At 38.2% G+C, this 71,210-nt stretch overlaps 5 protein-coding genes and 1 long non-coding RNA gene across 21 annotated transcripts; 2 read left to right on the top strand and 4 right to left on the bottom strand.

Annotated features, from left to right (window-relative positions):
• The first annotated feature begins 4,848 nt into the window (after positions 1-4,848).
• Positions 4,849-6,530, top strand: LOC133734646 (uncharacterized). Of its 2 annotated transcripts, none has more exons than XM_062162259.1 (3): positions 4,849-5,054; positions 5,145-5,246; positions 5,704-6,530. In XM_062162259.1, the coding sequence occupies exons 1-3, from the start codon at positions 4,928-4,930 to the stop codon at positions 6,021-6,023; spliced, it is 549 nt and encodes a 182-aa protein (XP_062018243.1). In that variant the 5' UTR covers positions 4,849-4,927; the 3' UTR covers positions 6,024-6,530. The 2 variants fall into 2 exon arrangements, with proteins under 2 accessions (XP_062018243.1, XP_062018242.1); XM_062162258.1 differs by having other exon boundaries at positions 5,695-6,530.
• A 1,412-nt stretch (positions 6,531-7,942) lies between these two features.
• Positions 7,943-13,690, bottom strand: LOC133731461 (uncharacterized). Its single transcript, XM_062158825.1, has 8 exons — positions 13,603-13,690; positions 13,333-13,501; positions 12,959-13,220; positions 10,869-10,994; positions 10,303-10,524; positions 8,976-9,165; positions 8,690-8,854; positions 7,943-8,234 (listed from the first exon to the last, which is right to left on the bottom strand). The coding sequence occupies exons 1-8, from the start codon at positions 13,688-13,690 to the stop codon at positions 8,038-8,040; spliced, it is 1,419 nt and encodes a 472-aa protein (XP_062014809.1). The 3' UTR covers positions 7,943-8,037.
• Positions 13,691-15,187: 1,497 nt separating this feature from the next.
• Positions 15,188-15,959, bottom strand: LOC133731460 (proteasome subunit beta type-5-A-like). The gene is made up of 4 exons (XM_062158824.1): positions 15,812-15,959; positions 15,618-15,730; positions 15,412-15,534; positions 15,188-15,304 (listed from the first exon to the last, which is right to left on the bottom strand). The coding sequence occupies exons 1-4, from the start codon at positions 15,957-15,959 to the stop codon at positions 15,188-15,190; spliced, it is 501 nt and encodes a 166-aa protein (XP_062014808.1).
• Positions 15,960-29,980: 14,021 nt separating this feature from the next.
• LOC133729893 (uncharacterized) lies at positions 29,981-35,791 on the bottom strand. 4 transcript variants are annotated; one of them, XM_062157518.1, is made up of 5 exons: positions 32,143-35,791; positions 31,632-31,699; positions 30,858-30,999; positions 30,533-30,760; positions 29,981-30,449 (listed from the first exon to the last, which is right to left on the bottom strand). In XM_062157518.1, exon 1 carries the CDS (start codon positions 34,468-34,470, stop codon positions 32,620-32,622), a length of 1,851 nt encoding a protein of 616 aa, XP_062013502.1. In that variant the 5' UTR covers positions 34,471-35,791; the 3' UTR covers positions 29,981-30,449; positions 30,533-30,760; positions 30,858-30,999; positions 31,632-31,699; positions 32,143-32,619. The 4 variants fall into 4 exon arrangements, with proteins under 4 accessions (XP_062013502.1, XP_062013503.1, XP_062013504.1 ...); XM_062157519.1 differs by having other exon boundaries at positions 29,981-30,446; XM_062157520.1 differs by having other exon boundaries at positions 30,865-30,999.
• Positions 35,792-38,584: 2,793 nt separating this feature from the next.
• Positions 38,585-39,211, bottom strand: LOC133731458 (uncharacterized). The gene has a single exon (XM_062158823.1). The coding sequence runs from the start codon at positions 39,209-39,211 to the stop codon at positions 38,585-38,587; it is 627 nt and encodes a 208-aa protein (XP_062014807.1).
• Positions 39,212-68,000: 28,789 nt separating this feature from the next.
• LOC133733558 (uncharacterized) lies at positions 68,001-70,844 on the top strand. Of its 12 annotated transcripts, none has more exons than XR_009857778.1 (9): positions 68,001-68,157; positions 68,362-68,492; positions 68,641-68,681; positions 68,919-69,058; positions 69,183-69,228; positions 69,437-69,504; positions 69,690-69,914; positions 70,009-70,096; positions 70,581-70,844. It is a non-coding gene; the product is annotated as an uncharacterized LOC133733558 (long non-coding RNA). The 12 variants fall into 12 exon arrangements; XR_009857773.1 differs by having other exon boundaries at positions 69,670-69,914; XR_009857775.1 differs by having other exon boundaries at positions 69,662-69,914.
• Positions 70,845-71,210: the final 366 nt, after the last annotated feature.

The raw sequence follows: 71,210 nt of genomic DNA, 5'->3' as shown, positions 1-71,210 counted from the left end.
AAACAGAAGATAGGTAATTACCTTTCAGTTCTCCACCACTATGCTTATCATAGTAGGTTGCATTAAATAAAGTTTTAAACGCCAAATCAGCAGCATCATCAGTGGACATATTGTAGTCGATACTATAGTATAAACAGTTCAGGTTAGTACAAAGATACTCAATAGTACGCAAGTGTTATTAATTGGTATTTACAGAGAAAATAACAAAACTTGAGCAAACACGATTGAAGAAGCACATATATATACCTTTGAAGCATACGAAGAGCATGACCTTGACCACTTCCTAGCGCTAAAGGCATAGAACCTCTTTGTTTCACAACCTTTTTGTTTTTTTATAAAAACGCGATGAAATTCAGGACCCTATAACCAAGAAAATAGTTAGAAGCTAAATCACCATAAACCAATAAAGGAAAAGTCTTAAGTGAAAGGATTTTCATTACCGAATTAGCATCCCATCCAACGATGATGGCTCCACATACTATATCCTTGTCATCCAGACTATTCAGATACTCATACATCGTTTCTACTACACATGAAACTCTAGGTGTATTGCCACGATATTCATCCTGTCAAACAACTGGTTAGTCTATTTCTTTATCCAAATTCAAGTAAAACTGAGAGCGTGGTACGTAATAGGTGCCCTTACCATGTCCGGAAACTTACTACTTATATGCAAGTTCATTTGTGTACAATGAGCCTCTACCCCTTGATATACGTAAATTATGTTGGAAGATATTTCGGCCATTTTAGTTCTGTTGTCTATAACTGAAAGAGATGGAAAGATATTCAAAGTGAGTATAAAAATAAAATTAAAATAACAAATGAAACGATCAAACTCAATTTTACTTCTAAGCGGATGTAGAAGCTTTTCATATTCATTAGAAGCCCTAGATTCAGCTCCAACCATGATACCGTCACGGTAAACAAAACCAATAATTGTCGTCCCCTTGAGTTTCTGGTCCGAAGAGTATTTTGAAGCTCCACAACCCATGCTTCGATCTGTCAGAAGTATAAATTTCTTTAACATTAGTGAAGTACTCGAGCTAGATGCATGCAAGCTCCATGCAAAAGCAACGATTGCATAAATTTTAAAACTAAATAGAATTTGCGATGTTTTTTTTTTTTTTTTGAAAGGAATTTGCGACGTATTTTAAATGCAGAAAATCAGGAACAAGGAGAAAACGGAGGGTGAGAGATTGACCTTCTACAAACACCAGAGTATTAGAGAGAATTGTACGGTTTTAGGTGGTGCTACTACTTAGTTTTTTTTTGAAAGGTGGTGCTCACTGCTTAGTTATATAGAGCACTTAATATAGAGAATTGGGAAGGAAAATAAATACATTCCTTGTAGTCTAAGAAAGGAAAGCAAAATAAAGAAAAATATAATCCTAAACCCCTCAAAACTGATACGAGGGGAAAAACCAAAAGAGGAAATTAAACACAAAAGATTTGTCAATAATTGACAACTGCCTGATCGATTATACTTCTATATTATTATTATTATTATTATTATTACTATTATCATCATCATCATCATCATCTATAATAAAATTATTATTATTATACTTCTATACTATTTTGTTAGCCAAAACAGATGTGAAGAGCTAATAAAATCCTTAGACCTTATATTAATTTTAAATAAATTTTAAAAATTGAGTGGCAGTATGATAAATAACAAATTAAAAAAAAATTAAAAAGAAAATAAATAATTTTTCAAACACTTAACTACCTATGTCTGCAATAACCACTCATAACTCAGTTAAGCTCCCACTTTCTTTTTTCTCAAATAACTTTTTTTTTTCTCAATATAATAAATAATAAAAGTTTTACACATGCACAGAAGAGCATGTGAGCAGAAGATTATATATATATATATATATTTTAGAAACAAGACTAGTTGTATTTAAAAGAAGAGTTTTTGTTAACCAAAACAGATGTGAAAAGGCAATAAAATTCTTAGACCTTATATTAATTTTAAATAACTTTTAATAATTGAGTGACAGTATGGTAAATAACAAAATAAAAAATTATTTAAAAAAGAAAATAAATAATTTTTCAAACACTTTTTTTTTTTGAAATGAAGACGACAATATAATAAATAATAAAAATTTTACACATGCAGAGCGTGTGAGCAGAAGACTAGTTATTATTATTATTATTATTAAAGGAAAAACTAATCTTTAAAGGAAAGTAAAATATAACGAGAAATCTTAAATAATTTACCCTCAACATACGAGGAGAAGAAATTAAACACGAAAGATTGATACTATGATAATTTCCTGATTCCCTGATTCCTAGTCTTATTAAATTGATAGTACTGTCTAAAAGGGGAAAATAATAAACAAGAAATTTAGTTTCCATCTCCTAATTGGATAGTCTTTTTCTAGCAAATATATCTAAGAACCTACCCAGGCTCTCCAATACAGCGTAAATTCAGACTCTTTCTTTCACACAAACACCAAGAGCCATGAGTAGTTTCTGCGAGATTATCCGCAACCTCCGGAACCCCAAGGCTCCCAGTAAACTTTCGACTTTTATTTCAGGGTTCGTGAGGAAGATTATCTCCAAATTCCATGGGGCTCTCCTTGTGTTCAGACGAAGAAAAGGTTTTATTTCTTTATTTATTTATTTTTAATTTACGCTCTCCTTCTCAACAATAAACCCAAGTTCTAACCTAAAACCCCATGATTCTCTTTTTCCACACAGCCACGGTTCCCATGAGTACCAATCCAGTTGACGAGGACCTGAACCTTGGACTCCTCCATGAAGCTGACCACAAGGAAGAACAGTATGAAGCATCTACATCTCCTATTCGTATGTTTTCATCCAAAACCTCTTTTTTTGCTTGTTTCTTGAAGCATAGATCTTATGTCTCGTGTTATATTTTTTCTTTTTGCGTTTTTAACCAATAAGAAGTGAATTTCTGTTCATCCAAGTTTTGGAAAAATATATTTTCCTTTTAGTCTATTTAATGGACTGGATACTTGAGTAAAGGAAAAATATGTTTTATTGTTTGAATGTAGGGAAAAAAAAGTCAAAAAACTGAAATTTGTAATTGCCATCCATGTGTATGGTCGTAATATGAGCCTAATTATGTGAGCTATTTCTTGCCCTGAGATGTCATTCGTCCCACATAAACATTAGTGAAATTCATAGAACTATCCAGAAAGTCTGTGTGCTTCATTGTAAGTGAAATCCTGGGTGAGATTTGGAGTTGAAGATGATTTTCATGTGTCTATTTGGATCGTGGAGATTTAATGAAGACATGCTAAAAAAAAATTAGTGATATATAAAAGGTTTTTATCCTTTCAAAACAAAAAAAAGGTTTTTATTTGATAATTTACAATTGGAAGTTTTTTATTTGGATTGGAATATAAATATATATATATTTTTTATTAATTAAATGGGCAGATATTGACATGAAGGGTGATTTTCGTTTTCTTTTGTATTCAGCAATGGAGCAGCAAAAAGGTACCAAGGCAGAAGTAACTCCAATCTGCCCTATTACACCTGCACTTGTGGTAGAACAAGTCAAAAAAGACGACTATGTTTTTTGTCAACATTGTTCTAAGATCGGTGACCATAAAACTGCAATGTGCCCCAAAAAACCGAAGAGAGGTTTAATGTTTTGTACCGTTTGCCGCCACATCTATCCCAAATTCTGTAAAAAAACCGGAAGAGCACGGCAACAAAGCAGAGGACTATATTTTCTGCCGACATTGTTATACAATTGGTGACCATGAAACTGCAATGTGCCCCAATAAACCGAAGAAACGTGTAATGGTTTGCAGCGTTTGCAGCGACCTCTATCCGTGTAAAAATCAGGAAGAGCATGGCAACAAAGGAGTTGAAGTAAACAATTTTTGTTCTCAATGTAGTAAGAAGGGCCACTTGCCTCAAGAGTGCACAGAGGAGTATGATCCAACTTTAACCTTGAACGACTGAATAATGCAGTTGTAACTTTGATGCACATGAACTCCTTGGCTCATAGGCCATCAGAGTCAACACTACACCTCGATTGTTTTGAATTTCATAGTTAGTTCGTATGGAACTTCCCAGTGTAGTTTTCTTTAATTTCAAGTCTGCAATTTATTTTTGGTTTTCTAGTTTGTTAAGTTGTTCGTCTACTTTTTTCTATAATGAAAATTGAGTTGTTTGTGTTGAATAGACATGCATAAATATACTAAATGGAGATTTAATCATTAAATCACTACATCGATGGAGTTTCTGGACTGTTACTTTGCTAGCTAGCTGCTTAAAGATGACACTATAGACAAATATAAATTCCACAATGATTTGTAGTAATAGATCCACTCATGCATTTCAAACTTTCCAATAGAGAGATTCCGGTAGATAGTTCCACGATGATTATTTCAAAATTTACAGAAACAGGTCTTTGGGAAGTAAATTGAGAGGTTCAAGATACTGGAACAGAACTTGCTAGATAGCGCAGACTTGGTATGCAAAGCCATTCACACATTCCTTTAGAAAATAAAAAGCCATTCCACATTGAAATTAAAATTCCGGGACAACGTACCGTGCAGCTGCAATTCGATATCTGAATTCTGTTTTTGATCATAATTCCGGAGCACGTTGATCGATCCCGGTCTAGGCAATCTCGACACCGGTGAGGCAGTGGGTGATAGCACAACAGTTACATGACATGAAAGCATAGGTCTTGCCCAGTAGCAATTAATATCCACGCCCATTGCACAAGAAAAAGTTTGGTAAAGGACAAGGCCGGCCCACCACGTGGCATTGCACTATTACAACCGACCATGGTAACCCCGTCTTTTATGGATCTCACTATATCTACGTTCTCTCAACGCCGAAACGAAAAACCTAAACCCAACTTGTCCAGTCTCGATCTGTAACTGAAGAAGTTCTCAGAGAAAGAGACTGCTTTTACATACAAATCGAATCAGCTATGAGTATCTGGATGATCTGCAAAGAGGTGTACCATAAGGCTCCTGGTATGCTTTTTGTTTCAGGGTTCCTGAAGAAAATTATTCACCACTTTCTTGGACTGCTCCGAGTGTTTCGAGGAGAACAAGGTTTGTTTTCTGTTTTCTTATTTATTTAAGTTCTCGTCTGAATGCCAAGTACTAAGTTTTAACCTAAATCCAACTCTCTCTCTTTCACAGATACAGCCGCCAGCGCAAGTGGTCAGCACCAGAAGCAGGCTCAGCCGGCGAAGCTTCATGATCCTCGACCGGGAGAACTCGAGGAGATTCTCATCGCTACTGGTATGCTTTGATTTATTTTCCTTTTTTTTTTTTCTTCAGGATTTTGTTTTTCAATTGAATGAGAATGGTTGGAATTTTATTGGCTTCCCAAAAAATAAAAATTTGCTTTGCTTCTTTTTGTGAATATAATTTATTTTTATCAATGTTGTGTCTGTAGGTTTTCACTTTTCAATATTTGAAAATACTAAAAGACTGCGAGATTACTATCTTATATTAGTGTATTTCGACCACCAGATGTTTTCCTATAAAAATTAGTTTTCGAGAGTTTAATGTTGGTAGAGCATACAGCTTGTTCTCAGCTGTCCTTTCTTGGAGTAAATATTATACCAAATTTTTTTGGATCAATTTCTTCTTAGTCCCCATCTTGGTTTGTGCATCATGCATGTAGGATGTTATGCTGTCACAGTAGTACTGAGTTTTTGGTTTTATCCTGATCAAACAATGGAAGTGCAAACAGGTAGCAAGGTAGAAGAACGAGACCCTTCTGATGACAGGCATTGTAGGATTTGCGATACAAGTGGTGATCATAGTACTGAAACGTGCCCCGAAAGATCCAAGGCATATGTAGTGCTTTGTGGGATTTGTGATGATGGCCCATGCCAAAATGAGGCTGACCACAAGGAAGAACATTACGAAGAACTCCTTTTTTGTTATATTTGTAACAAGGTTGGTGAGCACTGGACTGAAAATTGCCCTGACAACGATTGCGACTTTGATCCTCCCAATGGCTGGGACCTTACAGAGAATAAACGGATAGATTTGTTCCCTCCGTTATAGGCCAAAAGTGCCAATATCATCCTCAAATATTTTTAAATTTACCATATTAGATAGATTGACCTAATTTCGAAAGGCTTTTACAGACCATCTATACACTGCATTGGATCATCAAGGAATCACAACTTTCAGGGATGATCCTGAACTTCACAAAGGGGAAGCTATTTCTCCAGCACTTTTTGCTGCAATTGAAGAATCAAGATTTGCTCTCATTGTTCTCTCACAAAATTATGCATCGTCAACATGGTGCTTGGATGAATTTGTAAGAATTCTTGAATGCATGAAAGCAAGAGAAACGGTGCTGCCAATTTTCTATGATGTTGATCCTTCTGATGTACGAAAGCAAACAGGGAGTTTTGGAGAAGCCTTTGCTAATCATGAAGAAAGGTTTAGGGATGACAAAGAGAAAGTGCGAAGGTGGAGATATGCTTTAACTGAAGTGGCAACTTTCTCTGGGTGGAATTCAAAGGAATGGTATACATTTACTCTTTTCTTTTTTGTCTCTTTCAATTGCATTAATTTACAAATAATTAATTTTTGCGTGAAAAAAATTGTTAGTTAGTATTATTTTGTTCTACTTCATGTGACTCGTGTTTGATTCTATGTCATAGTAGTTGATGAAGGGAGAAAATAGAGGAGGAAAAAAAAAAGTAAAAAGAAATTAGAAGGCATGGGGTTGATGGTGTGCTGATGGTCTCAACAATATTTTTTTTAAAAAAGGCTGGTTGGTACTTAGAGTCAACTTCTCTTTCTGAAACCTAGTTTATTATTAGTGTGCGCGGCCTCCCTTTTGATGAGTCTTTTTTTTTTTTCATGTTGTTTAATAAGGAGCACCAACTTATCCAAATTATAAAGAAACCTAGGGGATAACTCAAGGATTCCTTTTTGATTGAAGGGTAAGAAAAAAAGTGGAATTTTGAGCTTACGATCTCTTTATCGGTAGTACTGAATTTATGTATGCCATGATCATTAGGGTTTGCTAGATCTGACTATTCTGGTTTTGCAATGTAGTTAATTGTGAAGATCTTTCTTTCCATTGTGTTCAATTATTGGTTTGCTTTTTTTTTTTTTCAGATTTATTCTTTGGCCCTACGGGCCGGGCGGGATTAGGGCGGGCTTAGGGCCGAAGGGCTAAATGATGACGCCTAAGTTGGTCTATCCTATGTACCACTGTGGCTCCTCCACGAATTCTTGTCTGGCCATTGTTATGTGTCAGCGGATAGGTATGTAATGGGCCTTCTTAGCATGAGATATTATTATCAATAGAATTCCATTATTTCAAATATATATATATATATATATATATATATATATAGATTCCACAATGATTATTTCAAACTATGCAGAAACACGTCTTTGAAAAGTTAGAGAGGTTCCAGTATATATACAGAACTAGCTAGATAGCGAATGGATGAGGTGTGCAGATGTAGTGAGGTATGGAGGTCTTGATAGAGAATTACTCGGTTATAAAAGTTTGTCACAATCAGCACAAGGTATAACGTACTCAAAAACGATATATTTATATCGATACTATACTATAAAAGCCAATCGCTAATAAAAAGCTTTTACACTTCAAAAATTAAGAGCCAATTTGGTGTCACAAGCGTCACCGAGATATAAATTATCTAAAAATACGCCTTTAGTCTAGAAGAAGCACGTAATTATGAATTAGAAGGAAAAAAAATCAAAAAATTTGTTGACTACTGAAGGGCCTTCACTAATCATACGAGATCACACTCGTATGAGGCTAGTGTCTATGAAGAGATGCGCAATTATATATAAGCACAGACATGTAACTCCTAACCACAACGCTTTAATCAAAGCACCAGTAAATGACCTTAATTACTAATTAAGAAAACATCATTTCATGCATACAGAAACCATGTCCAATTTCTATTCCCATGTTATCAGATCATATCTTGACATAGCTAGTCAACAGGACTGTATTTAAAGAATCCTCGTTAATACTACTAAACTAACAGCTGGATAACAAAATATTTGAAGAGTTCTTAGTCCATCAAGGTTGAAGCAATATCTTTCCGATATGATTGCCACTTTTCTTGAGTTTGTGTGCCTCAGCTGCTTCTTCGAATGTAAAAACCTTGTGAATCACAAGTTTCACGTCGCCATTCTCAATTGCAGGCATCACTTTCCCCTGAACCTCCTCAACAATGGAGGTCTTCATCTCTGGAGTTCTGTATACCAAGGCAGCCACTGCATGCACAAACACCACATCAACAACTCTTTGTAAACTGACAGTACTGGTAGGATACAAAAGACACAAGTTGATAATTTTAACAGAAGACATATATATATATATATATATATATATATATATATATATATATATATATGCAGCAATACAATTCTATAGTCTATATTTACTTCTGATGATCTGAAAAACAGATAAATGGAAAGACAACATCTGAAAATGCATGGTAGGAACAGTCGAAGCGTACTGGTGAAATTCCTTAAATTATGGATCACTTTCAGATTGGGTTTGTGCATATCCAATTGCATGATAAAGTAACCAATATAATCCACAACTTGTATAAGAGAAAAAGAGAAGAAGAAAAAGAAATAATACGATGGGAAATCTTGAATGAGAAACCAAGTTCACCAAATCATAAACATGTGATACTATAGAATATTTCCAGTTTACTACTTACCATCAATGCATTTGAAATTTGAAAAGAGCTTTTGTACTTTTCCATAAGAATCGTATTGTGTCATCCAACAGCCACCAATTTGAACAAGTCTCCCACCTTCCTTCAGGCATTCAAGATTTCTCTGAAAATACTTAAACCCAACGCAATCCAAGATAACATCAACGCCTGCCATGGCACAATATATAATTATATATATTTCATCTACAACAATGACTAAAATTAATGGTACAAGGTAAAATGATCATTCTTAAGTTATATTGGTAGGTGATGCTACAAGAGAACAAACCTTGGCCTTTAGTGCTGTCCCTTATCACTTCAACAAAGTCATTTTTGTTATAGTTGATGCATAGGTCAGCTCCAAGACGTTTACATTCAGCTATCTTTGCGTCGGTACCTGCTGTTGCAAATACAATGGCTCCCTGGTGCTTAGCCATCTGAATCGCAAATATGCCAATTCCACTGCAGCCTCCATGAATCTGAATTTAAACAATCAGGAGATGTATGAAAGCTATGCATCAGTGCAAAAGAAAAACAAAAGAAGTAATTGACTTTAAGCAATTTATTTAATACCTAGAGACTGTTCTATCAGCAAAAGTTTAATAAAACAATTCCTAATTAAAAGTATGTAGTATTAGTCAAAATGAAGTCCAACCCGAATCCACTGCCACTGCACCCAACATCAAAGAGAAAGGGAAAGGCCAATGCTTCAAGCACTTCCAATAGCTTCTGATAGCTTTTCAGATTATCCTCATCGTACAAACTAGCCTTGACTGTAAACTCAGGCTCAATACATTGGAGCTGTTAAACTCCTTGGGGTACTCAAGTACTAGCTTTGCCCAAGTATTTCCAAAAGACCCATTTGTGCTTGGGAGTAGTGATGCACGAAATTGTGGTTGTTTTTTTTAGAATTCATGGTTTCAGTGAAGAGGATATAGTTTTACTAATCTCGACTATGATCGAAGCTTCCTACATTGGTGATAAACCATGCATAGAAGATATTCAAGCAAAAATGGACTGTTTTCAAATCAGTAGGATTTTCAGAACTTCAAATTGCAAGGGTTTTACCCAGTGAGCCTTGGGGTCTAAGAAGAACCCATGAAAACTAAAACATTTGGAGTGTTACAATAATATAATTATCGAATATGTATTCAACCAGCATTTTAAATTGCAACCAATGTTTATGATTAATTACTTCGGTGAAGAAGCTCCAGAAAATGATGAATTTCCTAGGGACTGAAAATGATGAATTTCCTAGGGACTAAATTAATTTGAAGCGCTCTACTATTTCAGAATCCAAATCTTGGAGTAGAGAATTATTCCTAGGTGTCAGTATGTTCTCCTACTTCTGTTATCACAGGGCTGATAAAAGTAGATATATATTAAACTAGTTTATGTGCTGAAAATGACTAAGAAGACAGAACAAGTATTATTTCCAATGTCAAGTCATACAACGGTGTCCAAGTTCTAAAGGCCTTAAGATCAATTCAGTTTAGGACTAGATATTTAAACAAAAGTTGTTTAATTTGGATGAACAGCTAGTGACTTTCAGCTCTTAGTATCATCAATATATATATTTCGTACCAGAGAAACATTATACTAGAATAGTACGTTACCAAAACTGTCTCGCCTGAAGAAAGCCGACTCCCTTCTTCCTCCTCTAATGCAAGCCCCTCATCTAGCCTTTTCTTCATGAACAATTCGGACCAGACGGTGCAAGCAGCTTGTGGAATAGCAGCAGCTTGCTTGACGGTAATCTTTGTTGTGAATTTCAGAAGGTGACCTACTGGAACAGCAACGTACTCCGCATAGGCACCGCCAAAAACAATGGCACACACCTATATATTTAGACAAATGAACCAAGATAATCTAATTAGTTTAAGTTTTCAATTAGTTAACTACGCTAGGCAGGGAAATGAGACTACTTGATCAAACAAATTCTAAAATTGTCCAAGACTTATCAGTTAAACAAGGTTAGCATAAGCTTGACCACTTCCGAGTGCTGCTGCACCCACAGAAAGGTCTTTCTTTCACAATTTTTCCGTTTTTTATGAAAATAAAATGAATTTGAGGACCCTGTGACCACCAAAAGTTAGAAGCTATAAATCAATAAACGAATATTTTTTTTTCAAAGGGATAAACAAAATTTTTTAAAAATTATAAGTGAAAGGATTTTCATTACCGAAGCATCGAATCCAGCGACGATGGCTCCACATACTTTTTCCTTGTCATGGAGACCATTCAGATACTCGTACACCGTTTCTACAACACTTGAAATTGTAGGTACTGCATTGCCAGCATACTCACCCTGTCAAACAAAGTTGTTAGTCTGTTTCTTTTTCCAAATTCAAGTTGAACTTGGAGCATGGTTATAGAAGCCCTTACCATTACCGGAAACTTCTTTCTTATATGCCTGTTCATCTCCATACAATCAGCATGCACCCCTTGAATTACGTAAATTATTTTGGAAGATACTGAAACCATTTTTTTTATGTCGTCTCGAACTGAAAATACGATAGACATGGAAATCAACAAAAAAAGAGGAAAAAAAAATGAAAGGAAGGAAGATCAAATTGAAGTTTACTTGCAAGTGGATAGTCGGGAACTGCAACTATAATTTCGTCACCTGCTTGCCAAAGAGAGTCAGAAATTTCACATGTACGTCGTGTGCCAAAGCCGAAACCCAAAGCGGACGAGATGCTCGTAAAAGTGTCCCACGCCGGGGTGAATCGACCGGACATCCACCAGAGGGAGACGAAGTTACCACCCTGGGATGGAAGCAGCGACGGAGGAAGCAAAAGAAGAAGCGACTATCTCGGACTTGAATGTTCTGGAACCATCAGTGAGTATGGTGTGGGCATGTCCGGTAAAGACAAGAAAGCCTGGAAAATAGGCGACAAATACACACACACACACACACACACACACACACATATATATATATACATATCCTATCCAGAGCGAGGTTAGGGTTTAGGGTCACTTTTCGGTAGCATATCCACATCTCAACCGTTCAGGTTTTAGGTACTAATGTATAGATCATCTCTACAAAATTTCAGCCAAATTGATGGTCGTTAAGGCATTGATAACTGCCTTAAAGCTAGTACGGTTCAGGTTTGACAGATTCAGTTCGTCCATAGGTTTAAGCGAGTTAGAGACCTTAAAGACCATCAATTTGGCTAAAATTTTTCAGAGATGATCTATACATTAATACCTAAAAGCTGAACGGTTGAGATGTAGATATACGATCGAAAAGTGGCCCTAAACCCTAACCTCGCTCTGGATAGAATATGTATATATATATATATATATATATAACGTACTAGTTTTTGTGCTGAAAATGAATGAGTAGACTTTCATGGTGAGAACAAGTATAATTTCCAATGTCAAGTCATACCACGGTTGAAAGCTTAGCTATTGAACCAGAGCCGAAGGAAGAAGAAGATGAGAGAAAGGGTGAGAGAAAGCGTATAAAACTGAATGAGCTGCATTGTATATTCTCTGTTAAATTGTGAACAGTATATCAACAGCCTATTTATAGGCATAACAAAATTATACTAGCACCCTTTCATATTCCTAACAACGGTGTTCAAGGTCTTAAGGCCTTAAGATCAATTCAGTTTAGGACTAGAACATATAGTACAATTCTAGTTAGGAGTATGGCATTGTATCCTTGTTAGTTGTTAGTGACTTCCAGTTCTCTTAGTAAGTTGGCATCATCAATATATATCAAATTTCATACTGGAGAAATATTATACTAAATAGTGAGTTACCAAAGCTGATCGGCTGGTGTATTAATGGTGTTAATCAGATAGTTAGTTTAGCTTATTCGCCATTATCATTCAATGCTCAAACTAGCTACTTAGCTCTGATGAGTGTATTTTCTTTTCGAAAATTATAAACATTAAATTTTATATAAACGTCCCTAGTTAGTTTAGTTTGTAACTTGATTTCAGTTAACCACGTGCATAAGCACATGGTTAACTGAAATCAAGTTACAATTAAACTAAACTAACTAGCTAGGGACGTTAACAAGAGAAATTCCGCAAGCAAACACAAACACACTCATCAAACAAAAGAAAAAGGGATAGTGCAACAACTTAGTTTTCATTTTTCAAGCGACATTTTTCATGCAAACATAAATATAATTTCTTCAATAAATTGTCACCCAAGTGCAGTTTTTAAACCTCAAAGGCTTCTGTTCCTACATATGTGGTCATGATCAAAATCATCCAGCAAATTGGCTATCTAGTGAAGCTACATATACGTTACTTGACATTTATCGTGTATGAATTCCAGCAAACCCTTTGAGCTCCATTCCACATAAACTGTAACACTGGGCTTATTGTCCAAGACCGCTTGATTTGGAAACCATTCTAGATACGAGGGACTAGTTCGACCATGAGCACTTGTCTTGTCATATGCCCTTACTGCCTCCCGTTTAGACTCGAACACCAGGCGGTGGAAGTAGAACCGATCATCTCCCAATACACAACGGGCTACAAGGTGGGCTGCTAATAAGGTTGGTCGTGACCTGTCAATACTAAAGATAAAACCGATATTTAATTATCGTCTATATTATGTTTATTTCTTATAAAACATAAAAATGTATACTATGAGAGAACAAGGTTGAGTTATATATATACCAGAAGTGTTGTACAAGGTCTCTTGCAGAAATAGGTTCCATCGTAGCATCCATAACCAAGAACAGTGTTTTCTGTTCATGTTTGTTAAAGTCGTAATATTTTATGCAAGCTTCCAAAGCATTCATGCGAGGTCTCTCCTCCCATCCATCTTCCTCAGTAATGTGATAAACTATATAGAACACAAAGAAAATAAAATAAAAATTAAAAAAATAGAACTAAACGTGAACGACAAAGACTTATCAGTTAAAACAGAAGATATGGAGGTATTACCTCTCAATTCTCCACCACAATGCTTATCATAGTAGGTTGCAAGAAATACAGCTCTTCGGGCCAAATCAATGGCATCAGCAGTGGACATATCGTATTTATACCTAGCATTAGGCCTGGCAACGTGCGGGTTTCGGGCGGGTACGGTGCGGGTTATTAACGGGCCGACCCGGTAAAAACCCGTTAAGTTAACGGGTTTCGCGGGCTAAACCCGACGGGTTTGCGGGTTATCCGTTGGAACCCGTTAAAAACCCGTTAACAGATTTTTTTTTTTTTGTTTTTTGTTTTAAAAGCAACTAGAACCGGTTAAGACTCATATTAATTGCGGCAAATCATCTCTTTATACATTTCTTGTTGCATCCTCTCCCCTTTCCTCCGTAGATATAAATTGAGACTCATCATTTATACTCATCTACAAAAAAAAAAAAAAAAACATACAGAGGTTAATCAAATTCTCAAGACAAAGAAAACAGAGGTTTACCAATACATAAAGACAGAAAACAGAGCATTATTCACTACCAGCAGAAGCAAAACTTGTAAACTTATGCAGAAAAATATGCATAAGTTTACAAACTTATGCAGATAACAAGTATATAAAATTTATTGTAAAGGGCTGAGTCAAAAAGATGATTTCAAAGCTAAAAAACTCAAATAATAAATACATTTGAAAAACCACATGATCAAACACGCAGCCTTTCTCATTAATCCAGATTTTTTTTTTATACGGTTTGAACCTACAATGCCATTAGCCCATCATTGCAACTCTATCTCCTTCTCATCACACTCTGCGGTTACCAGTGTTCCTCTTTATCAAAATCAAACCCAAAAACAATAAATTAAACCCAAGCAAAACAACAACAATCCACATCCCATCAAACCCAGTTCACCAATAACATTAACCTCCAACAAAAACAAAAAGCCTGCTGGTCTAATCCCAACTTCCTGAACCAAAGCCAAAACGAATGAGAACCCAGAATTTCTCAAGGAAGAAGACGAAGATTCAGCAAATTAAATCCAACAAAACAGTAAAGTGGGTTCTCAGATTCAGCAAACCCAGATAAAGACAAACTGAGAACTGAAGAGAGAGATCAGAGATGGTACCTTCACTACCTTTAGAACCCAATCCCAGGCTTCAATGCTCAGATCTCTCTCACTCTGAAATTGTGGGTGAAGAAGAGAGAGATGGAGTTATTGAGTCTACGAGAGAGGCAGAGAGGGTGAAAACGGAGCAGACAAGGGTTTGGATTGCTGAAAGAAAACGGAGCAGAGAAGAGTTTTAATTTTCATAAATAAATTAACGGGTTCCAACGGGCCTAACGGGTCTAGCACGGCCCGGCCCGTTAATTTACGGGTTTTTTTCGTGCGGGTTTTTTTCAGTCCGGATTAATAATTGGACGGGTTCGTGCGGGTTTATACCGTGCGGGTTTCGGGCGGGTTTGCGGGTTACGGGCTCAAATGCCAGGCCTACCTAGCATAAACAGCTCAGGTTAGCAGAATGATACACAATAATACGCTTATTAACAGTTTTGAGCAAACAGGAAGGAAAAAAATGCTGGCAGCGTTTGATCGGAGAAGAACATACTCTTCTTTAAAAACAAGGCCGGTTAGCATAAGCTTGACCGCTTCCGAGTGCTGCTGCACCCACAGAAGGTCTTTCTTTCACAATTTTTCCGTTTTTTATGAAAATAAAATGAATTTGAGGACCCTGTGACCACCAAAAGTTAGAAGCTATAAATCAATAAACGAATATTTTTTTTTTCAAAGGGATAAACAAAAATTTTTAAAAATTATAAGTGAAAGGATTTTCATTACCGAAGCATCGAATCCAGCGACGATGGCTCCACATACTTTTTCCTTGTCATGGAGACCATTCAGATACTCGTACACCTTTTCTACAACACTTGAAATTGTAGGTGCATTGCCAGCATACTCACCCTGTCAAACAAAGTTGTTAGTCTGTTTCTTTTTCCAAATTCAAGTTGAACTTGGAGCATGGTTATAGAAGCCCTTACCATTACCGGAAACTTCTTTCTTATATGCCTGTTCATCTCCATACAATCAGCATGCACCCCCTGAATTACGTAAATTATTTTGGAAGATACTGAAACCATTTTTTTTATGTCGTCTCGAACTGAAAATACGATAGACATGGAAATCAACAAAAAAAGAGGAAAAAAAAAATGAAAGGAAGGAAGATCAAATTGAAGTTTACTTGCAAGTGGATAGTTAGGCTTATCTTCACTGGAACCTCTAGATTCAGTACCAACTATGATGCCTCCATTGTAATGAAAGGCAACAAGAACCGTCCCCTTGAGTTTCGTGTACAAAACTGAAGAGTATTTTGAACTCGCGCAGCCCATGATGTATTTTAAGTGCACAAGGTCAAGAGCAAGAAGGAAGAAGAAGAAGAATAATAATATGTGCGAGTTCTAGGCAGTGTCCGGTGAAATTTTGTCAAAGACCAGAGAGAATTCTTGAACTGAGTAATTGAAAGATTTAAGGTGGTGCTTATATAGAGCACTAGCATCTGTCAAATATGGAAAGAAAAAAAATTACGAATCCTTGTAGTCTGAGACAAGAAAGAAAAATATATCGAGAATTTTTTTTTTTTTGAGAAGACGATATATTGAGAAATCTTAAACTAACGAGGCCGGAGTTGGAAAATCAAAGTACAAAAAGGGAAATTACACACGAAAGATTTGCCAAAAATTGATTAGATCATAATTCCCTGATTCCTCCTCGTTTTAGTTGATGTGATCTCTCATTGTCCAAAAAAAAATATATATATCTTAATGATAATATTAATTTTTATTATCCCTAATTTGATTCAGTTTCGTATTTCTAGTCTGATTAGTTTTTAAAACACCTATATAAAAACCTACCTAGCTCCCTCACAATTTACCCTCTCACCCCAACGCCCAATCCCTAACCTAAAACCAAACTCTGCAATCTTTCCTCTTTCTTCTCTCTTTCAGACTTTCAAACACACAGCCATGAGCACCGTCTGTGAGATTATCCGCAACCTCCTGCACCCTAAGGCTCCCGGTACACTTTCAATTTTTATTTCAGGGTTCGTGAGGAAGATTATCTCCAAATCTTGTGGGCTTCTCCATGCGTTCAGACGACAAAAAGGTTTAGTTTTAGTTTTATTTTTATTTAATGCTCTCCTTCTCAACAATAACCCCAACTTATAACCTAACCCCTTGATTCTCTTTTTGAACACAGAAACGGCTGCCATGACTGATGAAGATGAAGATGACTACGTTTATTGTCGGCATTGTTATAAGAGTGGTGAACATAAAACTGCAGTGTGCCCCAACAAATCAAACCTCCGAGTAATGATTTGTGGCATTTGCAAGATCCCGTATCCGTGTAAAAATCAGGAAAAGCATGGTAAACAAGGAATTGAAGTAGACAATTATTGTTTTATATGTTTTAAAAATGGTCACTTGACTGAAAGGTGCACGGCTGGTTATGATTTGTCTTTAGAATTATGAACTGAAGACAGATGACGGAGTAAGATGGACGTTAGATTCATGCAGCTGTAACTTTTGATTAAGGTTCACTCCTTGGCCATTGGAGTCAATACCATACCTCGATTGTTTTCAACTTCACATTTAACTAGCTGCCCTGTTAATCCAAAAACTGTAGCTTTTCCAATTTCAATTCTGCAATTGATTTGTACGTGGTTTCTTTGTTCGATCTTCTTGAATGTGCACTCAAGTGATTTCTACTGAATGGAGATTTTGTCAATAACTGCATAGTGACTTCATCACATGCATGTTTAAAATTTAAACAAAAGATAACCTCAGGCCACCGGCCTCCGGGAGGCCTCCGTTAGTTTCTTTTTCTTAATATAAATATAGACTTTAAAATCCTTTATATCTTTTTCTTTGCCGGTGTTTTTGCATGAACCGCTGTAGTTCATTTGGTAGGGAGCCTGATGGCCTCTCTTTAAGATGCACTCAACCTAGGTTCGATTCTACTGCTTGTTCTCTTTGATTTTTTTAATTTAATTTTTTCTGGTTTACTTTGCCCTTCTTTTATTTTTCGGGTTTCTTTTGCTATAATCACCTTTAGTTCCTTTTCCTTTTTAATTTTTTATTGTTACTAATATATATGAGTTGAATTTATTTTGCCCCTTATAATTTAAGAAAACAATATAGATGTAACAAAATACCATAGGAAAATTAAAATTTATTTTTAAATAAAACAAATATGGTTATTGATCGAACATCATTCATGAGGCCACAGATCTCTACAATGTTAGGACCGGCTCTCGTAAAGGAGAAAGCTCATCATTAATACATTTCCGAGTTTGCGGGCAAATTGTCTAAAATGAAAATCAACGCTGACAACTAACGATCTAGCCCAAAAAGTGGGCGATGGCTATGCATGTTCAGAATTCATAAGCCATTGCCCATTGATGCTAGTACTATCAGTCCATATTTCTGCGGCTTGTCAGAAAATCTGCCAGGACGTGAGTCTATTCCTTAATGCCAAGTCAAGATGATCAGGAAAAGGGTGTCCCAAGTGTCCTCCAGAGTGTTTCAGGAAAGCATTTTAACAGTTTGCACTCAAAGGTATAAGCTTTTGTTTTAGTACGTGTTCTTCTCGTATGTCAAGTTAGTACTGAATATGTAGACCAACTCTTCCTTCTCCTTTTGCTGCAGCTGGACACGATTTTCTCTATCTTTGTTATCATATATTTTGTTGGCAACGTTAAAAATTGGGTTGTGTTGGACTACAAAGCAAATTAGCCATCAAATCTGAGAGCTGAATCCTACGTTTTAAGGAGATTCAATTCCACGCTTTGAGGAACTCCCTCCCCATATATAGGAGGACTACATTCCATTCACTTCTTACGTTGCTTTGCCTCTTATTTTATTCATAGTGAAACCAGTAGCAAACAACAGTGACGTAGCCCAAAACTTTGCAGAGATTTGGGTGACATATAAATCTCGTGTTTTCATGGGTGCCAACTGTGATCGTCTACAACCTCACAGTTGCTTGTATTTTAGAATCGTCATAGTAAGGTTCTGTATTATAAGATTTTCTTTTCCCTTGCTTATCAGGGAGTTTGTTGGCAGTGTGGAATATTTGGTTCTGTTGTACAGAAGAAACTTTTATCCTTCTCTGCTTTGCTCTTGGGGCTTTCTCTAGTGTTTTGGATTTTGGCAGTTCGGATGCAAGTTAGAGATTGGAAGAACTAGTGGTTGGACAAGACCCAATGCTGGTTTTCCGGTTCAGCGAGTTTCTAAAAACATGATCCAAAACTAAAAGAATCTTCTTTGCTTTTGCAAATGTAATTTGCCGTCATACATACTCTACATCTGATATGGATCAGCACAACAGGCATAATGGGTTGCACACAAGGCAAGTTCTGGTCTCGTGCGTCCATTATGTTAAGAGTATAGGTCAAAGTCAAGGTCAATACCAAGTTAGTATAAATAGGGACTTAGCCTTTCAGTCCCGTTCCCCTGGTCAGCAGCTGACCAGGGATTGTGTGGTCACTCACCGTCCGATTGAAATCGGACGGTTGACAGCTCTCACCACAGATCTCATCACTTAGTTGTCAACCGTCCGATTTTAATCGGACGGTGAGTGACCACACAATCCTTGGTCAGCTGCTGACCAGGGGAACATTTTCGCTTAGCCTTTACTGTAAGTAAGACCATCTTTGTAAAAACTACCTTTGATAATCAATATCAGTTTTCCCTTTTCTCTCTCTCGTTCTTCTTCTTCTTCATTCTCAGTAGCCCCCATAGCTTTTCTTTCTAGATTTCTTTAGCTTTTATCGACCTTACCATGAATTTCAACACATTACTCACTCCTCGTTTATAAATTAAATCTATGAGGATAGGTAATTATTGTTCTCACTTTTTCGTTTCTTTTTTTGGGATGAATAGCTATCGTTGATTTGTTCTGTGAATAGCATGTACGAATTTCTGCTTTCTTACATCTAAATTGATCAACTCCTAAGGGAACTTCTTTTTCGCAGCCATTGTTGCAATGATTTCCTGGATACCTATGGCCTTTCCAGAACCACGGGTCTTCTAGTGGAATAAATCAACTCTGGCAGCAATTCATTCCTTATTGGCTTTTCTTCCAAATTTTGATCTGAATCTATGCTGGATTATATTGTAGTATCAACTGCAACTGTTAAAATGTTGTTGGAAGAACCTCGAGCCCCAATTCATCCAATAAAAGCTTGGTTATTGCATATTTGACCTCTAAATTGTGAGCTGTTGACCTCATCATGGACTCCTACCATGATTAACATTGTTGAGAGTATATATACATCCCACATAGGAAAAATGGGACCTTGCTAGTGGGTTTATAAGGGTTTGGGTCACTCTATCCATTGCCAATTGGTTTTGGATGCGAACCCCAGATTACTTTATCATGGTATCAGAGCCAGGTTATCCCACGTGTGCATGCCTCACGGCCACACGAGCTCCACGTCACCCAAAGTTGTCCACGTGTATGGCTTGAAAATTCGCCACACGTGCGGGGGCGTGTTGAGAGTATATATACATCCCACATGGGAAAAATTGGACCTTGCTAGTAGGTTTATAAGGGTTTGGGCCACTCCATCCATTGCCAATTGGTTTTGGATGCGAACTCCATATTACTTTATCAAACATGTCATCTTTTACTGAATCTCCTGCGATAATAATTAAATTGTAACGTCAACAAGCTCAAAGTCAGAAACTTCAAAGTAGGGTTCTGCATTCTAAGTTCTTTATCTCGCTTGAGTCTTACTCTTACCTTATTTTAGTGATCTATATGAATACATGGCTTCTCAAATTAAATATAGTCATTCGAAATGCAGTACCCTTGTGAAGCATTTTGTTGATACCTAATGTAGTATAGTTCTCTTTGACCATTCACATAACCGTAAGAACAACAATCCAAGCTTCAACCTGTTAGCATTATTGCAACAAATTTGAAAACATTCACCATAAGAACAAAGTGATGAATCCTTTAAAAGGATGCACACAAACACAATCGAATAATAAAATGTTAACCAGAATGGCTAGCTATTCTTTAAACATATATAATACAATCATTCATTTTACCGACTAATGGAGCAACTTTGCTTTGAAAATCAACTAGGTTGTACACGCATACCTTTGTAAGTCCTTACTCAATTCTTCGTGTTTGATTTTTTTTATTGGATAAGAGAATAATGTTGTCTGATTAAAAAATAGACATGTAATTAAATTTTTTAGAGTAATTAAATCATTTGAATAACTACATTTTTTTATTTTAAAGATAATAATTTACTTAAAAAAAACATGTAGAGTTTAATTATTAGGATCATAAGATGATCGTGGTTCGTGAGACGAGTTGTAAAAATCAGACATTAGCCTATCGAATAGTCCCTAACACTATAAATCTTGATTAATACATTGCATGAGTTGGATAACTGATTTGTATGATCTAAATTTACCTTCTTTCCTCTCTCACACCAACTTTAAAATTATTCGGGAATACAAAGCTTGGAAGGAGAGTAGGAAAGCAGTTGACAAACTGGGGTGAAAACATAGGCTAGTCAGTATTTTCATTGGTCCAAGAATCCAAGTGTTGATATTACAGTTTTCTATATGTTGTCGATTTCTGTGAAAATTATTAAAAGATTATAATCTATGACTAAGTTAGGTGCAGCCGTGCAGCATCTGATATTTAACACGGGTCTCCGCAGCACGGTTCAAACTCCAAAGATCAAAGCTGAAATTCGAATCTGATATTTTTCTTCAGCATAGAGCTTTCGATATAGGGCCACGTGCTGGCCCATAACATGACCTAAACCCATTTCATTGTAGGCGTACTACAAAGCATCTGGTTTCGGGCCGAGAAAACACAAAAGGCCAGCCCAATAAAACATGGGCAATTCATCAGAATTGCCGCTGTCATTGTGTTGCATAAGTGACACCATTGGTTAGACCTCCGACGTTCACGGTTGTTTTGTTTTATATTTGATGAAAATTGTGATTTGTAGAACAAACCTACAATCAATCGGACACTGAAAGCAACAAGTTTGCATACATGAGTTTAGAATTTGGGGACATATTCCTTTGTTTTTCATTACAAAATAAGCTCTATCCCTATCCATCTTTTATATATTTTTGTTACCTTGCTCGACATGTAGAAGTGCAGAACAGTGAAGCATATGCACCGCCTTTATTTGTTTGCTTGTGATTAGTTAATTACATGTCTCAGAAAATTGTACCATTAATAAACAAAGTAAAAAAAAAAAAGTTGATATTGTTTTTGAATAAGTACACTCAACTAATTGACAATAGTAACATCCATCACTAAATTTTCTATAACCCTAGTAGATCGTGGTCAGGGGTGGCGAAGTGCCACTACCTGATTTTGGGATTTCTGAATTGCAAGAAGTGGGGGCTTCAAGAGGGTGCTTATGCTTGCTTACTGGCGAAGACGATGGTAGAGGTTATGATATTTGGGTGATGAAGGAATATGGGGTGCCAGAATCTTGGACGAAAACGGTTAAAATCCCATGTATAAATGTTGGGCAGAATTTTTATTTTTAGGTTAAAACCAATGACATGGTTGGTGGAAAATGGGAAATTTTATTCAATGTACGTGGGAAACCGGCTTCCTAGAATCCAAACAAAAAGTCGGTAAGGTATTTTGCAACTGATGATGAAGTTAGAACATGCTTATATCGGCTATGTAGACAGCCTAGTCTCACCCAATGCTCACAATAACCTTGTTGACAACGAAATTTGTCGTCTCAATATCAAAATTTTACGCACGTTGAGAAAAGAAGTGAAGGATATAAGAGCAGGGATGGAAACAAAGCGAAGAAGGACAATAATTTGCCAAACAAAAAAACAAGGATCATAAAGGAGCTGCCCTCAAGGGTCCTAAGTTTGCTGAGTTACTTCTGTTTTCGATCGACTGGTAAAGTGGTAAGGTAGAATAGTTGATAGAAAAATGTTTACTTGTTCTGTTTCCCTTTCATCTTTGCTATTTCGTAAAGTAATTCATTTCTTGTTTCTATCTTAAGGATTACTGTGTTCTATACTTCTATATGTCATTAAGCTCATTTGATAATGAAATCCACACTCCTTAATTATTTTACAATCCACACTCCATGTTTCATTTATGAGATAAAGTTTTACAATCTACACAATAAAAAGACAAAACTTAATATACTAAAAACGGAAACATGGAATGTGGATTGTAAAATGAGGAATGTGAATTTCACTCTTCTTATAGTATTCTAACAAAAACAAAAACAAAAAAAAGAGCTTATTTTAGTCATGACGCACTGTGTGTTCAAACATAAACATGTCTTTTTTAAGAGGAACACACAATGTCATTAACATTTATTTTTTCTTGCCAATCAGAGTTATGTCCAATCTGAAATTATAATAGCTAGTAAAGTATGAACTTGAATTTTATCAAGCCGATTTTTTTAATTTAAACGATCAAAAACCAAGTGGAGCTAGCTTTTCTCATAATAGCATACATCCTTTTGTACTCCATAGTAGGATATAGTCTTAAATCTCCTAATCGAGGGTCAGGAGTAGGACGCAAATCAGGCAGCAAACATGAGCAAAGCCTAGTACTAGCCTGCTTCATGTTACAGATGCGTTGCATCAAGTTCTATGAGCTCCAACCAAAATAAACAGGCTTCGTTTGGCTGCCAGAACGTTTAAAATTGTCTTGGAAATAATCTTCTATAGCGTTATGACGTAGGGGAGGAGCTATGGTGGTGATAGTATTGTACGCTTGTAGAGCCTTAAAGCCTTTCATTTGGCATCTCAAAACTCAAAAGTAATAATAGTTCTTGGAGAATGCCCATCGTATGTTTGTTTGCCGCTTAATTAAACCCATTCCTTCACGCCATGAAAGTGCAAAGGGCTTGAGGACTCTTCATTTGCATTCAAGACGAACAAAAAAAACACAAATTAATTGCAAATTTTAAAATGAAGAAAACTACAGTTGATCAGAATTAATAGTTTGGAAACGTATATTGTATGTTCTAACTGTAAAATTCAAAACATTCGAGGATTGAATATGTATCAGAAATTAAGGCTCCATGAATCTCCGGAAACGTATCATGTCACGGCCAGTCCGGGTCATAGTTTACATCCGAATAGAGGTCAGGGCACATTTCTAACAAGTGGCCCCATTTGTTACAACCAAGGCAATAATTTAATACTTTATGTTCTTCGCCATGGGCGTCCTTCTTCTCGCAGGGAAATAGGGTACCACAGTCTGTACATATGTAATGTTTCTTCGGGCAAACTGAAGTTTTATGATCTCCAACGCTCAAACAGTATCGACAGAAAATGTGTTCTCTTTTGACTACAGGTTGAATCAAAGGGTTTCCAGCAGCTTCAGGTTCTTCGGCCTTAGTACCTCTTTGCAGTTCCATAGCTAAATTCAGGGAAAAAGAATGATGAAATTAAGATCGGTTATTATATATGTGTGTGTCTGTGTCTGTGTGTAAGAAACATGACAAAATTGATTTTGGATTGGATGAGACATACGAATAAAGGAGCTAGATGCTTCATAATGTTCTTTCTTGTGGTCAGCCTCACTAAGGAGCCCTAGGTTCAGATCCTGATCAATCGAACTAGCACACACCGCGATCGTTTCTGTGTGAAAGAAAGAAAGGACTTTAGGTTAGTACTTAGGGCATGACATTGAAGAAAGCGTAAACAATCCTAACAATAATTCTAACAAAAGGAAAACAAACCTTTTTTCCTTCGGAACAAACGGATCAGCCCCAGAAAATTGCTGATAATCTTTCTCACGAACCCTGAAACGAAAATCGAAAGCTTACCAAGACCCTCATGGCGCATGAGGTTGCGGATAATGTTCCTGATAGTACTCATGGCTGTGTGTCTGAACGTCTGAAAGGCAACAGTTAGGGTTTGAGCGTTGGGATGAGAGCGTTAGGTTTGTTATATATAGGTGTTTGTCATCGCTTGTTCTTGTAAGCCAATTAATAATAATAACTAATCAAATTACTAGGAAACCTAATCAAACTTGGATTCCTTTTTTCTTTTGAAATATTTTTTTTATCTAATCGATTAGTAGTACGTACACTAGGAATCAGAAGAAAATCTTGACGATTCACCTTAACAAAATGTCAAAATTGACAAGACTTTTTAATTTCCTGTTTTGATTTCCCTATTTAATTTTTATGCTTTCTTGTCTCAGACTACAAATATTCGTTTTTATTTTCTTTCTCAATTTATTATTCCTATTCCCATTACATTGGAGTTTACTGCTCTATATAAACTAGGCACCACCTTAAATCATAACGTTCTCTCAATAATCAGTACGTTCGAGAATTATCCCTTGTATACTTCAGGGGTAATTATCTCTTGTATAATTCAGTAGGCTTTCGTGTATCTCTCATATACTTTGGTGGACTCTTAAGTTTGATAGTTCATTCTCTCAGGCATCCTTTATTTCTGTGCGCAAAGCACGTAGTAGCTAAGAATATTCTTATACTTTGTAGTGTTGCTTGGGAGTTGGGACCTCTGCTAGCTTATCAACTGTTTTATTCTAAATAACATTCTCCAAGTTTTGTCTTCAACAATTTTTCCTGCATTATCTGCATTATTTTGAAAAGTATTTTCTTTTCTTCCTTTTTTTTCTATTTTTTGTTCCATCTTGATCAAAAAAGATCAGCATCAATTGTTTTTCTTACTATGTTGTAGTCATAAGTTAAACAGTATATATGTATACGTAAACAAAATGGATTCGATTTTACTAGAAACAACAAAAACAAAGAGAAAAAGTTTTCTTAAATCGTAAATTTCACTCACAAAAATTTACAAAGATGACAAAAATTTACAAGAGACTACTTGCTTATTTTTTATGCTTTATCTCGCAAACTTTGACGGTAGATAAACTTTATCTTTTGACAGAAACATGGGTTGCAAGGTTTCAAAACATTCTTCGAACTTGTCGCTCAAGGGGACAACCGCTCTTGCTTTTTTCCACAAAGAGGGCATTGTAGTTGCAGTTGACTCCAGGGCTTCGAACGAAGTGGATGAGCTTGAAAAAGAGATTGAGAGTAATCTTTCTTGAGTTTAGATTCGCCCAATGAGTTTGTAATTAATTTAATTTTTATTCCTAATGATTGATATTTTCAGTTGTAGACGACGAAGTCAAGATGTCTCGAATATCTCCTAAAATAATTTCCTTATTTGTGGGGCGACTTAGTGACTGTCGACTGTTGCGCATTCATATACAAAAGAAGTTTCCGTGCTGGGTAAGGCACCTATATATAACAATGATCTAAAGTTTGATTTGAATTTGGAAAAATATATATAGCTTAACCACTTGCTTGACATATCACGAGAAGGATGAATATGCTGGCAATGAACCTAGAGTTTCAGATGTAGCAGAAACAATTTATAAGTATCTAAATGGTCTTCGTGGCGAGAATAAAAGGTTTGGAATCCTCATCGCGGGATGGGATGCAGAGGTAATGAAAATACACTTCGTCACTTGAAAATTGTCGTTAATTTTTCTTTTACTCATTTAGCTTCTAACTTTTGGTTATTGCAGGGTCACGATCAAATTTATTGTCTGTTTATAAGAGATGATGTTGTTGTGAAACGAAAAGTAACTTCCCCATCATTCGGAGTACTAGGATCTGGGGGTGTATATGCTGCTACTAGTCTTAAAAGTGAGAACCGGTGGTATGTGCTTCTACGTACACGCTCTAATTTCTCATTTACTGTTTATACAACAATAACATTTGCATTTGATGGTTTCGTACTACTAATCTGAGGTGCCTTTGCTAGTTCCAACTACGACATGTCCACCGACGATGGTACTAAGTTGGCCCTAGAAGCTTTATTTAATGCAACCGTCCATGATAGGTTCAGTGGTGGACTTTTGAGAGGTAATCTCTTTAAATTAATACAATACACAACATTACGTGTACTTTTATCCTTCTCACTTTTATCTTCTGTTTTTTATCCAGTTTATCACGTGGATAAATTTGGATGGCGCCCTGAAATTGTCCAAGATCCTTTAGAAGCCTACTCAATATATTACGAACATTATGAAGAAGAGAAAACGCTTTTCTTAGTTGTTTCTTCTCCTTCAAAAATCCCCCCTATCCCTGCCCAGAAGCTTATACGACACTTCAGGTATAAATCAACATTTTTCGGTTTGAAGAGCATATATAATAAATATATTTTTTTAAAAATAGGAAAACATATAAAAGGGAGTAAAATATTTGTCATGTTGTATAATTTTTTTTTTTTTAATGTTTATAGGCAGAAAGGTATTACGGTAACAGCAGCCCATTGTGTAGCCCATCGTGTATTGGAGCAGCATTGTGTAGCCAATGGTGTATTGGAGAAGCAGCGGTTATCCTTCCACCGCCTTATATTCAACTATGGAGTTGAGGCTTCAAATGCATATGCACTCACAGCTGCTCATGGTGAAATTGATTCTCAACTTGTAGAAAAGTTTCCAAATCAAATATTGTTGAAAACTGCGTTTCAAAGAAAATTGTTGTTGAAAACTGTGGAGCCAAGTGTTGAACTCTATTTGAATCGGAGCTCAAAAGATTTGCTCGAGTTCATACGCACCCAATTTGATGGATATTTGTCAACAGAGATGACACAAATGACCGGAGCACTCGGCCTTTGAGAGCATTTCTTTTTTTGATAGCCTTAGGCCTTTGATAGTTAGAGGTAGTTTTGTATTTATTTTTGTTAATTGTTTTATTATGTTGGGCCATTTTTGTCCCAAAGCAGTAACATTTTCATTTTACCTCTAAAGTACGTTGTTATTTAATATTTGAGAGTTATTAAAGAAAAGATTTGATGATTTTCTCTATTAAGCTGTTTCTCTATCTTTTTTTATAAATAAAATAAAATTAAATAGAGGTATTTCCTTTGCCACCGTTTGATTTGGGGTGACTAGATTTTCTCCTCGAGCTTAACCAAAACTCCTCATGTTCTTTTTGTTTTGATACATTGGAGTTGAGGTTTAATTATATGCAGCACTCTTCGATCTATGATAATCAGATGTTAGCTAGCTTCCTCAAGCTATGACGTACTGCTGCAGTAACTTAGGGTTTATTGGATGAAGTATGATATAGGATCAGGGTTAATGCTTTAATGGTATAAATGAAGTATCACATGCATGGAAGACGTTTTTTTTTTTTCTTTCTTTCTTTATTTCTTTCTGATGAACTTCGACGAAATCAGGATAATTTATTGAATAAAAAATAAATACAGAGGGGAAATTATATCAAACCTCTCGACAACATCAACTGAAACAAAAATTAGGAAGACCCATTCGGTCCCGATTACAAAAACTATAAATGATAGGCGGAGCCAAATCCCACCAAACTAAACCTGAGGAAGTAGTTCTAAAATTTGTTAGTGCGTCTACGGCTTGATTTCCTTCACAAAATATATGAGTAGAATGAAATTGCATTTGAGCAATACGAGCAAACAAACACACACACAAAAGCACCATTCTTTTCTTTGGTTAACGTTCTTACTTTTTTTTTTTTTTTTTGTGTTTATCTAGTTTATCACATTAATAATTCTGGATGGGAGCCGCGCGCTACCTATCATGAATGCTTTGGAAGCTTACACAAGATATTACGACCTTCACAATCGCTATGAACGGAAAACGCTTTTCTTGGTTGTGGATGCCGGGATCCAACCTATTTCTGCAAATGACCTTATAGAACACTTCAAGTAATTACTGCTATATATATATATATATATTTTTTTTTTTTTATAGGAATATGTATATAAAATTTGCGTTTTATTTTTAATTTTGACAGGCCACATGCAAGTTATTCGCATCCCATCGTGTAGCCCTCTGTAAATTGGGAGGTGATCGCCTCTACTTCCACCGCCTTGTGTTCGAGTCTGACGATGATGCAGAAAGGGCATATGAAACTACAACTCCTCATGGTCGAACTACTCCCTCGTACCTAGAACGGTTTCCAGATCAAGTGGTCTTGGATAATAAGAATCCAAGTGTTACAGTTTATGTGAATTGGAGCTCAAGGGATTTGCTGGAATTTGTACACGATGAATGTCAGTTATTATATAGGTAGATAGTTAATTAGCTGGATCGTTGTGATCATGCCTACATAGTTGGGATTCTTATTTTTTTTTTTTTTTTTTTTTTTTGGTAAAGACATATATAGGATTGATCGAGCTATGTGATGTGTTTGCAGTATTCATATCTTTCGTTTTGAGCCATGTGTATCTTTTGTCCGTTAGAGAGAATCACTTCTTTACAACATCTTAATTTGAAACTAATTTGTTGTTCTATCCCTTATCATTTTGGTTTTTGTTTCAAGACGAGCCATCTTCAACCTTTTGCCCTTTTCAATTTTTGATTCTTGGTCTGAACCTCTTTCCCTCTTCATGAAAGTTTTTCTGCAAAATTTTAAATACAAAAGTTTTTATAACTTGGCAAAAAAATTCGAGGTAGAATAACTGCCCAACCTCAAACCTAATGAATCCGCCTCTCGGTCAATAGTGAGGTTTCTCTAAGATTTGACCATCCTCTTCATTGCTCGGAATAAAGAAAAAACAAAACAAAAACAGACTACTGCAACAATTTTTTTGTTTAATTTTAAAGAAATCAGCTCATTGCAATGATCAAAGAAATTACACATAATGATCTACTTCGATGGGGCTGTCAAAAAAATCACTACCTAAATAATTCAACTTTTTAAGATTATGGAATTTAGCCGAAATCAACCCAGAAATGTCGTAGAAAATCAAGAGCCAAGATATTCTCAGTATTTATGGGGACAAATCTTAGAGAGAACGGACAGATTCCATCCACATAAAAAGAGGAATTCCTTTTTTCAAAAAAAAAAAAAAGAAAAAAAAAAAGAGGAATTCCTATAAAATAAAACAAGAAAAATAAAAACTAGAGCCCAAGCCCAAAATGATGGACCCAAGCCCAATTGCATAGGCCATAAGCCCATGAATTGAGGAAAAACACTTGACCACAGACCAGCCGCCATCAGCCCCACACCATTTGCCCGCGCCTTCGATGGGGACTTTGAGTGAGAACAATAATTACCTATCCTCATAGATTTAATTTATAAACGAGGAGTGAGTAATGGACACACGAGACCAGAACTTGCCTTGTGTGCAACCCATCATCGATCCATATCAGATGTAGAGTATGTATGACGGCAAATGTAATTTGCAAAAGCAAAAAAATTCTTTTAGTTTCGGATCATGTTTTTAGAAACTCGCTGAACCGGAAAACCAGCATTGGGTCTTGTCCAACCACGTTCTTCCAATCTCTAACCTGAATCCGAACTGCCAAAATCCAAAACACTAGAGAAAGTCCCAAGAGCAAAGCACAGAAGGATAAAAGTTTCTTCTGTACAACAGAACCAAATATTCCACACTGCCAACAAACTCCCTGATAAGCAAGGGAAAAGAAAAACTTATAATACAGAACCTTACTATGACGATTCTAAAATACAAGCAACTGTGAGGTTGTAGACGATCACAGTTGGCAGTTTGGCACCCATGAAAACACGAGATTTATATGTCACCCAAATCTCTTTAAAGTTTTGGGTTACGTCACTGTTGTTTGCTACTGGTTTCACTATGAATAAAATAAGAAGCAAAGCAAAGTAAGAAGTGAATGGAATTTAGTCCTCCTATTTATGGGGAGGGAGTTCCTCAAAGCGGGGAATTGAATCTCCTTAAAACGTAGGATTCAGCTCTCAGATTTGATGGCTAATTTGCTTTGTAGTCCAACACATCCCAATTTTTAACGTTGTCAACAAAATATATGATAACAAAGATAGAGAAAATCGTGTCCAGCTGCTGCAAAAGGAGAAGGAAGAGTTGGTCTACATATTCAGTACTAACTTGACATACGAGAAGAACACTAAAACAAAAGCTTATACCTTTGAGTGCAAACTGTTAAAATGCTTTCCTGAAACACTCTGGAGGACACTTGGGACACCTTTTTCCTGATCATCTTGACTTGGCATTAAGGAAGAGACTCACCTCCTGGCAGATTTTCTGACAAGCCGCAGAAATATGGACTGATAGTACTAGCATCAATGGGCAATGGCTTATGAAGTCTGAAACTCACGTGTAAGTTGATGTATATTTAATCATTTGCAGTGTTCCTGCCACAGACAGGAGTATCCCTTTTCAGCTTGACAGCTCAATCTAATTTTTATTTGCAATATAAAGTTATAAACTTATATAAGGAGAGTAAGAGACCTTTAACCTCGAATAACTTGCAAACAGCCAAACCAAATAATAGAAAGGTGTTGATCAACCCTGTATTATCTTCAGGGGAAAGGGAGCTGAATTACCAGGAAACTGTTTTGCATCTCTTGTAGAACAGTTGAGCGAAAGCCTCCTACAAATACAACTACAAATCATACCCTAATAATAATAATATAGAATGATTATTTCTATAGAAAATTTTTATTATTCCATCAGCATTGCAATTTTATGATATCATAGTATTGACTTGTTTTTACCTCATCCGCAGGAAAGCAAATATGTTTCAAAATTAACTTCTTTATGTGATTGCTATCATGCCAGAGATACTAAAATTTACTGCACTGCATTACTGCATTGCAGTAAAGTGTCTAAAATGGACCTATTTGTTTCTCCTTTGAAGAAATTACAAAGTAGTCAAGAGTAAGTTCCTGTTATAATGCAAAAGTACAAAGTCATTTAATATGATCATAATGGAAATGGAACATTTTGCGTTACAAGAAAATAATACATTCCAGATTATATGGTGGGTTTAAAGTTTCAATCTGAATTGGTGTTGCAGTTCTATCCATGAACTAGAAGGTTATAACTAGCTATTTCCAGTTGGTGAGCCGTGACCTGTTGGTTAGCTAGCCTAACTAACACTGTGGAGGTCACGGGTTCAAATCTCACTGACATCACGGATGGGGTGGGGTGGGGAGTTACATTGTCATCCAGAGTAAAAAAAAAAAAAAAAAACTATTTCCAATATTGAAGGATAGGACTTACCTTATAAACATACAAGATGTTACTAATAACAGGAAGTCGGGAACTGCAACTATAATTTCGTCACCTGCCTGCCAAAGAGTCAGAAAATTCACATGTAAAATTTAAGAAAAGAAATAAAAAAGAAAAATGTTAATGCATGGAAGGAGATCCATACTGCACATCATTTTGTAAGATGGATATGCACTTCCAGTTATAACTTAGACCCAGCTAGCTAGAACCTAGCTATCTATGTTCAATTACATTTCTAAAGAGCATACAATGGTTCTCAGAAGCATGCTTTGTCGAGGGTGTGGCTGAAACACAGATCAGCATGAACTTCTGAAATAGAAAAGGAAGGGAATTTCCCACTGCTGAGAGGGAGGCTAACACTTAAGCTTACAGATAGAGAAAGATGTTTTGTTAAAGAGATTTGTGTAACTGAAGATCCATGCAATCAAAACTGAACATCAGTTTTGAATGTTTGTATTTATACCATTGAATACTGTTTAGTATTCATCAACAGATTGGTTACCTTTCTGGAGATCAAGAAGCTGCATTTTGAGGGTAGAGGCACTGGCAACAGACTTTTGGGAAAAATGGCGCTGAAGACAATCCCAAATATCCTTGGATGTCTCGAAACCAATGGTCAGCTGGGCAATATTTTCAGTGAGAGTGGTGGTGAGAATGCTGACAATGATTTGGTCTTCTTTGAACCATTTGGTGTAGGCTGGGTTGGGGATAGGGACAGCAGTGATAGCTTTGTAAAGAAAATCAAGAAAAGGGAGAAAAATAGAAACTGGAATTAGAAAATGATGGATCGAACTACATGAGGGAGCTGAGCAAGTACAGCTATTTATACTAGAGCTAGGATTTACAGATTGATGACACGTGTGATATCTAATGTGTGATATTATACTGCTAACACCCTCCCTCAGCTTGATGATTGGATACAATCTTCAAGCTGACATGAGTACTAAAGCCAGGATATAGAAGCGTGCAGCAACTTGTGTCAACCAGGAGGAATGAGAGGAAGTAATCGCCACAAATTCGTAGACTCACAAGCTTGTCTACAATTCAATAGATTTCTGTCCGGAATGGAAGGAAGGAGCCAAGTTCCTAGTGTTGGCAAAGCTTCGATTTTCTTGAGGAGAGCATGCTGCAAACTACCCTCAGCTTCCTTGGTATCTACTTTGTTCATAGACCTGCTATACACATATATTTTGTCCGTTCTTATGTCCTCCTTCTTGCTGTCATCCCCATCAACACCCTTAACAACTTCTTGACAACTCTTACTGAAATTTTCAGCAACAACCCCAACATCCATATCAGTTTCACAAACAAAATTATCTTGAACTATCTTTTCGACATCAGTTTTCAAATTCTCATTTCCTTGAAGTTCAGTAGTGACATAAGAGTTATTGCCATCTTGAGCCTGGGCAGGTGTGGAAATTTTATTTGCAGAAGACACAGAGGCTGCATTTCTGAGAGCAGACAATGATGCAGAGCAAGGCATGGCCTGTGAAGAAAATTTCTCCTTACGAGAAAAGCCATTATTTTGCTGAGAACTATTGTTGAATGTACCAGGTTGCACATTTTGTTGAGAGAAGTTTCCATGTTGTTGAGCTCCACTGTGATTAAGATTGAACTGTTGAACATATGAAGTGCTAGAACCATTTTGAGGTGCATAACCATAAGAGGGAGCAGATGATGAAAAGTAATTTTCATTTCCAACATTATTATGCAGTATATATCCAGAATTAGGCACTGACTGTGGAACACCAACATTGGTAGTGAATGGGAGCAGGACTTGACAATTTGGAGGAGCATTAGGTATACTAAAAGCTGAACTCGATATCATGCTATTATGTGGTATCCCAAAATGTGTAGTAGAGCTAGGTGGTGTAGCATTATAATGATGAACATTGGAGGCACGAGATGATGTATTGTAATGGTTATAAGAAGGTATACCTGGAATCAGATTAGTATTGGTAACATTAGGCAAGAAACCAACATTTGATGCAGCAGTTTGTAGAGAATGTGTCATTGAAGAATATCCAGTATAATGGGATGGAAAGATTGCTTGAGATGATGGCTCTGTACTTGGTATCCCATATTGCATACTTTGAGATGAATTGGCAAGAATATTTTGTGCAATCATAGCTGTAAGAGAAGACGATGGCAGTGCTTTGTGTTGGAGCATGGAAGCAGCAGCAAATGATCTTGATTCTTGAACAATATCGGACTCAACATCCAATAACATTGTGCGAAGCTCGCTTAGAGATATTGGCGTTGTTCGAACTCTGATGACAGTCTTAATGGCCGCAAAGTCAACAGGCAATCCATTTAGGATCAGAAACACTATATCTTCATCAGGAATGAAAACTCCAGAAGCAGAGAGTTGGTCCCGAACAATTTTAAAACGTTCCATATACTTGTCAATACTATCTTTACCTTTCCAAATTTTCTGCATTGAGGCCTGGAGCTCGAAAGCTTTGAACTTTGAAAGTTTAGCATACCTCTCATAAAGTGAAGACCAGACTTCTTTTGAGGTTTTGCTCCCAACAATAAAAGAAAGAGCATCAGATGACAAAGTACTAGTGAGTAGAGTCATTACAGCAGAATCATGCTTCCTCCATTCTTTATACTCTTCTGTAACCTTAGGGGTAATACCAGTCTCTTTTGTGATTTTATATTGTGGAGGACAAGGAATAGATCCATCAATATACCCCATAAGATCACACCCTACCAACATAGACTCTAGCACAAATCTCCAAGTCACATAGTTAGTATCATCTAACTGCACGGTGATGAGATTGCAGAAGTTGGAGAGGAGACAATTATCCAATCGACTGGTATTCATGATTTTGAGAGCAGAGTTAATAAGAAACACAGAACCGAATACTAGTACTAGATACTTTCCTCACAAGAAAACCAAACAGATAAATCTGGAAATAGCCAATTTCCAAACCTTCAACTTCTTCACAAGAAAACCAGTAAAACTGAATTGCTTCAATTATCCCCAAATTCTGAGAGTTCAGAAACGTTCTTATAAATTGTCACACTATCAATCAAACTCCCCAAATTTCTGAAAATCAGAGTACAAATGAGCAAGGTAGAGGCTAAAAGCGAACCAAAAAATTGTATGCTGAGATGAACAACTTCAAGGAAAAAACCAAATCGAACACAGGAAATGATCTGAGAGCTTGCACTATATCTGAGTATATATGATGTCAATTATCTCTTGACAAAGAAGTAAACTACAAATCTGAGTCTTGAATTTCTTCAATCAAAGAAGCTAGGGTTTCAACAAAACTTTTACTTCTCTGAGCTTGTGAGTAGCTACAATAGTGAAATCGAACGATGATTATGACAAATCTGAGCTTCAAAGATGTACAGCAGTACTAATTCTCAACAAATTTTAGTGAATCTTGAACAAATCTGAGTTTCTGAACTTGATAATGAAGAACTAGCTTCCAAAACTGAAATCGAGTGCTAATTATAGTAGATCTGGACTTCGATGATGCAAATCGGAAGAGAAATTTCAAGAAACTAAAAGAAAAAGGCTACTGGATCAAATTGAAGATGAAAAACATATCTGTTGCTGCTGAAAATCGAGGATGAACAAGATCGAGTGTATAGAAACTTGAATCTGTGCTTGAATCTCTGAGAAATTGATGAAATTGCGGTCACTGATCGACCTGAGCTCTGGTACCATGATAGCTTTGTAAAGAAAATCAAGAAAAGGGAGAAAAATAGAAACTGGAATTAGAAAATGATGGATCGAACTACATGAGGGAGCTGAGCAAGTACAGCTATTTATACTAGAGCTAGGATTTACAGATTGATGACACGTGTGATATCTAATGTGTGATATTATACTGCTAACAAGCAGTTTGGCCTTCAGAGGGAGTGGACATGATGGTAGGTGGGGGAGCAGGTTTGGAACCGTCAACATATCACCACAGATCATTGCCATTGAGGTAAGGTTTGAGCTGCCGAAGCTAAACCAGATAGTTAATTGGTTTCAGTGAGTTTGATAAAGCTGGAAGTATTCGGAGATGAGGAAGAAGCAGTGGTGGTGGCCATGAGGGAGGGAGGGGAGGCGCTGATTAGGAAGAACAGCAGAGGAAGAGAAAATCGGATCGGAAAGAGGTAAGGAACCTAAACGCTGATACCATGTAGAAAATGTGTTTTCTGTATTGATTCAATCTGATTACAATGTACAGTTATATAGCTAAGGTAATTTGACTGTTATGCTACTGTTACAATAAGCTATAAACAGTATTCAATGGTATAAATACAAACATTCAAAACTGATGTTCAGTTTTGATTGCATGGATCTTCAGTTACACAAATCTCTTTAACATGTTTCACAAAATTACCTCCGACCAAATATTATTTGCTCAAAAGGATGGTTTTTGCCTACACAAAGTTACCGTTTCCAACCAGAAATTATTCCAGTTTAGGCAAATTGTTATGCAGCAAGGATGATACATTCACCAGTTAAAAAAGTTTTCCATGCAACATTTTCCAAAATTGCAATGATTTCTGATAAAAATTAAAAATACAGTTTGGTCAAATAATCTGACACTATTCCTCTGGAGGACAAGTCGGAGGAACCAACTGGATTACTGGAAGCTTCTTTTGTTGAAAGGGAAGCCGGGGGGAATGGGATCCGAACAAGGTGATCGATCAGCTTGTTGCCACAGTTACTTCTAATCTGCTGTTTAGGAATTAGGAAATGTGCAAATCATACCAGTTATAATTTAAATGAAGCTATAGTTATCGGTAAGCAATCCAAACTATACTCTATAACGCTTTCAAATTAGCTAATGATGTTGAATAACATAAACATTGAGTGCCAAGATGCATTGCTAATCATATATGTATTTAGAATTTACATATACTCCGATCCTTAATATGTTATGCAAAAAAGAACCAGTTTGCTTTGTACACGATAAGGTTAAGAGGGTATAATAAGATGAAGATGAAGTTCATTGTTAATCCTCTACTTATACTGAATTACCAAATTGCATGACCCTTTTCTGTTTTGTGCCAGATTTCTCCACCTTCCCTGTCACACTTTATTCTAGCTTTGAAGTTTTATGGAGAAGAAAGTTCAGAGAGAACTCAAATTAAAAGGCAATTCATGCTGTTGGGAAAAATCTCAAACAGGTGCATGGGGACACCACAATCTGATTAAATCCAATTGGAGATATAAATACACAAACACCACATGGTGACATGGTCCAATATATTGAAGTCTATATGGGTTCAAGTATAGACAAAGAGCGATGCATACCTCAGCAATTAGAGTGCTTTCTAATATATATCTTCTCCTGATCAGCACAGCAGTGGAAAGGAACAACTTTTTTTTGAAAACTTGGCTTTCCTCGATGCAGAACTTCAAACAGTCAATTATTTATATTCCCCTTCAATTAATTAAAATAGAGTTTTGTTAATGCTTGAATTAGAAAGACTCAATTTCAAGTAGAAAAAAAACCCTAGGAGAGCGACTTCTCTCTCACCCTACTTCGACGGCGCCCATGCCTTTTGCCCAGTCTCCTCTCATTCGCACCCCTTAGTCTCTCCTTCCCTCAGCCCTATGGTCTCCATCGATGCTGTCACGGCGCCCACCGCCTTCTCTAGGCTGCTTTCAGGGAGATCATCATCTCCTCCACATCATTGCTCGTCTCGACGGACGTGCCATTCAGATCACATACATTCTCCTTGTGAGGGATGGTGGATTGTGCGTCGCTTGGTAGCCTTGGCTGCGTTGGTAGTTTTGCGCAGCTTTCGGCCTCGACCACGACGGGGAAGGCTTCGTGGCCAATCCTGTCTTCTGGGGTGGAAATTTTGGATCAGGGTAGGATTTGCAGTCGCTCTGGTTTTGCAGACACCGGCGGTGTCGTTGGGCTGGTCGAAGGTTATTCGGTGGTTCATCAGCCAAGGCGTGCTGCAGTTGACGGAGTTGAAAAGGCCGTCGGAGACGGTGGAGATCTGCATCGGGGTACCCTGCTCATGGGTGTCCAGATCAATATGGGTTTGGGCCAAAATCCGAGCCCAGCAGTTGGGCCTGCATTTCCCATGGGTCTGGATTTGGGACCCAAGAGACCTTCTATTTGGTTGCTGGTTAAGTTTTACTACTTGTAATATTTTGGGTGTGTTGCTCTTACTCTTTGGTAAATTGATCATTGCTACATTCTATGAAGAGTCTCAGTACAATCACGCTGTGAGTACCACAATTGAGTGCCTTGGCGAGCAGTGTGTTTTAGGCTGGGATGAATTTAGTTTTGATTGGTCTACCAATTCCTTGCATACCCAAATTGCTGATATTGATGATTTGCTCCACAAATCTCAAGGTCATGACAATGGTGTTATTGTTGGTAATTATCTTGAGGAGGCTGGGATTTTATCTTCAGTTTTTGCAAAGTTCTCTATTAGTGCTTTAGAGCAATGTTTTATTGTAAACGGACAAATTGTTGGTGTAGTACACCTTCTGATTTGTTCTCATTTAGCTCTATGGTCAAGCCGAATTTGGCATTTGTATGCTCCCAATCTCATGTGGGATGCCCTCTTGAGCGATTTCTATCGCTAATTCAATGAATTCTCTTCTTTAAAAAAAAAAAATGCTAGAATTAGAAAAAGCAAATGTGTAAAAAATAAAAAATCAAGTTGGATTTTGGCAGAGAGGCTACTGTAGTAAAACTGGAAGTGTTAGAAGAGTGACTGATCGACTTGAGTTAAAAGATCGATATTCACTACAGCGGCACACTACATATTTCAACTTTTTTGCATTTGGGTATATTTTGAAGGATTATTGAAGTTTGAATGAGTATACAAAATATATAACAAGTAATAAAGTAAATGAAGAGTAGAGAAGAAACCTTACGAAGGAAGAGATTTGGAATATGAGAAATCTTGGGCTACTCTGGACCGCCCTTCCTGCATCTTTTAATTAAAGGGCAATCACATTAGATGTAGAGGGATCTTAACTTTGTGAGGCGTTGCATAGCTTGGCGTGAAGGAAGATACTTTAGATTGTGGCAAAGCTCTATATCGAGGACCGTAAGAGAAGAGAGGCTTCCCAACCATTCTGGAAGAGCCTCCACTTCGTCGAAGGAGCTTATAGTCAAAGATGTCGGAGAAGTGAAGTGTTGAATCTGTTCATGCAGAGACTTGAGTTTAGGCCACCCAGATAGCATTAGTGTCTCAAGTTGTGGTATGACAGGGAATGAATCGAGCTCCTTGCAGAACTCACCAACTTCCAATCTTCTCAATTTGGTGAGAGATGCTAACTCGCTGAGTTTGCTTATTAATCCATCACAACTATAAATTTTCAAGCTGCTGAGGGCTGTGAGGTTGTCTGAACATAGAATTGTCTCCAGACTAGGGCAGTTTCTTATCTCCAGCCTCTCAAGATAGGGAAAAGATCCAAGCAGACTTGTCAATTTATCACAATTGCGATTTGTGATTTCATGACATGTAAAGCCATGTAAAGCATCAATAGACTCTAGACTACTATATGTCCTTATGTCCAACCGGTGGAGGGACAGGAGACTGTCTTTTTGAGAAATAAATAACTTCATTAATTTATCCATGGCCAGGAGGCATATACATCACATGTTGTTTCATACCAACCGTACTAGATGGCACAAACCGCCAAACAAATGACAAGTGACCCTCATTGTAGAATACGTACACTTATTAAAGTGCCTAACCAAATGAGAAAAAACCCAAGACTATCTAAGCTCTTGCTTTAGCAACTCCACTCGCCTAGAGACCTCAATTGGTGTGCGGGTAGATGAGCTAACTTACATAGCATCAGACTCTAAAACAAAGGTAGGCACAGAAACAGGAAACCTAGAGTTTCCCCTTGCCCTTAGCTTTAGGGCCAACCTCCTGAGCAGTAGTAGTAGCAGGATAGGTAAGACGCAAAGGGGTCAAACCAACCTTCTTTTGAGACCGGGGACCCTTGTTCTTGCTTCCCAGCGGTCTTCCCGACCTCTTCTTCAGTGTCACCAAGGCGACATCATCCTCAGCTTCATTCAAACCAAGAGCTTCCGCATGGAGAGTGAGAAGTTTACCACCCAAAATGGTTTTGAATTTCTTAGGGGAAGGGATAGTTACCTCTTAGTGGAAGGGACGAGAGACTGTCAATTGAAATGAACATTAGTTTATTGCAGCTACGTATTTTTATTCTTCCAAGAGAGATAGAGCCGTTTAGCCCACTCAGGAGGCTCAATAGTTCAGAACATTCCGAAATCTTTATTTCATCAAGGGATGAGAAGCCCTATAAACTTGGAATGGATATTAGGGTAGAGCATTCTTTATTTTCAAGGTTTCAGGACTGCCGTATTCAATTAAATGGGATGGACTCCAGACTGGGGCAGTCATATATAAGCAACTCCTCTAGCTAGAGACGGTGCAAGTAGCCCCTCAGGTAAATACATCGGTTTATTACACCCATCAATCACCAGTGACTGAAGAGAAGCACAACAACCAAATCCATGGAGAGGAATACATGCAAGTTAACTCCTCACAACGATATATCTTTAAACTTGCAAGATTCTTGTTGTTCCTTAACGTCCCTTCCGGCAGGCAGTCAAGTCCCTTCACATCTGATATATGGAGATAAGTGAGAGTTGTCAGTTTGCTTAGAATACTGGTTACTGGCACACCGCTATCTATTTTCACCAGACTCAGCGACTGAAGAGATGAAAAATAACTGGGAGCACTTCTTAATTAAGCGTCTCAAGAGATTGAAACACCACTATTGGCAACAATACTTGTGGTTCACTCCATTCAATTAGCTTCCCGGCGTATCTAATAGTCAAACTTTTCAACGCAAGAAACAGAGCCTTCGTCTGACAACATGTCGTAGCCTCATGGGGATCGTAACCGTAAAAGTCAGATCCTAGACTTTTCAGGTTTGACATTACTTCAATGTGAAGAGATCTAAGATTCAGCAGATGGCCAAGTTTTGAGACTTCTTTGCATTCTTTGCAACTGGAAAAAAAAAACAACCTCTTTCAAATTTGAGGGTAGAGACAACATACTCGTCATCCATGAAGGAAACTTATCACCCAAGAAGTTAAAAAAGAGAGTTCCAAATTAGGGTGTGGTTGAAGTGCTTCCAGTACATCCTCATCATTGTAGTTTGACCTGTTTGTCCTCGATCAACTCAGGCTTAAATCACGTATACACTTCTCCACTAGATTTGCTTTCTTAGCTTTTTCTATATCTGTCACACATTCCAGACAATAAATAGATAATTTACCTTTCAATTGTTTCAAGCTGCCGAGTGCCTCGACTCGCCAACCTATCTTCTTAAGCACCTTGAAATCAGGTAATGACTGAAGGTTCGTCGATCGCCCCATCCCAAATGGCCATGGAGAACATAGACCCAATTTGTGATCATAAGAAATATGTCTCAAGTTGATCAAATTGGTCAGTTCCTTTGGACGCTCTCTCAACGCGAGACTGTACGTTCCATACGTTTGTAGGTTATTGTTAGAATTTGTGGCTTTGATACCACTGTTGTAATTTGTGCGGAAGCTTTTGAAGTAGTGGGCTAGGACAATGTGTTTAGGACAAAGTGTTTAGGAGCTAGAAGTTGGGAGAAGATGTTATTAGGACAAATATGTTTGGAGGATATGAGTTTGAGGAGAAGTAGAGGAGGGAATGATAGCAATACTTTGAAACTTTCAATTGTATTGCTTAACTATTGATAACTTCCTTGTTCTTACATTCTTGATTACAAGAGTACATATCATATTTATAGACCTTGATGGATCATTCTAGACCTTACTAGACTTTTTAGATGCTTCTAGATCTTAATTACACTTACATGATCAATCTAGAGTCTTACCATTCTTATATGATAGTTCTAGAGACTTCCTACACTTACACGGTAAGTCTAGAAACTTCTTGCACTAGTTGTCATGATCATACTAGATCATGTTCTAGATTACTCTAGCAACTCTTAGACTTCTATTTAATTGCTCTAGACTTCTCTAGATTGATGTAGATCATCTAAGATGTTTCAATGTGCATTAACTTTCAATAGTTATAAAGCTTGCCAATAGATTTGGGGAGACTTATTATGTTTGTATGGGAAATATCCAAATACCTCAGGTGTTTCATTTTTCTAACTGAATCAGGCAACTCGTCAATAACTGCACTGCATAATTTCACAACTCGCAAAGCTTCAAAGCTTGGTAAGGTGTTAAAAAAGGACTTGATCCCTCAAAAAAAAAAAAAAAAAAACGCAAACCTCTTTTTGTTTCAGTCTCCTTGGAGTCCCACCTAGATTTGGATACATGTTCTGCAAGATCATGCACAAGATCATCTTGCAAGAGGTGATATTTCCAAAAGAATATTAAAATATTCAGCACCTATATCTTCCATCTCTAGATTACTTTCCTTGGGAGAAGAAGGATGTAGCCATTCTTGAGCCATCCAAAGTAGAATTAAGTTCTCCCTATTGAATTCAAAATCTTTGACAAACTTAGAGCAGAATGCAAAACACTGTTTTAAAGCTGGTGATTTCAGTTCATTAAAATTCAACTTTAAAATTGACAAGAATTTTGTATCTCCTCCAGCCAAATTCCATATGCTACTTTCTACGATTGACCTCCATCCATCACTTGTTTTGGAGCGCATCCTGTATCCCAAAACCTAGAAATGGTAAATGAGTTAAACTTTTGTTAATTACAAACAATTTAAAGTCACAATAATGGCACTGTAAATATACATACAATATATATCCTGCTAAATCAAAGTTGATTGATTATATTAGAGATCCTAACACAAGTTTTAAAGGGTGGTAAAATGCTAGCTCATACGTTTTCCACAACAAATATGAAAGCTACTTTGAAGAAAGTGAATTTAGTGAAGAAGTTGAGAAGCAAAATTAAGTTGATACTCTAAAAGTGATGCGTCTAAGATAGGCCCGGCCTTGCCCAAGGGAAGGTTGGGCACCATTTTTTATATATATAGGTATATATATTATATATAATTTACAATAATATGTTGCGAAAAAAAAAAAAAAAACTTTAATTTTTTATTCCAGAATTCTAGACGCATTAACTGCGTGTTTTCTTCTTCTTCTTCTTCTTCTTCTTCGACTCTTCAAGTCATCGAGAACTAGAAAAAGTCAAGCACCATTATAACAGAGTCTCTCACTCTCTCCAAAACGTTAAAATTAAACAAATTTCTCTTTAAATTTGATGTTTCAATGGTTATTCAATCCCTCAATTCTTTTTCATCATCCGTCCCTCCAATCTTTCTCCTCTCTATTTTTATGTTCTTCTATGGTGATTAGGCAAATTATTTGGCATTCCATGATGCAGGTTTAGGTATATATTAAAATAGGTATTGGGTGTTCTTTAATTTTGAAATTATGAATATTAGAAATTTGTTGCTTGTTTTTTGTGGTTCTGTTGATTATTCTAAAAACTTGTTAATTCGTAACTTTTCAAAGCCAAGTTAATCTCATAATCGTCATCAAAAAAATCTTCGGATCAGTCTTAGGCACAAAAAAAAAAAAAAAAATTCATCCTGGGCATTAAGAATCTCATGACCGGCCATTGTCTAAGAGAAGATTTCCATGGTATGGAGTTGAGAAGCACATACCTTTGCCACTAGTGGTGCCTGCACACCTTCTAGCAATCTCCTTTCCAAGAATTTCTTGATCTTTATTTATATGAGCAGTTCCATCTGGAAATGCTCTGTACGTTCTTCAATATTTGCCAACACTGGTTGTCTGATAGCTTATCAATCTCAAGCATAGTATGAGAAGATATCTTTTGACAAGCAATTTATCAACTCTTCCCATTTTTCAGATTCAAGGCACCAAGCATCATGCAGTATGAGAATATATATATCTTTTCCTTTTCAGCTCTTGTTTGAGGGTTTTACAAAGTCCATCCTTGCCCTCTTCTGCAGCTTTGGGTCGAAATGATTGCAAGATCCTCCTTAATATCATCACGACTTGGAAATCAGTAGATACATATATCCATATTTTTTCATCGAAGTGCCCTTCTATCTTAGGATCATGGCATGCTAGTTTCGTCATGGTTGTCTTACCGAGGCCTCCCATACCCACAATAGCCAAAACGGAAAGCTGATTTGCTTGACTACTGGTTGAGTTGATCGAGTTTGTTACTATATCGGACACTACCTCCTCTCTGCCAATGATAATCTCTTCATCTTTATCAAAGAAGGAGTAAGTTTCCTTGTTATGAGAGGTTGTTGCTTCTGCAGATGGCAATAGCGTAGAAACTAACCCAATACCAGGCGCCATTTTACACAGATTCTCCAATGATTTAGTGATTTTCTGAATCTTTCATCCTTTTTTACAATGATATGACGCAGTCGGAAAGTAACCCTAGGTTTACAAGCAATAAACCTAAAACAAGAATTCTGGAGTCCACCAGAGATAGATGAGAAAACTCTCAATTTGATTAAAATATGATGAAAGATGTGTTCTGCAGCCGTTTAAGGTTGCTTATATATGGGAAAAGAAACCCTAGGGCGACTAACAATGAAACGCTAAAGTCCATAGGTTAAAACAAAACAAATCCAAATCGAATAGAAAACTTAAAATGCGGAAAGCAGTTTTGAGGCCCGAAAAGATCCCGAAAGCCTGAAAAAGCCCACACATTATGGCAAAGAGACGAGTTTTGTTCCTGGAGTCGTTCCTTTTCTGAAAAAGTATAGCAATCACAATTCTGAAACCGAACGCCAAATTTGCACTAAACTGGGTTTTCCCTTTTCACGATCAAGCTGCTCTTTGATTCTCACTGCCATCCATTCTACATCACGATATCTGGCCTAAGAGAGTGAAAGGGAATTGGAAGTTTTGCCGATTCGGGTTGGCAGCTCTACTTGAAGTCGGAGCTCTTCATATCTGCACTCATCCAATAGATTATTAGCATCATCAGCTATGTCTTCAAGCTTCGTCACCCACAGCTGCACCGCCTCACCACCCTGATTGTGTCGCGGATGGTCGTCATCACGTAGCAAAGCTTCAAGCATGACTAGTGTTTCACGCAGATTTGTTATTTCTCATTTTAATCCCCATTGTAGGCGGAATTCTTGTCCGGCTTGTGAAACCAGTCTCCTATCCACTTCCCAGGGAAAAAAATTTAGAAAATCTGCCATCTCTAGTAGTAGTGAACAAGGAAGAACAACAGAGCCAAGAAAAGTAAAAGATAGAGGCGGTGCCTCTCGATCTCTCTCTAGTAAGGTAACCTAGAGTCGATCTCATTCCTAATCTTATACTAGGGAGTGTTTTAACTTTTAAGTCTAAAAACTTCAAAACTAGAAACAGTGACACGCAATTAAGATAGCTTAAGATTTAAAAATTGGCTAACATGATATTAAGTTCATGTTTCTCGACAATGGCGTTGTCTCCGTCCAGATTTCTGAAGAACCATATCTACGTGGTTTAGAACGCTGCAAAACCAATCTTGTTGGTCGAGTCGTGCTCCCACCAAAAGCAACCCCTCTTAAGTCCCATGAATTGGTGTCGCAGCTTAAGTCTTGCTGGCCCGCCCTAAGCAACTGGTCCGTCTCACCCTTGGGAAGGGGTTTTTTTATGCTCCAGTTCCAATCCCTAGAGGATATGCAGAGTGTCTGGTCTGCTGGTTTAGTCTCTTTGCAACAAGGAATCATGCGCCTGATAAAGTGGACGCCGAGTTTCTCCCCTTCAAACTACAGAAACACCTTTGCGCAAGTCTGGGTTCGTCTTTGGGACTTGGGCTTCGCGTTCTGGGAACAACAGACCCTCTTTGAAATTGCAAGGGGAATTGGGATACCCATGAAGCTCGACCCGAGAACAATTGATCGATCTGTTGGTCTGTATGCTAGGGTTCTAGTTGACGTTGACCTTTCAAAGCCTTTGGTTCAGCAGCTTCGAGTGACCCGTGTAAATGGAGACCAGATTTCAGTTGCCATTGAGTACGAAGCCCTTCCAAGCTTGTGTTCCAAGTGCGGCCTTGTTGGGCACTTAGAGGTCAAATGCAGAGTAATGGCCCGAGCTCCTACAGAGGGAGTGCCTATCTCCGGTCGTGGTCGCTCTACCACTCGTAGACCGAGGAGGAAGCCCAAGGATGTTTCTGGTCCTCCCACTCGCAGCGGAGCTGCTTCGCCATGCAATGTGGATGCAGTTAATGTTAGTGAGAGTAATGGTTTGGTGGATAAGAACGGTTCAACAAGCCAGATGGATGTTAATCTAACGGTAAGTGTTGTGAAGTCTGGTGCCATCCTTGAGACAATTGTGGTGAATGATGGTGCCGAAAATGGCCTGGTTATGCAGCAAACTTCTACCCAGGCTTCTTCCTTTGAGAGTGTCCCACCTGGCTTTCAGAGGCTGCCCATGGGAAGTTTGAAGGAGGCTGAGACAGTTAGTACTTCATCAGATAGTGTTACTAAGTCGCCAATTAGTGACTTGGGAAACGAGGCAGTTTCAATCCCTCCTGAGAATGTTGCGGACTCGGAGGACCAGTTGGAGGATGGTGAGTTCACACCAGTAGTTTCCAAGAGAACTAAAAAACAGCTCAAAAGACCTGTTTTGAAGGTTCCAGCTCGTAAAACTTTCACAGAACGTGCTCTCATTCAAAAGGGAGCGAAGCACAAATTCATCTAATTAATGAAAGTTCTGTACTGGAACGCTCGTGGCATCGCCAATGATGACACTCAGCAAGCGTTAATGGATCTGGTACGTGTGCATCGTCCTTGTTTTGTTGCTCTGTCTGAACCTTTTGTCCCTATTAGTGCTATTAACAGGTCTTTTTGGAGGACTTTAGGCCTGTCTCCTTTTGCTACTAATGACCGGGGTTTGCAAGCTCCCAACTTGTGGATCCTTTGTCAAGAGGCTCTTCAACCCACGGTCCTATCCTCTACTTCTCAGCAGGTTACCTTTTCTTGTCGGCTTGATGGTCATCGGTGCGTATTCACTGCGGTTTATGCTAAAACATCTACTGTGGGCAGAAGGTTACTTTGGCAGGATCTGACTAGTATCTGCTGTGCCCATGTTCAAGGCCCGTGGGTAGTGATTGGTGACTTTAATTGTGTTATGGGTGCGCATGAGAAAAGGGGAGGCAGTCCTTCGAATCTGACTTCTTGTATTGACTTCCAACGAATGAGTGCTACATGTGAGCTAGTGGATATTCCTACTGCTGGGCTAGCCTTCACATGGTCTAACCGTCGAACTGACGTTAGGTTGGATAGGGCTCTAGGTAATTTGGCCTGGTTGGAGGCTTGGCAGGTCCTAGAGTGCAGTACTTTAACTAAATCAGCCTCAGACCACTGTCCAATTCTTCTCTCTTTCTCAAAGTTTGCTTTGTGTTATCGATCTCCTTTCAAGTTTCAAAATATGTGGCTACAGGCCCCCAATTTCATCCAGCTTGTTAAAGTTTTTTGGGATGGTCTTCAGTTCTATGGCTGCCCAATTTTCGTTCTGTGCTCAACGCTCCGTGCTCTTAAAGTCCTACTTAAGACATGGAATAAAGCCCACTTCGGCAATGTGCATGCGCAGGTGGATGCTGCTAGGCATGATTTGGATGTTATTCAAGCAGAAATTATGGACTTGGGCCCTTCCGAGGATAGGTACATGAGGGAGGATGCAGCTAATGCGCATTATCAGTTTGAGCTTTCACTGCAACATACTCTACTTAGGGATAAGTCTCGTGTGCGGTGGCTAAAAGACGGAGATCGTAATACATCTTTCCTACACAACATGGTAAAGGTGCGTCGTTTAAATAAAACGATTTCTACTTTGTCTAATGGACAGGTTACCTTGCAGGACCACGACTCTATTGCTAGTTACATTGTGCAACACTATAAGACTATGTTTACTCGGGACCAGGGCATCATTGATTCTGGCCTTGTGGAGAGAGTGATCCCACATTTGGTCACAACTGAAGAGAATTTGTCGCTCATTTCTATACCTACTGACGAGGAGATCTCTTTAGTAGTCAGGTCCATGGATAGTAGTAGCTCACCTGGGCCCGATGGTTTTGGAGGAGGATTTTTTAAAGCCTGCTGGTCCGTGGTCTCTGGTGATGTGATTCTTGCGGTTCGAAGCTTTTTTGAGATGGGTCACCTTCCTCCACATTTCAACTCCAATACGCTTATTCTGATCCCGAAAGTCCTTGAGGCTGAGGGTATCTCAGACTACAGGCCTATTGCATTAGCGAACTTTGTGTTCAAAATAATAACTAAATTGATGGCTGATCGGTTAAGTCAAGTTGCTCCAAGGTTAGTTTCTGCAAACCAGAGTGCCTTTATTCAAGGTAGGTCAATAATTGACCCTATTATTCTTACTTCGGAATGCATGAATCTTCTGGATCACAAGTGTAATTTTGGGAATATTGCTATCAAGTTCGATATTGCAAAGGCCTTTGATACTGTTGATTGGAGCTTTCTGCTTCGGGTTCTTCGAGCTTTTGGTTTTGATGGAACCTTTGTGCATTGGATTCATTGTGTGCTTCAGTCCGCGCATCTCTCCATATTGGTGAATGGTCAATCGTGTGGTTTCTTTACCTGCTCGCGTGGGGTGAGGCAAGGGGACCCTTTATCACCAATTCTGTTTTGTTTGGCTGAAGAGGTGTTGAGCCGGGGTCTTTCTGGGCTTGTATCTGACAGCCAGATTGAGCGCATTGCTGCCCCTAGCTCTTGTTCTCCCCCTTCACATGTTCTCTTTGCAGATGATGTAATGATTTTCATGCAAGCTAGTCCTAGGGGTTTAAATGCTCTCACCCAGTTCATGGAAGAGTATGCTGCGAATTCAGGACAGGTTGTCAACCGAAACAAGTCACTTTTATTCCTTGGCAAGCATGCCTCTGCTCGGCAAGCGGCAATCCAGTCTACCTTGGGTATTAAAATGGGTGAGCTTCCTTTTATCTACCTTGGTGTTCCCATCTTTCAAGGTAGGCCGAAGAGTGAATTCTTAAGACCGGTGGCAGACAAGGTTCGGTGTAAACTGTCTGCATGGAAGGGAAAGATGCTTTCTCAAGCAGCGAGGTTGCAGTTAATTGATTCGGTTATACACAGTGTGCTTATATACAGTTTTCAAATCTATGCTTGGCCTCGCTCTCTTTTGAAGAAAGTGCAGCGATGGATTCTCAATTTCTTTTGGACTGGGGATCCCCTCAAAAAAGGTGCTACGTTGGTTTCCTGGGATAAAGTCTGCCAGCCAAAGGACAGGGGTGGTCTGGGGCTTAAAAATATAGTTGTCTTGAATCAGGCCCTTCTTCTCAAACGAGGTTGGGATGTCGTCTCCAAAGCTTCCCCTGCAGCATGTTTTTTGCAAGATCGGTTTCTTACTGCTGGATTTCAGCCTTGTCTTTATTACAAAAAGTCCTCCGTCTGGCTTGGGTTGAAGCAAGTTTGGAAGACTCTTCTCTCCAAGTTGCGTTGGATAATTGGTGATGGCGCTTCAATAAGGCTATGGAAGGATAATTGGATGGGAGACATATTGGGGGAGGCTTTCAATTTGAGTCCCCAAGAGCTTGCTAATCTCGATAACACAATTAGTGAGTTCATTGTTCATGGTAAATGGGTATTACCTGACATCTTTGGTCAGGTGTTTCCTGAGATCGCAGCAGCCCTTGCTTCTACCACGCTTCCCATAGAGCCAACAAAGGACCAAATGGTTTGGTCTGGCTCCTCCTCCGGTTCTTTGACTTCGAAGGATGCTTACCTGGCCTTGGCTCCGTCTTCTCCTATGTTAGCTTGGGGTTCTCTCTTATGGCATCCTGCAATTCAGCCGCGGAAAAGTATTTGTTCTTGGAAGATTTTTCATCAGAAAATTCTCACCGATGAACGGCTTCAAAAGATGGGGATTACTATTTGTTCTCGGTGTAGCCTTTGTGAAGCTGGTTGTGAGAATTGGCAGCATTTATTTTTAAGTTGCACGGTGGTGTTAAAAGTTTGGAGGTGGTGCTTTCGCATGTTCCAGATAGCTCTCCCTCAGCTACTTTCGTTGCATGATTTTTTTACTGTGGAGTTTATGTCTAATCTCTCTGTCTCCTCGAAGATCCTTTGGCGCGTCACTGTGTGTAATGTTCTATGGTGCCTCTGGTCTGAGCGAAACAGATTGCGACATGATGGAGCAGGTAGGTTTAATTGGGCTAGCTTCATGCATTTTTTAATTAATGCCATAAAAGAGTCTGCTAGTTTGGTGTTTGCGTCATCCACTTCACATTCTGGGGCTCCCATGTTTAAGTTCTTGCATCTCTCTCCTTTGCGACATAGTGCTCCCAAGTTTACTAGAGTTACTTGGATGCCTCCACCGGCCCCTTGGATAAAGATTAATATTGATGGGTCTTTCAAAAATCGGGACCAAGCAGGCTTTGGAGGCATAGCACGGGATAATGATGGTTCCTTTGTTCTTGCTTTTGCCTCAAGAGTGTGTGTCCCAAGTGCTCTGGATGCCGAAGTGTTGGCCTTTATTGAGGCTATCAGGGTGGCCAAACTGAATGAGTGGCATTACCTGTGGGTCGAAACGGACTCGGCCTTGGTCTTGAAGTATGTTGCTACTCCGAACTTGATTCCTTGGCGACTAGGTGTGCAATGGTCCAACTGTCTGGCTCTTGCAAAGCACTTGCAATTGCATGTTTCTCATATATTCAGGGAGGGGAATGCTCCAGCTGATACCTTGGCTAATTACGGTGCGTCTCATGTTGGAAGCCATTTATGGTCAGCACTGCCTTTGTTCTTGGTTCCTGGTTTTGGTCGTGATTTTTCATCAAGGCCAACCTACAGGTTCTCCTAGTCCTATAAGTTACTTTATTGGTTCTCTTTGCACTTCTTTCAATTATGTTTGTTCTCTTTGCATTAGTACAGAATCTTCTAGAATGTTCTATGTAGATTTGGGTCTCATTGCTTTTTTGTAATTTTATTTGGGAGTGGCCTTGGCTGCGTCCTCCACCCCACTTGTTTTGTTTTTGAGTTATCAATAAATTTCTGAGAGTGGGCGTTGAGCTAGCCCTCTTCTCATTTTCATAAAAAAATAAAAAAAAAAATAAAAAAAAGTTCATGTTTTGGTATTCCTATTAGGTATAAGACGATAATAGGGCTCTATTTGAGGTTTCTCTCTAGAAAGGTGTAGAGTAGAAAAAGAGATTTTCGATACACATCGTCTATGATGGAGATAAACAATGCCAAGTTGGTGACCTTGCGATGAAATATGCTTTAGGAATATGTTTCAACTAGCAACTTATAAAAAGTTGTACTTTGGTTTTGTTTAAATAAAGTGACTCAGTTTATTGCTTGTCAAAAAAAAAAAAAAAGTTTCAATAATACCTCGTCTTGTGTATACCCACCGAATAACATCCCAAATGCTTCATCCCTTTTGAAGGCGTTCCTAGTGTCTCTGTTTGCCTTTATTTATTCGTGTAGAAAATCAAAAGCTTTGCCCAATGCATCTTCGACTGATGTCACATCCGTTTTCTAAACATCCTCGTCTTCATATAGAAAATCCATTTTCTTAAAAATTTAAAACTTTCCTATCCGCCCTAATGTCATGAGCGGATCTTGAAGCCTACCATTTCGTGGCTAAGAGGATTTCCACATTCACCGCATCCTCTTCTATACTGAACAAAGAGCTGCAAAAGCCTAACAACATATCAACCAGCTAGCCCATCGAGGTCCTGATGATACTTTAGAAAGTGAGTTTGTTGATTGTGGTTTCGTTCGAAGGTTTGGGACTCGTCAGGAGCCTGTTTCTGTTGGACCCAGCTCCTACTAGTTTCTGACACACATATGTAGCATGCCTGAGCCACCTAGCTTGCTATACCCACTTCCACCTCTTCCTTAGTCTATTCCATCCTTTTTTGAAACCACTCTGAAACTGTTAGATGTTTGGCTTACTTGTTTACAGCTTTGCTGTTATTAATTTTGGGAAACAAATGATCCCGTTGAATGAGATGGGAATTGGGGCTGAGTGTTATTTCTTGTCTAGGTATTAGCGGTTCAGTGGCGTTTTGAGTTCATATTGTTCACAATGTGTTGCCCTTGGTTAAGTTAACCTAATGTCATTGATCTTATGGAATTCAAAGTCTCAGAAAGCTGCAATTGAAGTTTGAGCCTTGATCAGTCACATACTGGTAAAGAGTCCAAAAGTTGCAAGTCCTCAGTCTGATTTCATCACCGAGATGTTAGAATTGGTGTCTCAGAGTCTAAATTTCTAACCACAATGTATACAGTTGAACGATGTCGGATGAAGTAAACCATTTCCAAATAGAATTATGTACTCGAATTTTATTGTCATTAAGTACATTGAAATCTATCAGCCTTTCCAACTAGAAGACGTATATAACGAAGCAAAAATCCACCATGAAACTCAAATTAGCATCGAAATATGTTTATATATAGTCCCCAATTAGGTTAGCTTTGCGCCTTTGGTTTTTCTCCCTTGCTACTTTTTGGAGTTACATTGTCAAGTAATTGATGATGTATTCGAAAAATAATCAGTGGTGTGAACTGAATGTTGAATCCCAGAATAACTCGAATTTGAACTCTAGAATCCTCTTTTACGATATAAAACTTGGTATTTCCAGTAGTTTCATACGGATTCCACTTAAGCATTAGAATCCAGTTACAAAAAGAACTAGTACATGTATAGGTGACTCCACACTAAATAAACAAAATGCATTACAAAGAACTAGTAAGTGGTGATGGAAAACTTAAACTGTTATCATGCACACGTATAAGGAACGTCTAACCTCATCAACTGATCAAAGACATAGCACCATAAGACTTAGATAACAGATATTGTACACGTGTGTCTATGCAAAAACTGCCTATGTCCTTGACACAATTTGCAAATGAGACCTGCTTAGCATATAACATCTATTTGTTATTCATTCTTCTCTGCAATAACTAGTCTAACAACTTGATCAATAACAAAAAAGTACTCTACACAACTTGCAAATACCCTCAATCTCACGACCTAGTTGGCATATAACATCTATAAGTTACTCATTATTCACTGCATTAGGTTAAGAAATAGTGAATGTTGTAATACAACAAACTAACTAGAGGGCCATCAGTTTCTTCTGGCTTAGGTGAAATCGAAGCTGGGTCTTACTTTGATGCTCTTAAGCTTTCAGTAGCCTTCTGAATATCACCCTCACAGGCTACAATAGCTCTTTCAACCTCCTGTGTTGAGCACTTAAACCTTGCTTCCAGATCAGCAATCTGAGCAAGCTCTTATGTTATGTCAAGTTTCAAACTAATTTCACCTGAATAATCTACACCACCATCAATAAGCCATAATACTGATTTCTCTATACTGCCTTCATTGCAAATGAGAGCCTCTGTTGCCATATGTAGCGTAAAACCAATCGCCGTCAGCTGTTGAGCAAATGCCCCCCCCCCCCCCCCCCCCCCAATTTTCTCGACATAAGAAAACCACTACATCGTTCATTCAACTCTTGCGCTTGCTGGCTGTTGTCATTGTCAGTTCCCGGTACTGTTTCGGGCTTAACTGGAGGACTAGATGTTTTGTGTTTATGTTCTCCCGACTCACCAGACCAGCTACCATTCGAAGACGTTGGAGACATCTTCTTGAATGGAAAGCAAATAAAATTGAATTATTCCTGCAGCCTTTAAGATATAGCTAGGATTTATTCAGTACAACACAGAATTGTAATGAGGCACGATGTATTATCTATAGTATATACATGCAATTGTAAAATAATGATGTGATTATACAATTTCTTCAATATTTTGGCACAATTTAAGACAAAACTTGCATAGACAACTCAAGAACTGAGGGCAAGATTAAACATGGGTGTGACAACCGAATCAAACCCATCAAATTCCTGGTTATTTGAATTGGCATAGTTAATCCGGTGATTCCGGTCATGAACAAATCTTGATTTAAACGGGTTAAATAAATTAAAACAAAAAAACAAAAAACAAAATCTAACTCAAAACAATCAACTAAGCCACAAATTGACTTCCGCCAAAAACGAGATCGAGTGGGGAATTTAATCCCAACAATAATTGAAACAAACAAAAGAATGTCAAGATTTAAGGTCCCTACCTACATCTGTTCGTTGATTGTTTCTCCAGAGTGCGTTCGCTTTTGGGTTTTGTGGATTGGAATGAATGCAAGAACAAAACACAATTACGTTACGAGCTTAGGGTTAGGACAACCGGAGGTTAAGGACTTTTTTTTTTTTTAGAATAAAGAAACTTTTATTCAATGGCTAACCAAATTACAAAACATGGGAATAACCGGTGGTGGACATAAATTCCCCACTCTTCTCCCTAGAAATTGAACCAGTTACGGGTCCGTCATTAACAATGACATCTATGAGCCAAGGAGGCCCAACCCCTAACCAACTACTACGCCCATTACCCCGGGCTACAACTCCTGCCACCATATGAGCCGCCATGTTAGCCGCCCTTGGAACATGATGAATATTAGGAATATCCAAAGCGGCCAAAATCTCTCTAATTCGCTCCACCAGGACACCCTCACTTGCAAGACATTCATCACTTCCGTTTACCAAACCATTCCACCCCTGGTCCATAGCTCATTCAAGACCCCTCAATACAGAGAACAACTCAGCTACACATGGACTAAATCTTCCAACAAGCCTCTCTCCCAATGCTGCGACAAAATTTCTTTCACTATCTTGGCATACAATACCAACACCCACTTGCTCTCCATTAGCAACCACTGGTGCATCACAGTTTAATTTAAGCCTTCCAAATGGTGGTGGAGCCCAAATCATATTTGCATAACCATCTCCAGTATAGTCATCCACGTGACCCCCATGACCACGAAGCTTTTCTTACTTAATGCTCTCCCATATGGAAGTTCCCATTTCATATACCACCAAAGGATCTTTTCCTTGCTCACCATGATAAACAACATTTCTTTCTTTCCAATTACCCCAAAGGAGAACAATTAAAAAACTAACCTCATCCACTGATAGTTTTCTTCTAGCATCTTCTAGAAACTCCATAAAGCTGCCCCATGCACCATAGCCCAACTTTGAGAAAAAACACACCTTTTCCAACACCGCAACACTCGAAGGACACTGATATGTTGCGTGTAAAGGTGTTTCATAAGCTTGCTGGCATCTAGAGCACATAGGAACGTTCACAATGTGTCTCGTGTATAAAGAACTCATGCATGGCATAGTCCCCGTTGAACACCTCCAAATAAAATGCAACATCTTTGGAGGGAGTTTGAGTTTCCAAAGGTGACGCTAATAGTCAGTAGCCACCGGTGCCGGATTCTGGTGATCTCCTCTCCCTCTTGCATCCTTAAGAGCCAACCAATACCCACTCTTCACTGAGTACTTTCCATGTCGATTTTGATTCCAGATTAATTGATCACGTCCACCCAGCCTCACTAGTGGGATACGTAGAATAGCGTCAACCTCCTGAGCAGTACCTATTTGCTCCAACTTGGATATATCCCAGCCTCCTGAAACTGATATCAATTCTGACACCTTCATTGACATATTCACACCAGATTTATAAGTCACACCAAAACCATTCAACTCAGGTACCCACGGGTCAAGAAAGACTCTTATACCTTCGCCATTACCCACTCTCCACCTCAACCCTTGTTTCAATAATTCCCCACCCCAAACAATAGCCCGCCATATAGATGAAGGATTCTTCCCCACATCAGCCTCAAGGAAATTGGATTTTGAAAAATACTGAGCCTTGAGCATTCTGCCAACTAAGGAGTCAGGATAACGTAATAGTCTCCATCCTTGTTTTGCCACAAGAGCTTTGTTAAATTGCTGGAACTCCCTAAAACCCAATCCACCTTCATTCTTCCTCATACACATACCATCCTAGCTCCTCCAATGAATTCCTCTACCTCCTGGCTTGCTCCACCAAAAGCGTGCTAAATGTTTATTTATCTCACACGTACCAATTGGTAGCTGAAATACACTCATAGTATATGTAGGAATTGCCTGCGCAACTGCTTTGATAAGGATCTCCCTGCCACCTTTGGATAAGATTTTGCCTTCCCATCCTTGAACACGCTTCCAAACTTTATCCGTCACACCCCGAAAGGTACGTTTCTTATCTCTCCCTGTAATTGTAGGCAATCCTAGGTACCTCTCATGGCACGGTACCATCTTCATGTCAAGGATTTCACAACACTCCTCTTTCACCCCATGTGACGTTCCCGGGCTAAAACTAATAGCAGATTTATCTGTGTTAATTTTCTGCCCCGAAGCTAATTCATACATCCCAAAAACCTCTTTTAGCCTCATGCAATCCTCCTTCGAAGCATCACAGAAAAGTAAACTGTCATCTGCGAAAAACAAATGAGATATAGAAGGAGCTCCCCTCGCTATTGCAACACCATGTATCTGATTATCAGCCTCTGCTTTTTGTAATAAAGAAGAGAAACCCTCAGCAACAATGATAAAGAGATATGGGGAAATCGGATCACCTTGACTAAGTCCACGCTTAGGCCTCACCATCCCAAAAGGTTTGCCCTGGAGTAAAATAGAATAAGTAACAGTCTATATGCACTCCATAATAAGCTCCACAAATCTACTAGGGAAACCCAACACCTCCATCATCTTTTTCAGAAAATTCCATTCCACTCTATCATAGGCTTTAGCCATGTCCAGCTTCAACGCCACCTTCTGTCTACTCTTCTTACCTCGCCTCTTCAGGTTATGAATTACCTCAAAGGCCGCAATCACATTATCATGAATAGACCTATTTGGTATGAACGCACTCTGGTAATCAGAAATAACATCCGGAAACACCAACTTCAATCTATTAGCCAAAGTCTTCGACACCAACTTATATAATACATTACAGAGACTAATCGGTCTAAACTCCGTCACCTTCTTTGGACTTGCAACTTTCGGAATTAATGCAATTAAAGTATGGTTAAGCTCCGCAATAGAACCTTGTCCATTAAGAAAATCCAAACATCTCGCTACCACCTCTGAACCCACAACAGACCAATACTTCTGATAGAAAATGGGGCGCATTCCATCCGGTCCCGGAGCCTTCGTAGCTCCCATTCCTTTGAGAGCCTTTTCCACTTCTGCCCTTGTAAAAATTTTTGAAAGGGAATCCACATGATCTTCAGAAACTCTTGCAGTAATGGCCTGGAACATACTATCATTGAACTGCCTACCAGTAGAGGAAAACAATTGCCGAAAATATGTTACAAACTCATATCCAATATCATGCGTACTAGTTTTCCATGTTAGATTTTTAGATACTAAGCTAAAGAGGAAGAAAGAGATGGATGGATTTGATGGAAGAAGAAGAAGCTCGATTGTATTGCAAAACTGAATTTCCCAGATACAAAAAAATGAATTACGACAAGTGCGGTTCCTTTTTAACTCTATATGACTATATCTAATATTTGTGTAAAATACACTTTTACCCTTAACATCCCCCCTCAAGCTGATGGTAGAGAACCCAGCATCAGATTGCAGCAGATGAAAGAGTTAGAAGCTACAGAGAAGCTTAGCTTGAAGTTCTGCAGAAGTACCAACAAGTGACTACGAACCATTAGTCCAATGACAAGTAGATGTTTGTCCTATCCTGGTGGAATGAGTTGCTGTGATTGCCATAGCCCCATATCACAACATATCTGCCTACAATTCATTAATGATCTGTCTGGAGGAGTGGAATGTAGCAGCCAAGTGTCTAGTTTACGCAAAGCTTCAGTTTTCTTAAACATAGGTTGCTGCAAATGAAGGTTAGTAGGAACTGATAATGGATATGCAGGTGTAATTGGCAGAGGCTTGACAACATGTAATTGAGAGGCATTGTTATTTGGCTGAGTAGCAATGGAGGGTGGCTTTGGTTGAGTGCAAATGGAAGCAGACAAAGATAAAGGTGTAGAATTGTAAGTTGTGATGTTGTGTATGTTGGATGTCTTCAGTTGGTTCTCTTGTGGTTGTTCGCAGTAGAAACTCTTAGCAGAATGCCCAGGTTTCTGGCAGACTTGACTTTCACTAGAAGAACATGAGGTAATGTTTTGAGGCTGAAAATTTCTGTGATGACATTTGTAGGCAGAGTGACCAGGTTTGTCACAAATTTGTCATACTACTGAAGAACTTGGTGTGCCTTGTTGTTGTTGAGAATTCCTGTAATAACACTTGTAGGCTCTATGACCTGGCTTCTCACAAATCTGACAGATAATTGGACCACCATAGGTTTGATTGACACTGAACTTTGGCCTTGAATTGTTGTTTCTGTTATTGTTGACTGAGTTCCTGTAATGGTTGTTGGGAGAGTGAGGATAACTGCTATGAACATTGTCTTCTGAATAATTGCCACCATTTCCTTCATTAGAGCTGAAGTTTCCATTGTAATTTTCAGAATGAGAATTGAAGTTGCCACTGTGGTTTCCAGAATTTTGAGACTGCATCATGTTAGTTTGCAACATAGTTCCCAGAGAGAAACCACTAAACTTATTTGGCCGTGAGATATTATTGTGAAGAAGAGTACCAAACTGTTGTGAGAATGAACCATCATTATATTGCCTAGAATCATTAAAACCATTGAAGCATTGCTGAGGTATGCCATTGCCATTGTTATTTTTAGCCAAAAAATCAGTTGTAGACCGTGTAGATGCACCATTTACAGCTTGCTAAGTAGCAGTGTATGGAGGGGTCATGTATCCAACTGTAGATGGAGTGCTATGCATCATGTAGGGGGCTTGAAAGGCATGTTGATAACCAGAAGAAGCACTATTATTCATTATTGGAGCATTTTGAAAATTGGGGTGAAAGCCAGCAGGTGTAGATGGGATAGTACTACTCACAAAGTCAGCAGAAGCAGGTGGTTGAATATAACCAACATGACCAATATTAGCAACACTAGGAGCATTATATGCATTCATACGAATAACTTCAGAAGGCAAGGCATAAGATGAAGGAATACCAGATGAATAATTCCATTGAGTGTCTGAATTGAAGAATGAGTATCCATTAGGGATTCCATTATGAGCAAGCATGGCAGTAAGGGGTATCAATGGCAATGCTTTGTGCTTGAGCTCAATTTCACTTTCAGCAGACAACAACAAAGATCTCACTTCTTCCAAACCAATGTTTTTCTTTCCCTTAATTATCTGTCTAGTATGGCCATATTCACTAGGAAGTCCAGCAAGAATGAGACTTTTAACATCTTGATCATTCATTATAACACCGACAACAGCCAAATGGTCTCTAGCAGCTTTGAAACGCAGCAAATACTTTTCAATACTATCAGACCCTTTCTGAATAGATTGCAATTTTGTCTTCAATTGCATAACATGAAATTCTGAAATTGAATCGTACCTTTGCTTCAGGGTAAGCCATACCTCCATTGAAGTTTGACATCCAATAACTAGAGTAAGTGCATCAGTAGAAAGTGTAGTTGTGATCAAAGAAATTACAGAGCTATCTTGTTCCAGCCACTTTTCATAAGCTTGAGTATTATCGGCACTCTGAAACTGCGGAGGGCAAGGATAAGAACCATCTACAAACTTGAGCAAGCCAAGACCATGGAGATAGTGCTGCATCAGAAAAAGCCAGGTGGGGTAGTTTGTTTCATCGAGACGAACCGAAACTGAGGTGCAAACTTGAGTCAGAGTAGCCATTGAATTATTCAGAATTGAAACTTGGATCTTGAATTTGATAAAGAAACTGGCAAACTGCTACTGAATATGAAGAAAGCTTCGATTGCTTGGTAATTGTACGAGTAATTTTGAAGAAGAATCTCTGAACATCTTTGTGTATGAACGATCTTGAAGAAAAATTATTTCGAACAAATTCTGAATCTTGAGGATGAACAGCCACATAAATGAACTTAATTTCTGGTAATTATACAACGATGAAGAAACTAAAGTAATCCTTGGTATTTGACGAGTAATTGTACAGAAACAATTGTAACTCAAAACACGATCTTGATTTTCTTGTAGTTTCTAGGGTTTTAAGATGAAAAACAAGAAGAAATTGACGAATCGAAACAGATAGCAGCGGAAATCAATGGCAATGAGCAATGGTCAGGCCTCCATGGGCTTTGATACCATGTTAGATTTTTAGATACTAAGCTAAAGAGGAAGAAAGAGATGGATGGATTCGATGGAAGAAGAAGAAGCTCGATTGTATTGCAAAACTAAATTTCCCAGATACAAAAAAATGAATTACGACAAGTGCGGTTCCTTTTTAACTCTACATGACTATATCTAATATTTGTGTAAAATACACTTTTACCCTTAACACTCCACTGATTATCTTCTCCCAATATACCCGAGATTTTATTGGTACGTCCCCTCTGCCTTGCATAGCTGTGGAAAATTTTAGTATTCCGATCCCCATGTTGGAGCCAATTAACCCTAGATCTTTGATACCACATAATTTCCTCCCTCTCCAACACTTTGTCTAAGTTAATTTCTACTTCCCTTCTCTTCTGCATGATTTCAGGGGAGGGTGATTGACGTTGCAAATCATCAAGCTCCTGTCTTAAATCATTCACCTGCCGGCGTACACTACCAAATTTTTCCTTTCCCCACATTTTCAATCTCTCAGCCACCCTTCTAATTTTGACAACTACTCCACCGTTACTACCATCAGCCCATGTTTGTTGAACTAAAAGACCACACTCCTCCTACTTGGCCCACATTTCCTCAAACAAAAACCTTCTACCTCGTCTTTGATTATTACCACCATTGGCCACAGGAGGATCACGTTCAAAGAGGATAGGGCAATGGTCCGAGGCCATTGTGACAAGATGATGAGCCAAGAATCCTCCACACTCCTGAATTAGCTCAAAATTACCAAATCCTCTATCAATTCTTTCCTTCACATTAGCATCGCCCTCCCGCCTGTTATCCCATGTAAATTCATACCCCGTAAATGCAAACTCATACCCCGTAAATGAAATTCATTTTTTTCATTTGTTTGACAAGCCATACAGTTTTGAATAAAGGAAATATTGAAACATACAGAAATTATAGGGATAGAAGAATGCACTGCTCTATCTAGTTAAGGTAAACAAATTGATTGATCTCAAACCGATCCACTAGAACCAACAGCTGGCTGGAGATGTTCTGATAGGGATGGTGTTAGGGAATTTAATCCATCCGCCACGCAAGTACTAGAAATAGATCTTAGAAAGAAGAAATAACCAAGCCAAGAAGATAACCAGATTTAACGAGATTCGGCCAATATCCTTGTTTACGTCCTCGGAGAGTTTCACCTTCACTAATGAGAGAATTACACAAGTACAAGATTACACCGCTCAAGTTTATGCCCAACCCAAGCCCTTGTATCCAATAGGATACCCCTTGTACACCCTCTCTCAACCTAGAAGATCACTCTACCCCAAGAGCTACCCACACTCTTGAACACAACTCACTTTGCTTCTATACACGAAGACCTTTAGAGTTGCTCTTAACCTCTCCTAGCTTGCTTGCCTCCACACAAGGTTCATCTATTTATATCATTGATAGAAGTCTCTAGATTTACTTCATCAATGCTCATACATGAATCAACCATCCATCTCCCACAATAACTCCCTAGGAAGACTAAAAGGGTCAAAACATGAATTTAACTATGCATTTTTTCCCAATACATCTACTTGACCATGCATTTATACCCAATGCATGTACTTGAGCATGCACCAATTTTCCATGCATAAGTTGTCACCTTGAATGCACAAACAATTAATACCATGCATTCATGCCATGCAAAATATTTTCACCAAGGAGGGATAGGCACCAAACCCAACAGACGGCAGCCCAATGCTAGCTAAGACCTTCACCACTATGTTTAAGGTGTATTCTCTGCAGGAGGAGGGCTTTGTGGCGGACAAGATGACGGTGAATAAGGTTCTTAAGGGATTAACATTCACAGCATTATCTTTAGTAAGTAGATCGATCTATTTACTTGATGTTTGATTAGTGTTAGTGGCTAAAATCTTGTAATAAAAATAATTGTTTTTGATATATATCATAGCTAGCTTTTGTATGGTTCTAGGGGATGAGTTCGTAAGCCAGTGATGTCGGGGACCGCAACCTAGTTGTGCTCTCAGTGTTCATAATCGTAAGCTGGGTTTCTTGGAGAAATTAATTGGGAATTCTTGTAATGTGTTGGGTTACTTTACTTGTGGTGCATGTTAGGTGTTTTCCTAATTCCATGTTGAAAACCTATGAGATTTGTATGCTCAACACTCTAGTATTGAATCAAATTCACGACAAGAAAGCACTTAATACCAACTCTTGAGAATCTATCATCTAATCATTATGGTACAATTTTTGTTTGAACCGGTTAACAGTTTGAAGTACGTACTTACGATCGATGCAAGTAAAAGGTCTTTGATCCCTTTTCTATATGTAATTCAATAAAGGTACTTACTCTTAACATTAATCATTTATAAATCCTACATATATATGCCTTGGATCTTTCATGGCACATTTCAATGTTGTAATTCACCACTCGTATCTATCAAAAATTAAAAAGAAGTCGCTGTCTCTGTTGGGCCTTGTTGTACCCCTATTTACCAGGATAAGAAAACGTCATCAATACATAAATCCAAATCTCCTTTTGTTTCACCCTAAGAGAGAAAAATAAATTAGGTCCTTGACCCAAAGCCCCAAAATAAGCAAAAATTATCTCACTTACCCTAGCAACAGATTTTTGTTCCCACATACACAATATATTTGACATCAAATGACCATTTTACCCTTAACTTAATTAATAAATTACATTTTGTGCCACTCTCATCTATCTCCTCCCTCCGATCTAATCTCTCTCTCTCCCTCCCTCCCTCCCTCCCCGTCATTCCCTCCTTGTCGGAGTCGAGCCAGACTGAATTCCGGCTTCCCAAATCTTTGGCTCATCAAGACGAAAACCTTAGGATGCTTCGTATCGAATTCCGGCAACCTCACCAGCTCCCTCCCCGTCAGCGTCGGCGTACTCGTCGAACTCAGTCCTTGTGCCATCTGGTTTCTCCCTCTCTCTCCAATCTCCAGTTCTGGCGGAGGAGCACTCTCCGCCTTCTTCCTCTTGCTGCTCCAACAATGAGCTCAACGACGTCTCCAGCTGAAGACGCTGCTTCTGGTCAGCTCATCAACTCGCCGCTTCTAGATCTGGACCAAGACGCTGAACGACATCTCCGGCTAGATGACTTCTGGTCCCAAGTCTCACGGTTGAACTCCGATTGGGTGCCCAGAGCTTTTCTCTAGGTGCCCAAATCAATTTCTTTGTTTTTTTTTTTTTTAAGTAATGGAACAGAAGGAAAGAAAAAACAAAGTTTTGAATGTCTATTGGAGGGCAATAGATGTCTATTGGAGAGCAATAGACGTTTTGAATTGATATAATCTCTTCATTTTTTTTTCAATCAAAGTTTTTGTTTGGCTCCAATTTTGTTGCAGCTGGTCAACAGTCTCTTTTCTTGCGCGGGCGTGCCAGCACCGTTCGGGTGCGGTCGTCGGGGGTGTCCCTTGACCTGACTTCTTTCAAGCAATTGTGGACGAGGAGAGCACCAACCTCGTCGTGGGATTCTTTGTGCCTCGTGGTGAGGACTTTTGCTGAGCTTCTTGAAAATCACCAAATCGATACTCGATGTTGTAGATCGAGCAGAGCGAGAACCACCGGGAAGTGAGGAGAACTTGCTAAAGCGTGACTTTAGCTTGGCTGGGTTGCTAGGGCGTTACCCTTGCTTGGCTGGTTCCGTAACCGTTGTGGTCGCTGCACTACCGTCGGCTCCCGAGGAGACTAGGACCGAAGCACGTTGACAGAGGGTTTGGTGGCACTGAAAGTCGGCTTCTGAGAAGACTAGGACTAGGAGTGTGATCACCGGTAAGAGAAAGAGAAAGAGAGGGAGAGGAGTTGCTCTTAGAGAGGTTTGCTCTAGAGAGAACTTAGATCATCTTAGAGATGTTGTTGTTGAATGTGAATGTGTGTTTTAGAATGAGAAGAGAATGTGTTTATATAGGGAAGAAAAAGAAGAGTGAAATGATGAGTGAAAGAAAAATAATGAAAGTGGAGTATGAAAGTGATTTGTAAAATATGGAAAAGATAGAGAAATGATTAAATGAAAGCAAAGCATGAAGGTGCAGCAACATGGAAGTGGTGATGATCTATTAAAGAGATTGTAGAAGAAAAATATATCCAAGGAAAAAGAGAAAAGCATCTAGCTTTCTTCATGTGGGTAGGAAACATGAACATGTGAATATTGAGCTGGTTTTAGGTCAGTCTCTGCCCCTTTATTCCTTCAATTATTTCTCCAACAAGACTTCATTATATGCCTTCGACTTCTTCATATGAAATGTTCCACTATGAGTGTAGATCATCCTGACAAATTTTCAGATTTTTATTCCATGTGGTTGGGCCGAAAATGCTGCTGGACCTCTTACAGGTCCAGTTTTCCAGTTTTGCTTCTGTAGAAAATTGGGCTGATTGTTTGAAGGCCTTCCACTCAAAAAAAGCTCTGGAACTCTTCATAAGAAATGATCCTTGGGCTGTCTAGAATGGATCTGCAGAGTTTCAGCTCATTTCAAGTTCATTTGGTCAGTCTGCCGCCCCTCCTTCCCTGTTTAGCTCGGTTTCTCCTAGCCGAAGTAGGAAAATGTGCTAAAGTTGACTTTTCATGTTTCCATGCTTCCATGCTTTCATAGTAGGCTTTATTTAGCCTCTAAATATATATTTCGAACTTGTCGACAATATATAGCTTGAGCCACTGACATTGGCTCAATTTCTCCAAGACACGCCTTGTCAGGCCAAAATGCTTATTTTGGGTCCAAACAGTTTTATTTGTCTAATTTTAGGAGGATTAGTTCTCATTCCGGCAACCGAAAGTTCTATTGGGGGGCAATACATGGGTGATAGACGTCTATTGGGGGGCAATACATGGTTGATAGAAGTCTATTGGGGGGCAATAGAGGTTTATTGGGGGGTAATAGATGTCTATTGGGGGCAATAAACCTTTCCGGTGAGGTTTTTAGAAAAGTCCAGTGGCCGGATTCCGGAATCCAACGAAAGTTGGCCGGATTCCGGCAACCGGTGACGGGGCTCCGGCGAAGTCTCCTATGGTTTCTCTCTCTTCCATTTTTTTTCTCTCTCTCTCTAAGTAACAAAGGGGTGAGGGTAAAATGTTATTAAAATAAAATAAAAAACAAAAAAAAATCTTAATAGGGTATTAGGGAATACCTCCTTAGAGTGTTTTGGGTAAGAGAGAATTAAAAAAACTTAATGGGGTAAGTGGGAAAAAAATCTCTAAAAATGAGGTAAATGGACAAAAACCCAAAAAAATATATATGAAAATCTCTGTTCCCAAATCCCCTGACTTAGATGAAATCAAAAGAAGTCGGAATTAGCACAAGCACCGTTGATATTGACATTAAAGATCTAGTATTGCGAATGACTGGTCGTGGATTAATTTAACAAATTAAAGTATATAAGATCTAAAGACAGTTCAAGAAACAAATCCTCTTCTGCACGCACGAGTCACAATGTGTGTGTGTGTGTGTGTGTGTGTGTGTGTTTGAGAGAGCAAAGTAAACACGGCATACAAAGGGTGAAAGTTCTGATTATTCTTTGGTCTCACATGAACTGTTGTCGGTGCCGACAGCAAATTTTGATTTTGTTTCTGATCTGTTAACGTTAGTGATCCGTGGGATCTCTAGTTAGCTTAAGTGAGAGAGAGAGAGAAAGATTGACATGAGATGTATAGTGGTTCGCCTCCGCATGAGCGGGAGACTACGTCCACTTGAAAGCTTATACTAGTGTGTCGAGCCTTGCGGCCCAACGAGATTACAAGAGATGTAATGGGATGTCTTGAGTTGTGGGAGGAGGCATTCCTTTTATAGATGAAGGAATGCTTCTCTTTTACTTGTTCTTCGATGTGGGACAAGCAAAGTTACTATTCTAGTCTATTTAACATGCAGAAAGCCATGTTGTGGAGGCATCTTGGCAAGGGCGGGAAAGTGGCTTCCCGGTGGCGGATTTGCGACTTCCGGATACCGCCGCGTTGCCTGAACATAGGGCTACACGATGTATGTCTCGGTTGGGCCTTGCCATGTCTTGTGGATGTCCCAAAGTGGGTGTTACTTATGCTTGGTGACGTAGTAAATACTCCATATTATTGGAGGTATGTACAAGTCCCCGAAGTCCCCGAGTAAGAGTAGCTTCTTGGTTGGGGAGTTCAAATCATGAAGTCATCAAGCATAAGTAACCGGGCGGTACGGAGCCCCTACAAGTCCCCGAACTCCGTAAGCAAGAAGGGACTCGTTTAATCCTGCACAATGAGACAAAAAACACGCATACGTAGAATGCTTGTTGCATTGGGCAACAAATGTGAGTTGCAGTGATATGCGTTGGCATATATAAACGTATAAGCGAATGGCGTCGAGGACGATCGATTATGACGTTCAATCTCGAGAGCGCGTATGGCCGTGTGAGCATATGGATTGCATATGATAAACGTAAGTTGTATGAGCGCTGCGAAGGTAAGCGTTTGTAGCGTGTAAATGATGAGTACGTGAACGCTTGTGTTGGTTTGGTTGTCGCTCGTATTAATCACTACAACAGAATGTCTCTTTAGCGACCAAGTTTTTTGCGAGGAATTTATTTTCCTCAGTAAATGTCACATTTTACGAGGAATAATTAAGTTCCTCACTAAATGCCATTAGGTTTTTTACGAGGAACATATTTTCCTCCCTATACATCACTTTCTACGATGAATATTTCAGTTCATCACTAAAGGTGACCATAATTTGGTCTCCCAAATCGTCATGTTATTAGCGAGGAAATATGAGACTTGAGTGACGAATTTTTTCATCGCGAAAACAAGATTCAACGAGGAAATAATGATTTCGTCGTTATTTGTTTGGCGGCAAATTATTTAAGACCCGCCAAATTCAATGGCGACAAAGCTATGGTTTCCTCGCTAAATGTCTATGTTCTACGAGGAACCATTTCCTCGTTAAAAGAAACAATTAGCGAGGAAATAACACTTTCCTCGTTATTAGTTTGGCGGATAAGTGAGTAAGACCCGCCAAATTCAATGGTGACAAAACTATGGTTTCCTCGCTAAAAGTCTATGTTCGGTGAAGAACCATTTCCTTGTTAAAAGAAACAATTAGCGAGGAAATAACACTTTCCTCGTTATTAGTTTGGCAGATAATTGAGTAAGACCCGCCAAATTTAATGGCGACAAAACTATGGTTTTCTCGCTAAAAGTCTTTGTTCTACGAGGAACCATTTCCTCATTAAAAGAAATAATTAGCGAGGAAATAAACCTTTCCTCGTTATTAGTTTGGCGGATGAGTAAGACCCGCCAAATTCATTTGTGACAAAACTATGGTTTCCTCGCTAAAAATTTATGTTCTACGAGGAATCATTTCATCGTTAAAAGAAACAATTAGCGAGGAAATAACACTTTCCTCGTTATTAGTTTGGCGGAAAATTAAGTATGATCTGTCACGTTTAACGGCGACAAAACTATGGTTTCCTCACTAAAAGTTTGTGTTCTAAGAGAAACCATTTCCTTGTCAAAAGAAGCAATTAGCGAGGAAATAACTGTTATCCTTGTTATTAATTAGTTCGGAAAATTGGGTAAGATTGTCCAAATTGAATGGCGAAGAAAAGGGAAAATTTGAGATGAAGAAATAGGTTGACTTGTGATAAATAAATAATTAAGTATTTAAACAATTTTATACTTCAAATAAGATTACCAATGAACGATATGTGCTAGGTGTTTATATTTGTCATATTCATTTTTCTTTTTCCTTTTCCTTTTTTAGTGTGGAATGCACTATTGACATTTTTGATTTCATAATCATTAAAATTTATATACACAAGCATTATTCATATTTTTGCTTTAAAAGTATGATCAAATATCATGGACCTCTTTAAAATCGTAAGGCGGTATTATATGAATGATTTCATAGTTACTAAACAAGTTAGTGAAAATCGATTGTCCTTCAGAATACTAATTTGATATGTTCATTTGTAAACATTAGTATGAATGACTCGTTTTTGCTCCCGATTTTATAATTGAGTTTCCCTTTACTACATCTCTCCTACACACTAGGTAATAGAACTTTAACAATGCAAACTTCAATTTAAGGGATCATAAATAGAACACACTATGCAAAATGTGACTGATTTAACTATTCAGTTATAAATTATGATAAAAAATATTCAAATAAAAAACCATTAAGCTATTCACAATCATAAACTTATTGATCCTATACCCTAACCCCTAACCCCTAACCCCTAACCCCTAAACCCTAAACCCTAAATCTATTTTTATTTTTGTAAACAGCATACTAAAGAATTAGAGAAAAAGGAAGAGAAAAGATAATAGAGAAGCGGGATAGTGATGATCGAAGGCGGGCAGTGAAAAAAAGAAGCGCTAATCCAAATTTACAAAAAAAAAAAAAAAAAACGAAGATAAAATACTCTAAAGGGTAATAGGATGTCGCCCTTTTCTCTCTCTGCCGTTCTCCTCTCATAGTCTCATGAAGCTCCGTCTCCGTCTCTGAGGCTCCCTCTTTGGGTCTACCATCTTTGAAGCTCTCATCTCAGTAAGATTAGATTCATCTTTCTTCCTCCTTGTATATCATTCTTGTAGAGCTTGATTAATCAATGTCGATCTTTTATTTTCTGCTAAATATAAATGTGAGATGTTATAGTTTATATAATTTGGGGTAATTTCAATTAAACGCTCTCTAATTGAATCCCAATTTGATTTGAACTTAACCTATGTTTTGATTATCTTGTGAGTCCAGGACAAGGAGTTGTTGATACCAGGTCAATTCAATCTTTTCTGTCGCTGCGCTACCAATTGTTGGGTTCGAATTGGGTCTATGCTACCATATTTTGGTTCCACGTTTCAAGTTGGGGTCTCAACTTCTACTAGGTCAATTCGCATTCTCACTCTCTAATTTGGTGCCTGCATTTTGTGATTTCTGATTTTGGTGTGGTTTGGGATTCTGGGATTTTGGTGGGTTAAATCTCAGTGACTAATGATAATTGGGCTGTGGTATTCTTCTTCATGAATGAAACAGATTATGCAAAGGGAAATGCAGGACAAGTTTCCTCATATACTGTGAGTCCAGTGCTCATTCTTATATTGACTATTCTGTCATTCTTATATTAATTATTCTGTCATCTTCCTTTAACAAAATATCTTGTCCTCTTTAAAATGTCATGAGGGTCACTTTTCTCCTTTTCAATACCTAAGCAATGGAAACTTTGTTGCCTACCTTCTACTCTGCTAAGTATGCATTGTGTATGAAGTGAATTATATTTGAATCCTGAACCTTGTTATTTATCAAATTTATAGATACAGTCATTGTTAGAGTCTATGAAACAAGGTTGGATCTTTTGAGAGCTGTAATTGTTGGAGCTAAGGGTACTCCTTTCCATGATGGTATCTTTTTCTTTGATGTTTCCTTCCCCAGTGGGTACCCCAATGTGCCACCGGTATGTAATTGTTGTTTTTCTGGCTTGAAATATATATACTTAAATCATGGGTCTGACATGGTCTTTTTCTGCTATTGATATGTGAGCAATCAATAGCTAATCTTATGACCTTTTTAATCATTAGGTAGGAGCTTTAGCACCTGCAAGACCATTTGCTTTCATTAAATTCAGTAGGTCTACTACCATAATTTATCCTCTTTCATATTATATGTGGAATTCTGTAGGTTTGCCTTACGTTTTGGTGCTTTTTTTTTTTCTGAGTTTGATTTCCTTTTACTTTTTCTGTTTGGGACTGTAAGTTATTTTTGTTTGCTTCTAAAGGGAAGGTTTTGGCTTATGTCTAAGTGATAAAATAGCTCCCAAATTTCAATTTTGCAGAGGTCAGTCAAATGTCCAGTCCTTTAACATCAAAGTATGCTGATAAAGCGAGAGACTTGAATTGACAGGTTAGTGTTACAGATTAGTCTTATTTGATTTGTATATGATACAAAGTAGTTTATACTAATTTCATAGATCTCACCTATATTATAGATTGGAATTGTTCTGGATTGTTATGTCTAATATGATTTCCATGGTACCTGTATGAACAATGTTGCATGCAAGCTCTCCAGTACTATACTCTTTGTTTCAGTTTCAAATCACGTTGTACGGTTTTAGTGTTTTATGGTGGCATACCGGTGGATGAGGCATTACATGACAGTGGCTATAGTTAAAGCCCAATCCTGATAGAAGTGCAAAAGGCACAGTCATTGAGGCCGCTCTTGATAAATCTAGAGGACCTTTAGTTACACTTATCGTGCAAAATGGAACCATTAGAAAGGGGGACATAGTAGTTTGTGGAGAAGCCTTTGGAAAGGTTGGTTGATTACTCCGGGTTTTTGATGTAATCATATGTAATGTTGATAGAAGATGAAATCCTCATTTATATTACTTGTCATTTGGGTTCACAGGTCTTAACAACTTCTAGCGTAAGAGCTCTTGGGTATGCTGGTGAAGTAGAAGGGATTGGTCATGTTGTGGCCTTAGACAATGATTAAGGTAATTCTCAGATTCTCTGCCTGATAACCTTTTAGAAGTATTTGTGCACCACTGTATCTTTCCTGTAACTATTCTATGAAACTACTAATGTGGTTTTAGTAAGTGCACCATACTTGAACTTTGATTACGAGTATGGTAATATTCCATAAATCCCCAGTCTCTAAAATTATATTCATGAGTTCGTGGAATGTGGTTTTCCAATATCCTGGTCATTGAACTCTTGTGAAGGTTGAGGGTTCCAGCATTCCTTATCATTTAAAATACATGTGACTTCATTTATAAGAGTCCTTTTGGTGATATTGTGAACTTTTTGGCTTTGTGAACTTTTTGTATTGTCGTTGACTCGTATCAATTTGGCTGCAATCGTTATTTTTAACATGTGTGTTAATGATTGACTTGTTTGTTATGATATTTAAAGCACTCCACACTGATTGTAGGAACAAGAATCACATACTAGGATGATTTATTGCTTGTAGTCTTGTAGATAAGGGGAGCTTGCACTGGAAGGAGCTCATTATTTGACAACAGGGGAGCTCGTTAGTCTCAGTGAGCAGCAGCTTGTGGACTGTGATCATGAGGAAGTGAGAGGCTTGTCTTGTTAAGCTTTCTTGAATAATAGCTAAAGCTGCTAGTATATGCTTTTGCCTTTGAAATAGGTTTGGATCTTTTCCTTCAAGTCTGTCAGAATAATGAACTACCAAGAGCTAAACCATTTTGCTGCAATATAAGTTTCTTCTGTTCCAAAATCTTTTGTTCTTTTATTTCCGTTATTATTTTGTTGATTGTTTGACTAGTTTTGAATAAGAATCCTCTTTGTAGAATGAAATAACATGTAACTGCCGACATGTCATATCGTAATAAGCAGACAACTGTAACAAAAAGAATATTTCCTCGCTATAGACTAAAATTTAATATTGACAAAAATGAATTTTCTCACTATAAACTTCAGTTCTTACATTGACGGAAAAAACATTCCTTGTTGATTATTTTCAGCGAGAAAACTTTCTCGCTAAAAGGATACATATAATATATGAAACAAAATTTAGTCGCTAATAACGGTTTAGAGAGAGGAAAAACTTCCTCGCCTAAAGCTATTTATAACGACGGAAATATT

Source organism: Rosa rugosa, chromosome 2, assembly GCF_958449725.1.
Source record: "Rosa rugosa chromosome 2, drRosRugo1.1, whole genome shotgun sequence".
Classification (NCBI taxonomy): domain Eukaryota; kingdom Viridiplantae; phylum Streptophyta; class Magnoliopsida; order Rosales; family Rosaceae; genus Rosa; species Rosa rugosa.
The sequence above is the reverse complement of the archived record's forward strand: the minus strand, read 5'-3'. Positions and strand labels throughout refer to the sequence as shown.

Excerpts from the sequence above, each read along its gene's own strand:
- LOC133729893 (XM_062157518.1), bottom strand. The coding sequence starts at position 34,470 with ATGAATACCAGTCGATTGGATAATTGTCTCCTCTCCAACTTCTGCAAT.
- LOC133734646 (XM_062162258.1), top strand. The coding sequence starts at position 4,928 with ATGAGTATCTGGATGATCTGCAAAGAGGTGTACCATAAGGCTCCTGGT. Across the intron at positions 5,055-5,144 it reads AGTGTTTCGAGGAGAACAAG|ATACAGCCGCCAGCGCAAGT; the intron begins GTTTGTTTTCTG and ends TCTCTTTCACAG. Across the intron at positions 5,247-5,694 it reads GGAGATTCTCATCGCTACTG|TGCAAACAGGTAGCAAGGTA; the intron begins GTATGCTTTGAT and ends AAACAATGGAAG.
- LOC133731460 (XM_062158824.1), bottom strand. The coding sequence starts at position 15,959 with ATGGGCTGCGCGAGTTCAAAATACTCTTCAGTTTTGTACACGAAACTC. Across the intron at positions 15,731-15,811 it reads GCCTAACTATCCACTTGCAA|TTCGAGACGACATAAAAAAA; the intron begins GTAAACTTCAAT and ends TCGTATTTTCAG. Across the intron at positions 15,305-15,411 it reads TCGCTGGATTCGATGCTTCG|GGTCCTCAAATTCATTTTAT; the intron begins GTAATGAAAATC and ends TGGTGGTCACAG.
- LOC133731458 (XM_062158823.1), bottom strand. The coding sequence starts at position 39,211 with ATGGATAAATTAATGAAGTTATTTATTTCTCAAAAAGACAGTCTCCTG.
- LOC133731461 (XM_062158825.1), bottom strand. The coding sequence starts at position 13,690 with ATGTCCACTGCTGATGCCATTGATTTGGCCCGAAGAGCTGTATTTCTT. Across the intron at positions 13,221-13,332 it reads GACCTTGTACAACACTTCTG|GTCACGACCAACCTTATTAG; the intron begins GTATATATATAA and ends TAGTATTGACAG. Across the intron at positions 8,855-8,975 it reads GGACAGCACTAAAGGCCAAG|GCGTTGATGTTATCTTGGAT; the intron begins GTTTGTTCTCTT and ends GTGCCATGGCAG.